General features: G+C 45.6%; 2 protein-coding genes across 4 annotated transcripts; both read left to right on the forward strand.

Moving 5' to 3' along the window:
* The first annotated feature begins 2,062 nt into the window (after nt 1-2,062).
* Nucleotides 2,063-29,177, forward strand: FATE1 (fetal and adult testis expressed 1). Of its 3 annotated transcripts, none has more exons than XM_037059764.1 (9): nt 2,063-2,345; nt 5,506-5,543; nt 6,642-6,802; nt 7,165-7,235; nt 22,844-22,965; nt 23,988-24,112; nt 27,343-27,449; nt 27,834-27,912; nt 28,644-29,177. In XM_037059764.1, the coding sequence occupies exons 2-9, from the start codon at nt 5,537-5,539 to the stop codon at nt 28,773-28,775; spliced, it is 804 nt and encodes a 267-aa protein (XP_036915659.1). In that variant the 5' UTR covers nt 2,063-2,345; nt 5,506-5,536; the 3' UTR covers nt 28,776-29,177. The 3 variants fall into 3 exon arrangements, with proteins under 3 accessions (XP_036915659.1, XP_036915658.1, XP_036915660.1); XM_037059763.1 differs by lacking the exon at nt 2,063-2,345 and adding an exon at nt 2,527-2,615; XM_037059765.1 differs by lacking the exons at nt 2,063-2,345; nt 6,642-6,802 and adding an exon at nt 2,527-2,615.
* Nucleotides 29,178-32,348: 3,171 nt separating this feature from the next.
* Nucleotides 32,349-50,643, forward strand: CNGA2 (cyclic nucleotide gated channel subunit alpha 2). Its single transcript, XM_037059762.1, has 7 exons — nt 32,349-32,708; nt 43,579-43,714; nt 43,926-44,018; nt 44,653-44,820; nt 45,963-46,070; nt 46,922-47,028; nt 47,385-50,643. The coding sequence occupies exons 2-7, from the start codon at nt 43,605-43,607 to the stop codon at nt 48,788-48,790; spliced, it is 1,992 nt and encodes a 663-aa protein (XP_036915657.1). The 5' UTR covers nt 32,349-32,708; nt 43,579-43,604; the 3' UTR covers nt 48,791-50,643.
* The last annotated feature ends 20,025 nt before the right edge of the window (nt 50,644-70,668 follow it).

Here is a 70,668-nt window from a genome sequence, read left to right on the forward strand (position 1 = left end):
AAGACATATAAAGACACAAGGTCTCTGACTCCAAGGTAGAGGAGGAATGTGTGCACCCTGTGAGCAACCAAATGAACACAATACATCTGAATATGGCCAAAGCTGACTTGTATTTGGCTCATACTAAGCACCAGGCACACTTAATGTGATTATCCCTCTTGCTCTCCTCACTACCTTTTGAGGCAGGTACTATTATTATCATTCTTACTTAACACATGAAGAAACTGAGATGCAGTCAAGTTAAATCACTTGCTAAGGGTCATAGAGTTGATTAGTGGTACCACCAAATGTTGAAGCAGGCAGCATGTTGCACAGGTGTTAATATCCTTCCCACTCTTGGCATTTACAGACTCCCCCCGCCCCGCATTATAGTTTCTGCAAACTGAGTACTGAGAATGTAACAGTCAACTCAGGTTGGGGTGGAGAATTCCATAAGACCTCAGAGTAGAGATGTCATCTGAACTACGTGGGAAGAATGAATACAGCACAAAGAGGCTGATAGTGGAAGGAAAGGCATTCTGGGCTGAGAGGAAACTATTAGACTAGTAGTACTGAAGCCAGAAGCTTTTAGGTAGGGGGCTGGGAGGAGGGCAGAAACCATAGACCCTTGCTTCATACACTGAAAGCTAGGTGAAGTCTCCTGTAAATATAGTGGTTGTTAACTTCAGGATGGGGACATGGTGGTGGACTAGGAGGCTTCAGGAAGTAAATTCCTGAAGGTTCCCAGTTTCCCCTATGGGCCATGACCCAGTCTCCCTCCCCCTGACCTGAGAGTGCCAAAGACATATACAGTGTTTGGGCCCCAAAGGAGTCCCATTCTCGTTCTCAGGTGATCCTGTTTTTTTTTGGGGGGGGGAGCCCACATCACAGGCTAGGGGCTTGTAGTCCTGCTGCCTTCAATGAGGAGAGGGTGCTGAGAGTCTTTCCTGGGCAGGGAGGGAGCTCCTGAGGCCATAACAGAGTAAGCAACCCAGGAGCAGACTCTGAGACCGGGAAGCAGAGGTGGAGGGGAAGGTGCCATTGAAAAATGGGGGGAGAGGAAGGCGTGGAGGAGCTCACCCAGCCAAGACTGTTTTCTGCTAATCCTGAGAGCTGGGTGGGAACAGGCCTTGAGGCAATGGAAATCTTCCCCTATCCCTATTTTCCCTGTCACCCTGCTACAGGACAGGTTGGAGTTTCTGTTCCTGAAATCTGTCCCAAAGCACCAAATTGGGAGGGAGGGTGCGCCAACTCCAGTGCTTGGCTGGGCTCCAGAGGTGCAGAGAACAAAAAGAGCCCTGAAAACTCAGCAGGACACACCTGGTCCCTCCAAGGAGGCTTTGGCAGAGGAGATCCTGAGCCCTCTTAGAAAAGTTCACCTCATTGCCTGGTTCTTTCTAGACTTGTGTCATCACTCTGCTACTAGTGTCTTGTCCTGTCATGCTGAACTTCCCACAGTGCTGTCTCCTGAGTGCCCCCACTCCCCCACCCACCCAGCACTCCCCTTGCAGGCCCAGGAGATTCCTTCTTCTCCCCTTTCTGCACCTGGCGAGTTTTCCAAACCAGTTTCCGCTGCAGTCCCATTGCAGTATCCCTCCCATTTCCCGGATTTGACAGAGAGAAGCTGGCCATCACCGGGCAGGGTGGGGAGAGTATAAGAGAAGAAGCCAAGGTCATCCAGTCATTGGTGGAAGGCGGCCTCGACCTGGCCTTTTTTCTGAGGGGCCCGTTGGAGCCCTGGCAAGGCGGACCCAGGCTGTTGTCCCATGCCCCTCTTTTTTTCGCTGGCAATGGGAGGCAGGCTGGCCGAAATGACAGGTGAGCCACAATGGGGGACAGTTGTGGGGTGGGGCTGGGCTGTGCAGGGATACCTGATGTGTGGGCCTTGGACTCAGCCGCTGGAGCCTGCAGTGTCGCCTGGGTTTCCTAGTACCTGCACCTGGGAGCAGGACTGGAACCCGCGCCTTTGGCTAAGGGTCCCTGGCGCTCCCCCGGCCAGCGGGCCAGGCCCCGCCCCCACCACCCCGGGCTGCACGGGCGGGGGCAGGGGCGGCGCTGGTGGAGTGGGGCGCGGGCGCGCTGTGCTTGGTGCGCGCCGCCGCCCCTCTGGCCCAGCTCACCCACCAGCCCTCCCTACCCTGCTTGGAGCGTTCTCATCGCCCCCACTCCTTCTCCTATCCTCTGCCTGTCTGCCCGGTGCGCGGTGCGGCGCGACGATCGCGGCCTGGCAATCAGGTCACGGTGGTCGTGGCGCTCGAAGGTGGCGCGCCAGGCGCGGGGCGTGAGGCCAGACTTGGTGCGGCGGGGTGTTGGGGGGCGGGCAACGGCGGAGCCCCTAAAGGAGAGCAGGGCAGGGGGGTACCGAGGTAATTACGGTAACAGGCCTGGGCTCCCGGCTGCGAAGGGCGGGAGCTCCAGGCGCACTTCGACCTCCAGCCTGGGAGGCACCGGGGCACCCGGGGCGGCGGGAGGGCAGCGGGGCGGTGAGGAAGAGAGGAGGAGGCTGGGCCGGGCCGGGGGGCTTAGCCGACGGGGAGCAGGTGGGCGGGGACAGGGGCCCTGCTGGAAAAGGCGCAGCAGCGAGGTGGCGGGCTACGTGCGCGAACAGGGTGGCCGCCTCCTGGGCCCGGAAAACGGTGAGGCTGTTTGGGTTGGGCGCCTCAGCCCAGAAGGCACAGTTCGGTGTCCAGGACCACTGAACTGGGCGCAGGGCGCTACTGGGGGAGGATCTGGAGGCCTGGCCGGGACAAGGCGTTGGGGATCTGGAACATACCCATGAGAAGAGTGTTGCTGGGCCAGAAGAAGGAGTTCGTGGGCAGGACGCTGGTGGCTTGCTATGGAGGGCGAAGACAGGCACTTTGAGGACTGGCATAAGTGGAAGGGAACAAGAAGGGTCCAGAGTTTCCGTTGGGAGGGTCCAGAGGTTCAGTTGGAGCATAATTTGAGAGTTCTGAGTCACTGGGTGGGTTGATGAGTCATAAGATTTGGAGACCATAGGAGCTTTCCTACTAATCAGTTCTAAGTGAGGGAAATTAAAAGGGCTTGGATTGGGAGAAGTGATTTGGAGGCCATATCTTGGGACTTGAGGTCTGATGGTCACCAGTCTCCATGCGAGGGTCTTTGGGAGCCATGTCCCAGAGCACTATGATTCAGAAGCCTGGGGTGGGGTTAAGGAAGGTCTCTGTGATGGCCTTCCTTCCCAGGCCTTCAGGATTCAGCTGTCTTCCTGTGGAGAGTGGGTTAAAAATTTCTCTGGCCTACAATCAGCCTTACAGTATTCACCAGGGGCAGGAGGAACATATACATGCATGACTGCTGCAGCATTTTCTGTGATGGAGTCCTCACGCTTCCGCACTGTTGCCATAGTAACAGCTTATCGATGGTGTATTTATGGGGGAAAAGAAGCACTACATTTGGGAGAAGGAGGGGGAGGGGGCCTCATAGCAGCAGCAGCAGCAGCAGCAGCAGCAGCAGCAGCAGCAGCAGCAGCTGTGACAGTTCTTTGACTACAGAATTGTTAATGGAGTGGGGTTATGCCCTGTGAGCTGCTTGGGGTAGTTCCTGGCTTGTTTGAAGCTTAAAAATGACCTAATGACTTTTGCAGGTGTCAGGATAGCACATATTTTGGAATGTGAGATGTGTGGGTGTGCACATACCGAAGTCAAGTGTTTGGGGGCAAAGGTGGCTATATGTAAGCAGTTATGTAATTTTTGCACATAATTTTTTTTAAAGTTGCAGCTCTCTTTGATAAGCAATGAAACATATTCTTTTGTCTTCACTTATTAGCAAAATCTCTACTCATTCTTTTCAAACCCTGGCATAAAGGCTCCATTTTTCTTCAATCAAAAATCTTGCTGTTAGGCATGCTAGACCCACACCTTGGTCACATGACCAGAGCTGGCTCTAGGGGAACTTCAGAGATCTACAATGGAAGCAGAATTTAGAGATAATAGTCCACCTTCACTCTCATAAACATTGAGGTCAACTTTTTTTTTTTTACAATAGCTGGCCTATCCATTGGCAGATTCACGTGTTGGTAGTTTTGGGTGGGATTGTTCCGGGATTTAAAAGAGAAAAGCTCTTTTGACATGGTGTTTCCATAGATGGATGTTAGATTTATTGTTTTTCCTTAGCTTTAGTTTTGCTTGTGATTTGTATCCTACCTGTTTGCCAAAAGAATTAGAAAATATATTTTAAGTATACTTAGGACTCTGAAAACAAAAATTAAAAAGTGTATATCATGCCATAGGGGAGAAACATATGTGCTTAACAGCTGGGCGTCCAAGGTGTTTGTATTTGATGGTCAGTGTTAATGCTGAACTTCCTGGCAGCCTAGGCAAAGGGTAGCACAATGGGTTGCACCATTCACATGTCCTGCATTCAGTTAATCATAAAACCAGAGCTTCTACTTGGGGAGGGGAGCAGTGAGGTGATTGCTCCCAGATGTGGACAGCTTGGCCAGTGCTCTGGAATATGTGTGTGAATGGGAGTATGTATTGCAGGGAACAGTGTGCTATGACTGGGGTTAACATACTGGCTGGATAATTTCTGCAGGAGCAAAGTTTTCAGACAATAGCTCACATCAGAGGCAACACTTGCATTGAGTTAGCATCTCAGTTTTGATCACATCAGTTGATGTCTTGGTACTCTGCTGCAGTTTTCTTTAATGCAAAAAGAGGAGAGATGACTAGTTTCAGGAGATCCTTACCACCATGTCCGGTGAAAATGAATGTAGCCGGTCGTTTTTGAGATGGTTATTGTTGCCATGGTAAGCTTTGCCAGGGACTGCTTCTTAAATATGTGCTGTCTGTCTTCAAGGAATGTGCTTGTCATTAGAGGTATCTGGGACTTGCCATTTTGAATAAAAGTAGGCCATCTGTCTATCGCTGTTGATTTGCTAGGCCTTGCCTAAGTCCCAGTATCTCCGAGGTCCTTTCCAACTAAAAAGTGCACAGATTCCTTAAAGGAAGCAAAGGAGGAACCTCAGCCTGTAGGAGGTATACTTTTTAATTTTTTAATTTTTATTTTTTAAAGATTTTATTTATTTATCTTTAGAGGGGAAGGGAAGGAGAGAAGGAGAGAAACATCAATGTATGTTGCCTCTTGTGCATTCCCTGCTGGGAACTGGCCTGCAACCCAGGCATGTACCCTGACTGGGAATCGAACCGTGGTCATTTGGTTCGCAGGCCCGCACTCAGTCCACTGAGCTACACCAGCCAGGGTTACTTTAAAAAAAAAAACCTCAAGGTCTAGGTCTTCTAGACTCTCAGAATATTCTTGGGGAAAAGAACTATAAGGTTTGCTTTGGACCCTGCAGGACCTCGGGCAGCTCTGGAGGAGAGCTCAGGGTAGAATGGGAAGCAACAGGGCTATGAGTGGCTGTATAGAGAGTGCTATGCCTCATAAGGTAGTGCTTTGACTTTTGACCAAGCCAGTGGGGATATGGTTCACATTCTAGGGCCAAGAGGGTGCCCTATAGGTTCTGGGGTGTGATTTCACTGTGCCTCTGTTTTTCTCCTTTGCCAGGCAAGTGAGAGGCTGCATCTGAGGGAGCACTATGGCAGGTGAGTTTTTCTGATCCTAGGCCAAGTTGCAAGCACCATGCCTAAGGGCTCATGGGAAAAGTGCATATCTGCCTTTCAAGTCCTTCCTAGCTTTCTTTGCCCCAGGGTGTCCCTGTGGTCCCTGTCCCATTAGCTTTTCTGGAGCATATGCTCACCTGGAGATGTGCACCTACCCAGGCCACTGTGAAAGACTAATATGGTAAGCCCTGAGTCCTGGAGAAGGGTGCCTACCTGCTGGCAAAGTCCCACCTGTCTGAGCATGAGAGGGACTAGTTGACATGAGAACTAGGAAGTCTTAATCTCTAGAGGAAAATCAGGAATAGATGTTACCTCTTATATTCTCAAAAGTCTCAGGTCAGTCTTATGGAGGTGCATTGCTCATATTACGCCAGTAAGCTCAACTGTAGCTGGGTTTCTCTCTTTGGAATAAGCAGATATGGCTACCACTGAATGACATTTTTCCAGGAGGCATCTGTGCACAGTCAATAAAGGCTTAGGTTCTCCCTATGAAGCATGTTACCTTCTTCCCAGGTTCTTGAACATTCAGTCCTCTGGTTTACCCCTGCCTGGGTTTCTGCTAGACTGTTTTAGGCAAGGCTATTAATGCCAGGTAATCTGATGGCATGGGTGGTCATTCAGGTGGAGGAAAGCCACCCTGATAGAGTCTTATGATGCTATTTTGTATTGGTCACCAGCATCAGCCTCAAAGAAGAATAAACTTTCATGATAAAGGCTTTGATTTTCTCATTTTGACATGGGGCAGGATATACTAGGTATTTTTTCACTGATGACTACAATACTGAAAATCCTTCATGTCTGTCATTTCTACAAAACATGCACTCCCCATTTTCCTCCATAGCACCAGGGACCTGAGTCTTGTTGGGTCCATGGTGTTCCAGGCAGATACATCATGGCATCACAGAAAGTCAGCCATTCCACCCCTGTTACTAAAAGCCAGCCATGTCTGGGGTGCTGGCTAGCCAGCTGGCTTTGCCTTGCTTCCCTCCATGATTGTGCTTCTGTGCCTGGGCTGAGTCTGGTTTGAAGGAGCCACTGGGCACCTCCTCATTCCAGGCCTCAGTACAACTTTCTTCTCAGTGTTTCTGGAGGCCAAGAATGCCCATTCGGTCCTGAAACGGTTCCCTCGTGCCAATGAGTTCCTGGAGGAGCTGCGCCAGGGTACCATCGAGCGGGAGTGCATGGAGGAGATCTGCAGCTACGAGGAAGTCAAGGAGGTGTTTGAGGACAAAGAGAAAACGGCATGTACTGCCCTGTGGCTGGGTTCTGGGAGCAGAAATAGCCTCAGGAATAACAAGAGCAGGCCCAGGTGCCTCAGATGAATCAGAAGCAATGAAGGAAAGCCATCCCAGTCCAAGGCAAGGCTGTCGGGACCATAGAAGAACAGACAACATGTCTTTAGAGTCCCATCTGTCTGACTCTGGGGGTCTGCTCACTTGAGCATGTTGCTCTTTGTCCTTGGTGCATTCCATAGCCTCTCTGATAGCTCTTAGAGCCAAGTCAGATGGGGTGAGATGGGAAGCAGCCTTGCAGAAGGTCTCTGAGGTCCATCTGGGGCATGAGCACTTGTGTATAAGTGTAAGTGGCCCTTTTTCTTTTGCAGATGGAGTTCTGGAAGGGGTACCCGAATGCAGTCTACTCAGTCCGAGACCCTGCACAGAGCTCAGATGCTATGTATGTGGTGGTGCCTCTTCTGGGGGTGGCGTTGCTGGTTGTTATTGCCTTGTTCATCATCTGGAGGTGCCAGCTGCAGAAAGCCACCCGTCATCACCCCTCATATGCTCAGAACCGGTACCTAGCCAGTCGCGCTGGGCACAGCCTGCCCCGGGTCATGGTGTACAGGGGCACTGCACATAACCAAGGGGAGTCCTCTGGGCACCGAGAGGCAGGGAGCAACCCGCAGATGGTGCTGGGGCATGGTCGAGGGGGCAGAACTACAGTCCGCCTTGAGAGCACCCTCTACCTTCCTGAGCTCTCTCTCTCCAGACTATCCAGTGCCACTCCCCCCCCATCCTATGAGGAGGTGACTGCACCCCAGGAGAGCAGCAGTGAGGAGGCAAGTGTCTCTTACAGCGACCCACCCCCAAAGTATGAAGAGATAGTGGCTGCCAACCCTGACTCAGACAAGTAGTGGGACTTGTGTCCTATCTGGTATGAAAGCTTCTTTCAGGGTTCTCCTATTTTCTTTTTAACTTTTTAAAAACTGTGCCACCACAAAACAGCCTTAGCCTCCTTGTTGCCAAATAATTTCCTAACTGTGGATTTGTAGGAAGTCAGTTGTCAGAGACAGGTGTAGGGGGGTAGGGAACATGCATACCCCTGGAAGGAGCCACAGGCTAGAGAGCCCAGCTCTTCCAGAAGCCACCATGCCCCACCATTCTGTCCTCCTGTCAGTGACTGGTTTCTCTTATGCCAAAGGAATCACCCCATGGAGTTAACTATGGCCAGAATGTGCATAGCTTTGGACCCCAGGGCCAAGCAGCTGACTGGAGACCTGTCTGTGTCTGGAAGCCTAGGCCACAGAGATGAGGAAGAGAGGACAGCATTTTAGCACCCTTTCCCCTCAACAGTCCTGTGCTTACTGTCCTGGCTTCAGTTTGAGGACAGAAATAGTACTGAACAAAAACCAAAAAGAATTGTAACAAACAAATAAATAATGAACATAATAAAATATGACACTATAACCTAGGCTATCTATAGGGGGCCAAGGGAAATCAACTTCACAGATTTGTGATACTTCTCTCCCCAATGCCCAACCCCACCCTCCTGACCAGGTTAACAGGAATATCTAGAGCAACCTGGAGGAGGACAGGGTGTATAAAGGGTGAGCAGCAGGGACATACTTAGCAGAACTGCCTCCTCCAGATTGAATTTTGCCATCCTGGAGTGGCAGCTCTGGCTCTGGTGTGTTTAGCCTCTCCCAGGCCTTGACTCTCCAGACATGTGTACTGGTTGTGCTAAAACTGCTGCCCACTGGCATGAGCCCAATCATAACCATGGGAAAACCTATATGGCTAACTGTGCCTACAGAGTCCATGGCCTCTGAATGGTTGGTGTACAGGTTGGGGCAGAGAGTTGAAGTTTTCTCCTCATGAGATTGATTGGCCCATAGCACGATTAAACTTGTGAACTTGGCCTCCTCAGCACTGTGCTCTCTGGTTTTAAACTTTTGGGATACTTCCCTTTTCATGAGTACATGTGTTGAGTTGAACTTGAGTTTTAGATGGCTCATTTCTCCTTAACAATGGTGTCCTTCTGGGGAGAAGATCCTAAAGTGTTCCTTTTCAGAAATTTCTTTGCAAGGGAGATAGGGAAGCCCATAATCTGGGGTAGAAGGCCCATCCAGGATTAGCCCTGTCATTGCAAGGTGCTGGTCCATTTTTAGTAACCCCTTCCTGTGTCCCAGGAGCTGTTTCTTTCCATTTCAGTGAGTTTTTGGACAGCATTGGGGCACAGGTGACCTGTCTTTAACTGTTAGTTACCAAACAAAAGACTGTTGACGCCATGTCCCCCACCTTTCCATCTCTATCCTCCTGGCCTCGGTGCCAAACCATTTTTCCTCTGCGGTGCTTTTAAATATGTAGCAAATTTTTGTGGAGCCCAAAAGAGTGCACAGCCAGGGTCTCTTGGCAATGACAGCAGTTTAAAACCTACTGAGAAGACAAGCTTCCCTCCAAGGCAATCATCAGGACTTCTTGTTTGAATGCAGCCCTTCCTTGTAGCTACAGATGACATCTGGAGGTCCCTTTAGTCCTGGACCCTTGCCCTGAGACGTGCTTCAAATCAGGAGGCTTGTGTTCTTATCCCAGTGAGGCCACCAGCTTGGACAACTTGAACCTATGGCTGGGGTTTTCCACCCTTCCCCCTACCTCACAGGCCTATTTGTAGGCTGATTAAGCTAATGTCTGTGCAGAAGGTTTGCCCTTAGGAAGATTCTTCTAGAAATGTGTAGGTTATAGGGGACCAGTGTTAGTGGAGGCTTTCATATATGTTTAGTATCAGTCTGGGGAGTCAGTCTCCTGCCAGTTGACACTTCCTGTCCCCTTCCCCCTTCCTTGAGAGCTTCCCTGATGCCAGAGGTGCTGACTGGGTGGCATTCCAACTTTCCTTCCTTCCTCTTTTCCTCCCTCTTGGTCTCTAGCTCTATACTCTTACCCTTCCTCATGAAGGCATTTTTTTGGGGGGGCCTAGAAAGCCCCTGCTTTTTCCATAATGGAGGCTGAAGTCAATCTTATTTGGCCATGTTGGAGGATATGGGGCAGCCTGAAACTTCTGAACTAGCCCCTGCTCTTCCAGCGTTTCCTCAGGCAAGTGCCTGTGTGTGATCTGGGAAAAGACACTTCCCCCTAGGTGTCTCCTCTCCACTGAGCAGGAAGCCGGGCATGGGCCCCATTGACCAGAGCCGAGGAGTACCTGCTGCCTCTGACAACTGTTGAGCCCTTCCTTGAAGAGCTGCCAGGTAGTTTGCAGCTGGGTGGAGACAGAATAGATCTGGAGGCAGGAACCTGGCCCAATGGAGGGTGGCACATGTCCTTCAGGCACTGAGCACAAGCCTGTAGGGAGAGCCCACTGAGAGGCAGCTCCATAAGACCCTGTGCTCTCTGGTTCAGGTGCTTTGCAGCACTCTTTTGGGTGGGGTTGCCACCGTGGTCTCTGGGATCTTCCCCCCCCCACCCAGTATATTGTAGAAAAAGATTGCATAGTTCACAATGGTCATTATTTTTTGTGGTGCACATTTGGCTTATGTGAATGCTCTGTACATATCTTTCAAACTCTGTCTTTGTATGAATGTTGACTTGATACAATGCTAATGCTACAGTAGCCACATTTTTGTTGTTTTTGGACTTGGGTGTGTAGGTATGTATACACTTGTGCACATTGCCTTTTCTCACATGCTTATCTGAAACAATAGCTGGTGTGTGGCTGTACTTGTACCAGGAAGGAGGATTCCCATCTGAAGGGAAGATTGTTCCCTCCTGGGGCTGGGCAGCCTGATGACAGATCCCTGAGTGAGGAAAGGTGAGATTTGCTGTCAGAGCCCCCTAATGTTGCTATCTTTCACCACTCTCCAACAAAAGGCTTTGAAAAAGACAAAGCAGCTCCATCCTGGGGGCCTCTGCCTGCTGGGACCCTAACTCACACACCCTTTATATTCAGTGCCCTTGTCCTTGATTCTGTTCTGTAGGTATCAGCAGCTGAAGGAATTCTGAGTGCTCCTGAGACTTTTTTGTTGTTGTTCTTGGTTGGAAGATATGTGACTATTGACTTTGGTAATGGTGGGGCTAGTGATGTAGATATTTTTTATTAAAATAGAAAAGGCTTAAAAATCCTTGAAATATGACTATCATTCATTCTCAACCAAAAACTTTCTAAGAGGTTTTAAAAAAAGAATCCCAATATTACCCCTCCCCTGCTGCTCCCTATCATCCAGGGTTTTCAAAATGAAAGCACAAGAGAAAGAGTGGAGTGCACAGGTGTCCAGTGTGGGTACATAGCATCAGTATTATGCCCTAGTCGATGGAAATGCAACATAGAGCAAATGGAGGCCAGGGGCCTCTACTTCTACTTGCCAATCCCACTGCCATTAGTGTGAATTCCTTAGGGTGCTTTGAAAAACAGGAATTTGCCTGAATTGTTTGACATTGTCTTTTTGGTAGCCTGACTATGAGGAATTCAGGACAAGAAAGTGTCTGTTAAGGATTTGGAGCCAGATGGTTTCTCTCTGGCTGGCTGCAGTTTGATCTTTTGACAACCAAATAGCATCCCACGAGAAGAAGAAATAAACAACACTGCCTCTAGATTGTTCTTTTATCCCAGAGAGATAATTGAGAGAGACTCTTACTCACCTGTGCTTTGTTTTTTTTTAAGGAATATATACTTGCGCTATGTGTCATGTGTGTGCCCTCACATTCAAGGACAAGATGTAAAGCTGGGCAGCAGAGCTTCTAGTGTAGGGTGATTTTCAGCTAGATTAGTAATGAAGCTCCATTTCAGGATCGTGCTGATTCAGAAACAAGCACATCCTCCCCACTGCACTCCCCTTGTACTAATTAGTATAATTAGCTAATTTAAAAGTACTGTAATCAGACTGCCTGCAACTATGGTGAAAGCCCATTAACTTGAGGCCCACTAATTCAGAACTTAAAGAAAATCACAACTTAATGTAATTCACAGTGTCTGTGATTCTTCCTCTGTAGAAGTATTTGAAATACCCTTTCCTTTACTCAATTTTCAGGGTCATATGTGTAAAAGGGATCTAGTATAAAATGAACACCTTTTTCATGTAAAAGGCTCAAGATATTAAGGATCCCTGCACCGTGCCTTCAGCTTTGGTGTTCAGCAATTCTTACATGTAAGGCTTTTTCTGTACTGGACGATCTCTCCTCTCTCCATTGTGGGGTGTTGGGTATTACAGGTTTTCATTCTATTCCTTTATATACCCTAGGAATAATATAGTTTGTGAACTGGACTGCAATTTAAAATCATAAACTGTGTATCTTGCTAAATATTCTGTAAAGCACATGTTTTGCTATTAGACTGGACACTCCTATTATTTGCCCCCAAATATTCAAATGTAGGAAGCTTTTACTTTTACAGGCTGTGAGGTGATGAGACTCTCTTTTCTAAGAATTTCTCTGACAAAGATATCCAAACAGCATACCCCCTTGGGCTCAATGCGTCAACAGTTGTTCCACTGTACTTAAATATCTGCCCATTGAACAGTGCCTGCCCTTCTCCTGACCCCGGCCCCAGCATTAACAAGATATTCAAGATTGAGACAAATCCCACAGCTGCTTTTGCCTTCAAATCCTTCTCCCCTTATGGGTGCCACTTTCCCAGGCCCAAACACACCTGCTATTTCACTCTGTGATTGTGAATTTGTGATAGTGGACAACTGAGCTTATTAGACATGATTACTGTGGAATTGATTGATTTTGTTATCACTTTAAACTGTTCATATTCATGTGTTGACCCATGTCAGCTGGGGAATCTGTACATTCAGTAATAGGTCAGGATTTCACTGGAGCCTGGGGGCAACAAATGAGTCTGATCTCCCACACATTGTAATTATTGAGTTTAGCTGTTAAATTTTGTCTCTTCCTGAACAGTAGGATAATGAATAACAATAAAGAACAAATGCTATTCACTTGTGTCCTGTCCTTATCTATTTTGGATTCCCAGACTTCCATGGGGCATGGATGATTGTGGGCTCAACTGTTTTTTCCAGAAGTCAGACTATAGATAAGGAAACATCCCAAACCAGTTTGGGAGCAGAAAGCAGAGATGCCCTGGATCCTAATATTTGTCCCCATGTGTGTAAGATGACCTCCTGACCCACACCCTGGGATGAATTTAGTAAGATCTGGCACAAATTACATCAGCAACTTCCCTGTCACCTGATCCCTGGTTACTAACAGAGGTGTCCCTTGCTAGAAGGATGCCTACTTCATTTCAGAGCTGGGGGAGAAACTGGAGGGAAGATTTTTTCTTGTGTCCTTTGTAGATGGTGCATGATACTCAGACTTTACCCTGGATCAGCTTTCTGAATTTTGAGGATGGGGAGAGTCAGAGACTATTCAGAAGGCAATGACGTCCTAACCTCTTCTTTGGCAGAAGTGTAGTGTTAGCTCCGAACACTCTTAGCTGCTGTGTGGAATGAGATATGGCTATGAAACATCTCTGGCACAAGTTGTGCCAATTCCCAGTGATGAAAGTAATCTATTCTTTAATAGGAAAAGCCATGGCAGTGATGAAACGATAGCAATAAAGTTCAGGGCCTCCTTTAAGGGTTTAATGTAGAGGCTAAATGCCAGGAGTGACAGCCAGAGGCATTTAGTTCCATTCTTATGACAGTCTGGCTTGTTGAGTGATGTCAATATTCTGGAGATGCTGGGAAGTGAAGTGAAGACTCTATAAGTAGACTCCAGCACACACATGGGCTTGGAACTTCAGGCTATTTGCAGAAACAAGCATTCTAGGCAGCGACTTAGGGTCCCAGCCTAGTCTACACAAGGAAGGTAACTCATGAGGGAGGTCTCAGGCTTCAAGTTCCCCTTGGGGTACTATCCAAGGAACTCAGCCTCCATTTCTTATCCGCTGGCTATATAATAAGACCATAGATTCTAGGGCAAAGGTAGTTAGATTGCTTGTAAACAGTGAGGGAAAGTTAGGAACAGAAAAGTACTTAAAGAAGTGATGGTGAAGAGATAGTCTTTCTTCATCATTTCTCTCAGTCCCTGCTGGAGAAGACAAGGGGAATTGGATGAGGTCCAGAGACTGTGATTCAGGGCTGTGGCTTGGAAAGTTGGGATCTCTGTTCTCATCCTTTCCCCACTGCTACATTCTTATAGCAGTTGTCCAGAGACTTCATGGAGTGAAGGGACAGAAGGACATTGGGGAGAATCCATGAGCTATGCTTGGAATGGAGACTGCCAAAGAAAGCCACCCTGAGGAAGCTATGCTCAATTTAAAGGCTCAAGGATGAATAGAAATAAGTTAGGCAAAGAGCATAGAAGACAAACCAGGAAAAGGAGAAGCTCATGAAGAGGCCTGGAGTCCAGTAAGGCCATCATGTTTTTAAGAAAACAGAAGAAGCCTTTACCCTTCTACTTATGCTACTTAAGGGTAGCATAAGTAGAAAGACTTGTGCAAGATGAAATCAGAAATGTAGAGGGAAGCTCATGCAGAGCTCCCTAGGCCACACTCACAGCTGTAGTCTCTATTTTAGTGATAATGGAAGCCACTGAAGAGTGCTTTAAAGAGTATGATGGCATGGCCAGGCCCGTTATGTTTAAAACAGTCTCTCTATAACCACTATGTGAAGAATGGACTACAGGGGATCATGATGGGATCAGAGAGATAAGGTAGAAGGCTGTTGTAGTCATTCAAGCAAGAGATAGTGATAGGATTGGCTATGTTGGTAACAGAATACACAGAGTGAAGTAGACTCTTAAGAAGATTTTTGCTCACATACTCAATTATCTATTTAGGAGGTTGTATTGGGGTTATTCAGAGATGCAGAATCAATATAGAAGTAAATAAATAAATAAGGATATATATATATATATATATATATATATATATATATATATATGATAGAGTTATATGGATATATCTATTTGAAGTTGACCCTTGAACAACACAGGTTTGAACTGTGCGGGCCCACATATACACAGTATGTTTTCAACAAATATGCAGTCAGCCCTCCACATCCCCAGGTTTTGTATCCACAGATTCAACCAACCTCAGATCAAAAACAGTATTTTTTATTTGTTTCTGGATATCCGAGGATATGTAGGGCTGACTGTATGCATTGTTCTATGCCATTTTATATAAGGGACTTGAGCATTCAAGGATTTTGATATTTGCACATTGCAGGGGGCAGTCCTGAAACCAATCCCCAGCGGGTACCAAGGAACTGTAGTTAAATATTTTGTGAGTCAAATGTCATATGTGCATTTTCAACTATGCAGAGTTGAGCACTACAAATCCTGTGTTGTTCATGATTCAACTGTGTATCTGTTCATCTACCTATCCTATCTATAAAGATATTAATTTATTTTAAGGAACTGGTTAGTGCGATTGCAATTATAGAGGCTGAAAAGTCCCACAATCTGCCCTCTGCAAGCTGGAGACTCACAAAACCAGCGGTGGAGTTTCAGTCAGAGTCCAAAGACCTGAGAATTACAGAACCAATGGTGTAAGTTCAACTTCAGAGAGGGAAGACTAATGTTCCAGTTTAAGTAGTCAGGAAGATATATATGAAGAGGGACCCCCCCAAAACTCGGAATTATCTTCTGCAGAGCAGGCCCTTGGTAGTAGAGGCTTCCCCTGCTAGGTGAATTTTCTAGGAACTTATCAGTATCAGTGTAGCAGCTGGTGTCGTTGTGAGAGGCTGCACTGGGCTTCAGTGAATTTTTTTGAAGACTCTTTCAATGTGATTGTCCATTTCATGATGAGTGATTTACAAGCACACTTCCACGTAGTGCACTGAGTGTTCAGCAGTTTGTGACCAAAAAAGGATGAGCCCCGTGCCCCCTCCTTCCCTATTCATGCAATCTCACCCCAAGCAACTTGTTTTTTGTTTACCTGGATGAAAAATTTCCTCAAGAGGGAAACGTTTTGTCGATATGGAAGTGGTTAAACAAAAAACCAGCAGAAACACTAAAAGGCATCAAAATAAGTAAGTTCAAAAACTGTTTTGGGCAGTGGAAAAAACATCTTGATAGGTGTATTGCATCAAATGGAGAGTACTCTGAAGGTGACTGAAGTTTAAACACGCAGGAATAAATACACGATGTTTTATAAATAAAGTCTGTGTTTGGGGTAGAGGGAGGGAGGGAGGGAGAGAGAGAGAGAGAGAGAGAGAGAGAGAGAGAGAGAGAGAGAGAGAGAGAAGGGAACACAAACTTCTTCTTTAGCTGCCTTTTTATTCTATTCATGACCTTAATGGAGGGTATAATGTCTACTCACATTAAGGAAGGCCATCTGTTTTACTCAGTCCACTTATTTAAATGTTGATCTTATCTAGAGGTAACCTCACAGACACATCCAGAAATGATGTTTTAGTAAATATTTAGGCACCTCTTGGCCCAGTCAAGTTGACACATAAAATTAATTATTACAGATGGGACACAATCATCCATAGTGACTAATCACATTCCAAGGGAGTGTGGAGGAGTCCTAGATGACTCTCAGATTTGGGGGATCATACAGTCAGTTAGAAGGTGGGACAATTCACCAGGAAGGATCTAAATGGAGGAGGAACAGTTTGGGGAGGACATGCTGAGTGTGTGGTGTGGAGTGTGTCATAGGGGAACCAAGTGGGGAGGACTAGGCTGAAGCAGTAGATACCAGAGTCTCTTAAGTTACCATAAAGATAATAACTGAAGTCTTGGGTGTAGACCCAACAGGCCAGGGGGGAGACCAGATAGGCAGGGGGAAAACTGTAGGAGTGGGGAGTTCTGGAAACCAAGGGTGGAAAGTGTTTCTAGAAGGAGAGAGAGGATAATGATGTGAAATGCTTCCAAGAAGTCAACTAAGATGAAGAGTACAATCAATTCATTGGATTGAGGTGCCAGGAGGTCTTTGGTGACCTTGGCCTGGGGGTTTCAGCTGAGTGGTAGATTCCTTGTACATGAAGCAAAGTTGATCAAATAGACAAGTGATTAACCCCTCTGGGTTTCCAAAATTTCTTCCAGTCTTTTGGGGGATTCTTGGACTAGCAGAGAAGAAGGAGCAGTAGGGACATCAGCTGGCTATACCATGAGGCAGGAGACAAGCTACCCCCTTTATGGTATTTGTTGCTGCTCTTAGCTCCATGTGCAGGGTCATTCTGAATTATCCATTGGATTATAAGCCAGGAACAATGATCCTAAACTCACTGCAGCTCCACCTGATTTATTCAGACAGCCCATCCAAGCAGTGGGAAAATTTAGGGGCTGATCTGAAGGAATCCAGAGGAATACAGCATCTCAGCAGCCCTGCAGGTTTGTCAGCCAAGGCTGTGGCTCTGTATCAATGTCTTTAACCCATCTATGCTGGAGCTGCTACTACAGACTGGACTAGAGTTCAGGGGGCATGACCAATATTTCCACCCAACTTGGAGAAGGCCTTCTACCAATCTGAGCCCACTTGAGAAGAAGTGAGTTATTTTGGAGGCGAATAGTCAAAGGTTGAAAGCACTAAGGAAAATGGTCAGGCCCTCCCTCTTAGGTTGACAGTGCTCTAGGGAACCATCGAACTCCCTAGGAGGCACAGTGTGGCAGGATAAAGGGCAAGACTACCACAAAAACAACCCATGCTACTGTCACCATAGACTCATGGACTTTCTGACTGTCCATATGTTTCTATATGCCCTCTACAACATGAGCTCCAGGAGGACTGGGACCTCAGCCTTACCTCTAGTGTCTGGCACTCAGTCATTCTTGATTAAAGACAGCCATAATGTATGAGAGGAGTAGATGCATGGAAATCAAAGTGCTTCCTATAATCTCCTGATAGTTGCCTTATTCCCATGGGGACTGGGTTCCAAGGGATACCCCAAGTGATTCTGCCACTTATTTTCTTCTTTCAACTCACAAAGTGATCCTCCTTTCCTAGGCTAGCTATAGTCCCTGAAGTTTGATCTGTCCTTCCTGTATCTTCAAGGAAAGGGATGACAGATGCAAGGCTATGATAGTCCCCCTTTCCCTTTCCCTCTGGCTGGGGAGAGGTGGGGGTGGGGCTGGGGCTGGGGCTCCAAAGATGACCTCAGTACCAGCTGCTTCCAGGTGCAGGAAGGAAAGTTGTTTACAGGTTCATTTTATTATTAAGTGGAGAGGAAGTTCCCAGAAGATCTGGGTTTGCAGCCAAAATCGGGCTTGCTTGGGCTTGGGATTGTAGCTGCCTGAGATAGGGCTCTGAGCAGAGAAGGCAGCAGACAATCATACCCATTGACTTTAATTTTTCTTTCTTTTCTTTCTTTCCTTCTTTCTTTCTTTCTTTCTTTCTTTCTTTCTTTCTTTCTTTCTTTCTTTCTTTCTTTCTTTCTTTCTTTCTTTCTCTCTCTCTCTCTCTCTCTCTTTCTTTCTTTCTTTCTTTCTTCCTTCCTTCCTTCCTTCCTTGCTTCCTTTCTTTTTTTCTCTCTTTCTCCCTTACCCCCTCCCTCTCTCCCTTCCTTCCTCCCTCCCTCCCTCCCTCCCTCCCTTCCGTCCTTCCTTTCCTGAAAATCAGTTTATTGATGACCTGCAGTTCAAGTGTGATAAAATGAAATTAAAGGGTTTTGTAGAGCTATAGTCCAATAGTATTGCATGTGATAATGGTTTCCTGTTTCTTTTTAAATTTATTTATTTACATTTAATATTATTTTGTATTCATTTCAGGAGTACAGCATAGTAGTTAGACAATCATATACTTTACAAAGTATTTCCCCCATATTTCCAGCACCCACCTGGCATCATACAATATTATTATATTACTGACTATATTCCCTATGCTGTACTTCACATCCCTATGACTATTCTGCAACTGCCAATCTGTACTTAATCTCTTCAACTTCTTCTCCCAGTCCCCCAACCCCCCTCCCCTCTGGCAACCATTAGTCTGTTCTCTGTTGCTATGAGTCTATTTCTGTTTTGTTTGTTCATTTATTTTGTTCTTTGATTTGCACATATAAGTGAAGTCATATGGCATTTGTCTTTCTCTAAGTGACTTATTTCACTTAGCATAATACCTTCTAGGTCCATCCATGCTATCACAAATGGGAAGGTTTTATTCTTTTTTATGGCCAAGTATTATTTCATTGCATATATGTATCCCACTTTTTATCTACTTATTTCCATACCCATTGGCTTTGAATGCCCTCTTCCAAGGAATGCCAATATAAGAAAGTGAGGAAGGCAGGACGGATCTGGGAGAAAAGAGGCTAGAGTCTTCCCTGAAGTTCAGGTAGCTTCAACATATCTTCCTGAAACCAAGAAACAGAATTTGAAACAGTATTTTAGCTCAATCTCCCATGTGAAGATGGGGATCTGAGGTTCAGAGCAGGAGAAGCAAGTTGCCTAAGATGACATGGTGTAAGAGCTAGAACCCACTCCCACATGTACTAACCCTGGGCCTGGCTCCCTGCCACCTCCCACTGCTGCTTGTAAGGGAGGTGGGACTAGGTATCACACAGGTCACCAGACTTCAAGCTAGTCAAGAATCTGAGTAGAGTGCACGGCTGATTAAGTAGCTGGAAGAGGCCAGTGGTGGGAAGGCATTGGTGGAGGCACATTGTGTGGCAGACAGAGAGACAGACTAAAGACAAGGGCAGACAGGCAGATAGGAAAGTAACATCTGCCTCTGCTTCACAACTGCTCTGTGGGGGGCTGGATCCTTTTTAGATTTCAACACAAAATTGGAGGCAATTAACTGTGTTTGTCTGGTCCCCAGTGGAGGCTCTGTGTTCACTATCACCTCCAGGGAAAATGATGACATATTTTCTTTAGAGATGCTTAACTTGAGGAGGGGGAGAACCTTTGCCCACCATCTTTTCCTGTTAATAAAACAGCTCTTATTTTAAGAAAGATCCAAGCTCTTTAGTACAAAAGTCACAGAAAAGGAACAAAGAAGTTAGATAAACATATAAAAATTGTTCAGGTTTATTCATAATTAAAGCAATATAAATTAAGGCAACAATGCAATAGATATCATTTTTAACCCATTATAATGATTCCTTTTAGAAAGTTTCATAATACAGTATCTTGATAAGGCTGTGAAGAAACTAGTACTTTCTTCCCCTTGGTGAGGTCCCACTTGGTAAAGCCTCTTCAGAAGAGACATTGGTAATATCAGTCAAAATTGTCAAAAACATGTATCCTAGGACCCCACAATACCTCTTCTAGGAACCTGCTCTGCAAAAACATTTACCCATGTGTGCTGAAGCATGGCCAAGTAATGCTTACTGCAACATTATTCAAAAGAAAAGTTAGAAGCCCTAGACACCCCAAATGGGTGCAGGTCAGTAAACATGGAAAAATACTGTGCTATGTTTAAAAGACTGAGCTACATTTGTTCTGACATGGGAGATCCCCCAGGGCACACAGTTCACTTTAAAAAGTAAGTTGTAGAACAGAACGTATCTCAAATGTGTGATCTCATTTGTGTAAAATACTGCAAACATATATACATATATCTAAGCCAGATGTTATCTGGGCTCCTACCTCCCTAGAAATATCTATGTAATCTTCTGAGGGAAGAGTTTTGGGTCTCATGGCCTTCTCCTCTGGGAGTCTTCCACTGGGGTCTAGGATCAGCAGCCCATCACTTATATTTGGCCATGGGGCCATCTTCTTGGCCCTCATAAAGCTTGGCAAATCTCTCTGTACCCAGGGATGCTTTAGTCCTTCAAGTCCCTGAGGCCAACATATCAAGCAGTGGGAGATTTTCAGAGTGTTTGGAATGAGAGTTTGGGGGTAATTTCAAGAGAATTTATGATGGAGGGAAAAGTTTAGCATGCTAGAGAGACATATTAAGGACAAGTCCAACCCCCTTCCTCTGCCTACCCTTAAAGAAGCCACATATCCTCTGCACTGTCTGGGTGCTAATCTGTGGCAGTTCACCTCTTATGTCCGTAATCTTCTCCAACCCAAATCTTCCCCATAAAGAAGGACCGAGAAAAAAACAGCATGCAAATTTTGTTGTCTATCGCACAACCATCTTTGGTTCCCAAGGTGAAATGCCAGGATTTCTACATGGAATTGAGAGATTGGTGGGGAAGTCTCTCCATTCATTTTGCTTGGCTTTAGGTAGTGAGTTCCTTTGCCACCAGGGGATAGTGCCTCTGCATGTACCTGGCCTAGTGCACCAGTGATCAGGAATCCCCAAATGGTCAAGGCCAGTTGGCAGTCAGAGGATAATCTGATCTGAGGTTACTAATGCAAAGCCCTGCCTACACCTGTCCACACTATTTTGACTCTGTTGATTGAGTGCTCTTCCAATCCAGCTACCTTATAGGGAAAGTATTGTTAGCTCTACCGTCCAATGGGGAGACTGAGGCCCCAAGAAAGGAAAGGTTAAATTGAGGGCATAGGGTTGCTAGGTAAAATATAAAAGATATCCAGTTTAATATGAATGCCAGGTAAACCATGAATAATTTTTAGTGCAAGTATGTCCCAAATGTTGCCTGGAGCATACTTACACTAAACAATTATTTGAAATTATTTTTTGTTTATTTGAAAAATTCGATTGGTATCCTGTATTTTTATTTCACCAGTGTGGTAACCCTGGTCTGGCAGAAACCACTGGCTCCTGCTTCTCAAGCTCCTGAGTCCCACAGAGCACATTTCTTTGCTCCTAAAGTGTCTGCCCTCCAGAAAGCTCAGATTTCATGGCAGCTGCTCTGCTGCAGCTGGGAAGGGCTTCTTCAGGGGCCCTCAGCAATGCTGTCAGGGCCTGTGTCAGCTCTGCTCCAGAGAGCTTGGTCCCAGAGCTGGACAAGTGGGTCCAGGGAGGGGGGCAGGCAACCAGAATTACACTACCCTCCCTAAAGAAGTCCTGGCCCCTCCCTTTATTTTCTTTTGCCTTTTCCTTCCTCCTTTCATTCTTCTCTGCCCTCTATTTCTTTTCCTCCCACCTGCCCCCAGCTGTCCTTCTTTCCTATTACAAAAAGCCTCCTCTTCCCCTAGGGGCACTGGAGCTGTTACTAAGAGCTGAGGGTTCCCAAGGGTTGGTCCATACAACCTTTGGTGGTCATATCAGCCAGGATTCTTCAGAGAAAAGGAACCAATAAGATGGATGGATAAACATGCATATGTGTATGTATATAGATTTATTTTAATGAATTGGCTCATGCCATTGTGCAGCTAGGCAAAGCCAAAGTTTGTGGGGCAGACCAGCAGTCTGGAATCTTAAGCAGGGGTTGATGCTGCAGTCTTGAGACAGAATTTCTTCTCTGGGTAATTTCTTAGGGTCTGCCAACTGATTGATTGAGGCCCACCCACATTATTGAGGGTTAGTAGTCTTTACTTAAAGTTCACTGATTGCAAATATTGACCACAGCCACAAGATACCTTCACAACAACACCCAGACTTGTGTCTGATGGAATGACTGGGAACTGTAGGCTTGTCAAGTGGCCACATAAACCTCAGAATGGTCTAATCAGTAGGCAAGTTCAGGAATAACTTAGACTTAGATCAGAGGGTGCAGGGCCTGGGGACCCTAGAGGTTCTAGTGTTGATAGGCAGATCCCTCCTTTCCTGCTCTTCCTTCCTTTGGTTCACATTGTTCCTTCACAGGCTCACTCAGGGCTTCTAAAGGCCACCTCTTCTGCCCGGGATCTCTGGAATGGAGGAGGCAAGATATACTTTGCAAAGGATGCATTTGGAGGATGCTTCTATTCAGAGCTGGGCTTGCAGTGGCCACAGCAGGCCTGGGATCACTGCTTTGGTCACTGACTGACCCTGGGGTCCTGTGTTAGTCCCTGTCTCTCTCTAGAAATGATGGAGGGTGGGCCCACATGCACCCCAATGGGGCCAAATCAGATGATCTGGTAGCCAGAGTTCTCAAAGGCAAGGATTCTGAGCCTTATCTCCTCTCCTATGTTGCTTACAGAATAGCAGAGGAGAAGGCCAAGAACCTTGCCAACAAGATACAGCAGGAACAGAAGGTGCTGGTCCAAGGCATAAGTCCAAATGGGAGTCTGGCTCCACCCTCATGAGAGAGTATATTAACCTTGAGTTCTGATCCCTCAAAGAGCTAATTTTCTGAGTGCTTTCCTCTCTGCTTTGCTTCCTGTGCATCTTTGGCTACAGCTTACAAGTGAACAACTGGTTGTGATGGCAGGAGTCTTCCCTAGCACCAAGGAGGAGATAGAAATGTCCATGCCTGACGACCTGGTTCCTGGAAGCCACGGGCAAAGCCAAGAGCACCTGCTGGTAGCAGGTGAGGATCCCCTGAAACATAGTTTTCCTTGAGTGTGTGTGTCTGTGCACATGTGTTGGAGAAAGTGTGTGAGAGGGTGGACAGACACTCATATATATGTGTGTATGTATTTGAATGCAGGTATGGGTTATGTGTGATTGTTTGTGCCATTGTGTGCAAATACATGTATTTGTGGCTTGAGTGACAGGGAACTGGGGTGAAAGGGATTGATGTGAACATTTTGTAGCCCATGAGGGAGGAGGGTGAGACCAACATGTGTGGTCCCTTGGTCTCCCCTTCATCCAAGTCACCATGTGTGTATTGCAAAACATACAGAGGGCTCAATTTATAAGATCAATCAGATCAATTCTCTCTTTTAACCCTGGCCTTCTGCTGTCCTTTAGAGTGAAATCTAAACTCTTATCATGTCTACACGATCTGATCAAGGTCCCCTCCTCTATATATTTCATGTCGTGACATGTTGACCCACACTCCATGCTGACTTTATGTTTGTCCTTATAACACCCCAAGACTGGCTCTTCCTCACAGCCCTTGTGCAAGCTGTTTCCTCTGTCAGGAATGCCATTTCCCTAGATTTTTTATGGCTAGACTATTTTTCTTGTTCAGGTCTCTGCCTCAATGTTGTTTCTGACTTTTCTAAAAGTGGCCCCTTCCTTCTGTCATGTTGCTCTGTGTTTATCATTTTGGAAACATGTCTCTTGAGTTGAATTTACAGTGATGGATTGTTTTCTGTTTTTCCATTTTATACACCCTGTCAGTTTCTTGATTGCTACAATTTTATCTATTGATCATTGCTCTGTTCTCAGTAACTTAGCACAGAGCTTGGCCACTTAATACTTGCCAATCTTTTGAACATATGAACAAACTGAGGTCTGGGATTGGCAGCAGTTAACAGCAGTGAATGGGTATTGAGTTATCAATAAGAAGTCTGGGGACCCAATCTCTTTCTGGTGTGTCCTGTGCCCAGGAAGCTTTGTTAAAACCTTTATGGGTGTTCCTGGGGCCTTTGTTCTTCTCCCCAGAAATAATAGAGCATGGATCCCGGTCCCTGGATGTCTCTCCGCGGCAACAAAAGTTGGGTTCAAAAGCTGCTGGCTCTGCTGCAGGCCAACCAGTTTGGAATATGACTGCCACTCGACCCAAGAAGGTGATATTTTATGGGGCCCTTGGCAAATGGTGGGTGGGTTGGGGTTGGGAGTACTGGCTACAGGGGCTCCAGCCTTATGACAGTGAAACATTGACTTGGGGGGAGGAGGAAGCAGGCAAATGAGGCCAGAGATGTCCAGCAAGATGTCAGAATCATCTTTTGGTAGACTGGGAGTTTAACCTTGAGAGTCCAGAATGACTGGAGCACATATTCCTTGAGGGGTACATATATACTTTATTCTGCAAAACTTTAGTGTGTGTGAAATGATGCCTCCCTTTATTAAAAAATAAATAAGTATGTATTGCTCTCTATATATCTAAATATAGCTATATCTCAAAATTTATATTTTATGTTATATATAAATATATTTCTACATATAAATATACATATTTTAAAACACAAGTGTATTTAAATAAAAATATATATCAGGGCTGGAACAATGATAAGGCAAGTGTTGTTCCTATACTTCCTGGGTGTCAGGAAGTCCAGTCAATGGAATCTGACAATTGTGTAGCCAATCCTTTAAGCTACATTCACCATGGTGAAGGAGTATTCAAGAAAAAAATGGTGGCCACATTGTAGAAAAGATGCTAGGAAAAGGCTGCTTGCTGATTTGGAGTGGGTCAAGACCTGTTTGCTGTAGGAAATCACTTGAGCCCAATACTTCTGTAGCCAATTTTGTTAGCTGCATTTGTGGGTGAGAGCAAGTTAGAAAAATGGTTGTTATATTGTTGCAAAGGTTACTGTGGAGAGGCAACAAGGTTGGAGAGCAAAAAGACCTGACTGTTCTAGGGAATGGATTAAGATAAATGCTGAAATAATTCCAGGGTTCCCAGGTCAGGGACTTCCGGAGAATGAGAATAAGCCAGAAATATTGAGTGGGCATCCTGTGTCTGTCCAAATGCTGAAGCCCAAATTAAGCTGCTCCAACAAACAGGTCAGGGTCCATCTAGGAGGCCATTGAGGCCCCTAAAACTGAGCAAGTGGTGGGAGTGGTTCAACCCCTGGATTAATTAAGGTTACCTGCTAGGAACAGAGAATTACACTTAAAAATAGAGTTATTATATGAACCTTAGAAATAAATATAGACATTTAGAATTAAGAAATTTATCAATTCTATTTATTTATTCATTATTTTGGAGTGAAAAATTGAACTGTTACTGCCTCTGGAGAACCACAACATGAAAAGACAGACATATAGTGATACTATTCTGCTGATTTGGGAGAAATATGTGATATGCCTTAAACAGTACATGAAGATAAAAATAACACTTTTAAAATTACTTAACAGCAGGGCCCTGGCTGGTGTGTCTCAGTGGATTGTGCACCGGCCTGCGAACCAAAGGGTCGCTGGTTCAATTCCCAATCAGGTCACATGCCTGGGTTGCTGGCTAGGTCCTCAGTGGGGGATGTGTGAGAGGCAACCACACATTGATGTTTCTCTCCCTCTCTTTCTCCTTCCCTTCCTGCTGGGACTACCTGCAATTAATCAATTTTCCTAATATAAAGTTCTTGTGCTTTATAATGTATATAATTCTAAATAGAGGGTTTCTAAAATTAAAAACCAAAAAAAGACAATTGTTTTTGAAATTAGACCTATATTATGATAGGTGACGACAATAAGTTATTGAATTATAGATGTTGTTAAATTAATTCTTATTACATTGATGTTAAAACAAACTATATGATCACAACAAAACAAACTCCAATTACCAGTCACTCACCCTTATTTGCCTTCAAATTTCTCACAAAACTTTGTTCTTCTAATGCCAATCTTTTAAAAAAAATCAAGGGGATGGTGTGGAAATTGTTCTAGGAGATATTTTCCATCAATTTTCCCCTTTGTAGTCCTGGAGTCTTCTTGACATCCACTGTCCTTTTAATGCTATTTTTGAGGATTTTTTAAAAAGTGAAAGAAGAAAATAAAATAGTGTGACTATGTGATACTGTTCCCCAAAAAAGAAAAAAAGGAAAGAAAATAAAATTCACACCAGTATCTGTGTGCACTTTTGAGAAAGGTAAATTTTGCATTATTATAGCAAATAATGCAAAATTACAACCAGGGCACTGCCAGGTGGGGCCCTCCTCAGCTGCTCTCCATCTACTTCTGAGCCACAATGAGGCTTACTTCATTCACTTTTGCCTTCCTTATTGGCACTTTCTGAACTCTACAATCTTGCTGAGCTCTTTCATTCTCTGTTGCCTCTACCATTATCTTCCTTCTTATGGGCTTATATCATTTTACTGTCTTCACTCTTTTCTTAATGGAATCTTAAGGGGAAGCAGTGTCAAGTATGAAGGTTATCACAGTGTAATAGTTAAGAGCACAACCTCTGAAACAAAATGTCCTGGATTCAAAATACTGCTTTGCTTCTTACTAGTTACATGATATAGACAAGTTATTTGGTCTCTCTGTGTCTTAGTTTTCCAATCTTTCAGAATGAGGTGATAATAATGCCTGTGTCAAAGGGCCATAATGAGGATTTAATGACTTGATATTGGTAAGAATTCAGAGGATGACATAGTCCCTGGCATGTTGTAAGTGTGTGTTAAGCATCTTATGAGATATTTCATCTTGCACTGGAAACCCAGAGCTGAAATTCGAACCCAGGTGGGTCAGTCATGTTCTGCTCCTCTAGCTCACACTGACTCTTTAATTCATGAAATACTTCTGGTCCCAAAGCTCTAGGCCAGAGACATCCACTGCAGAGAGTCATTAGCACACAGACAGAAATGAAAGACATGGGGATGGCTGGGCCCACCCAGAGAAGGACAAGGAGACTGTGGTGTCCTAGTAGTTAGGCTTCTATCCCAGGTTCTGACACTTACCATGTACCCTCAGGAAGTATAATAAGCTCTCCAGCAGTCAATTTCTTTGGCTCTAAAACTGAGATTTTTTCATTCTTCATCAGTGGTTGCAGAGAGTCAGCTGATGTCTGTATGTGACAGTGCCGGCACAGGATAGGGATCCCTATCACTGCTTTTCCATTGCTGCAGCCTAGATGACCAGGAGCTACTGAGGATCATGGTGTGGGTGGGGTGGTGGCAGGCAGCCAACTTGTGAGGTTCCCAGGCTCCCCTAATGGTCTGAAGCTTCCAGCCTGATTCTGGAGGATCAGACACCACGTGACTATTGGGGAGAGGTGTACCACTAGTCCTGGGCAAAGTGTGGGGTAGCCAAATTTCTCAGCTAGAAATGAGAAAGTTACTTTGACCATTCCTTTACGTAGGGTACTCAGCTGCCAATACCCAGAATGTCGAGAGAACCAGTCCATGGGGATGTTCATCCCCAGGAATATCCTGGTGGCTTCCAAGGCATGAGATCCCATTATGAGTGGTAAGATGGGTCCTAGAAACTCTGCAAGAGGAAAGGAGCTTTATGGGAGGGATCAGGGTGGGCCAAAGGGTCTGGGAAGCAGATTGGGCAGGAAGGGCTTGTGAGCAGCTGGCCATGATTATTGGGGTCCTGTTGCCTCCTCTCTGCAGCCCCTGCCCCTCCTGGCCCCTTGCCCATTTTAGTTCTCTCAGTTTTCTGCAGCTGGGCTGGGCTGGCTCTCAGGACCCACTTAACAAGATAGGGAAGGGCTGGAGGCTGACAGAATCACTGTCCACAGAGGCCCCTGACCTTACACATTTGCTCTTATGGCCTTCCTGTGCTTCCTGTCAGGTCTGGCCTGGGACAACCAGCAACTGTGACTCACTGTGTTTTCTGATTTCCCAGCAACTCAGAAGCAGATATAATTGCAAAGATTGGCCCAGAAGAACCAAATGGACTGGAGATGAAAGTCATGAGAAGACAGGTGAATGTCTGCTCTGCTGAGGACTCACTTGGAGGGTAGAGGCAGAATCATGGTGTTTTGGGAGCAGATGGGCTACAACAGTGCTAGATCTATCCTCCTTAAAGTTTCACAATCAGTCCACTCATCTTATCCTTAAGTATCTATAGTGAGGTCAGTCTCCCTACCCCTACCTCTTAATCCCCATGTCTGTGGAGTCCCATCTTGCTGTCCAGCCTTAAGGCTGCCTCCCTCCTGAAATATGGGAAGGAAATAGGGGAAGAGAAAAGGATGACTAAGAGGAAATATAAGAGGATGGAAGCATCTATGCAGAGAGAGTGGCTCTGAGGTCTGATAGAGGGGTCCTCTTGGGTGGGCAGATTTGTAGCAACCATGAGCATGGATGTGGGTCTGGAGAGCTATTGGCCTGGTGGCCCCCTCTGCAGCAGGTTCCCCTATGCCAGCCTTCCCCAGGATTAAAATGTCCTTCCTCACTTCACAACTGGGAAAGGCTGGCTTCATTCAGACAATCCGATGCACTTAGAGGAGGGTACAAGGCAGCTGGGCCTGTCCACACAGGCAGTCCAGCACACTCCAAGCCTCTAGTCTCAGCTGCTTCTTACCTAGAGGTGCTTTGGCCTCCCAAAAGGCACCAAAGCCCCTTCCTGTTCTAACTTCATACTTTTTCTCACTGGTGGACTGTGGGCTTCCACAGAACAGCCTTGCTCACCAGCCTGCTCTTGGTCTCTCTGCAGCTGCGTGAGATCAATGGGCGTCTGTGTGCCCTGGAGGACCAGGCAGCCATCAGTCGCCAGAGGGAAGCTGTGTTCCTCACCATGGTTTTGTCGGCCTGTATTGCCAACCTGTGGCTGTGGGTGCGCCAGTGATGCTTCACCTGCCATCCTGCCGAAAGAGCTCTCTCTTCCTCTTCTTTTCTTTTCTTCCCTTGGACCACCCTTTCTCTTCCTCATTCTGTCTCCCAGCAGCAACCAGCAGCTGTAGGGCCATTTTCCAACTCTGGCCGGATCCCCTGCTGTGGAAGGCCTTAGGTGCTGGAGAGGTGCAGGAAGATCCGAATGGGCTGAGATGCAGCCCTTTGGAGGTTGAGGAGTGGGGCATATGGGCCTCACAGTAACATCAGTGTCAAGTACTTCCTGCCCATCCATCAGGACTCCGTGGTGACCATCTCATCTCTTCTGTTCCATCCTATATGGCAAGGTCTTGGCTGTGTCTTCCTGTTTTCTTCCATGTTGTGCACAGGGCTCTGCACAGAGAAAATGCTCAATAAAAGTTCCATGATAGCAGCAAACCCTGGCAGCTGAGCTTCTTGAATCCATGACTCATGTGGGGCTCTGATTTCCTCTCCCTTCTCTGTGCCACTGTCCACCCCCCACTCCTTAAAGGCAAAGCTTGCAGGCTCTTCCTGTTGGGCTCAGGCCAACAAGTGCCTGTGGGTAAGTGTTTCTGCAGTAGCTTTTCCAGGCCAGGTATTGCAGAGACTCAATCAGTGGAAATCTCCTTGAAGGGACCAGAAAACTTCATTTGCCCAAAATTGAGTTCCAGAGAGGGGTAACATGGCCCCGGGACTGTCCAGCAAGATTAGGACAAGGCTCGGTGTAGAATATGTTCTCCTGAGTACCTACTACAGACTTACTGAGGATGAGGCCCCTACTCATCTCTGGAGGATGGATGGGAGGCCACATGGAGGGGCTTTGAACTTCATTCACTCATGTCCAAAGCTCTGTGAAGCTTACCTCAGACAGGGTGGATTGCTGTATAGGGCACTGGGACTCAGGCGAAGAGTGTCACTGCTTGGGGCCCAACCACAGGGCAGAAGTGCCAGGTTGCAGAACTCCTTCAGAAGAGTGGTTGTCCCTTGCCCTGGGACAAAGAGATAAATAGATGTTTCTTGGGAGCAGAGACTCCGAAAATTCTCATTGGCTTTAGTGGCTAACCAGACCATCCCTAACTTCCCAAATTTGTTATGAGTTCTCCATAATAAAGAAGAGAGAATGTGTTAGTCAGGAGAAATAAAATAAGCATGATTGCATGTGTGTGATTTTGACAGAGAGAAACAGGGGAGGGAGAAAGAGTGAGGGCAGGAGGGTGAAGGGAGGCAGAGGAGAGAGACTTGAGTCTTTGAGCCTGCTCTACTCCTTCCCCACCTCTCTCTGGTCCTCCATAGCCCCATGCTATAAGGGGATTCCTCCACTCTTTATTCTCTGTGGCTTGCAATACTTCCAAGAACCAAGAGGACTGACATGAACCTGCAGCCTCCTTGCCTCTTCTAAATGGGCCCTGGAGCCCCTGGAATCACCAGAGAGCTAGGGGCAAAACTGGGGTTCTTCCTTGCCAACCACACCTCTGCTCCTCACAGCCTCAGGACAGATCCAAGGTGTGGGAACTAATTAAGGGGAGCAGCCCATTGTTCAGGTTTAGTGAAAGGCAGCATGCATAGCTTCCTGCCACCAGCCTCAAATCCCAACTGCCCTTGATGACATGGAAAGTAAGCCAAGCAGAGTGGAGTTGGTTAAAGCTAAAGATGCCAGAAGGCCTGCCCTTGAGTGGTTCTCCTCAAGCTCCCCCTTTCTTCTGCTCCAGCTGGAATACACAGGAAAGCTAAGGGGAAGAGATGGCTATTGTGGGGTGAGGCAAGGCCTGCCTTTAGGATGTGGGTGTGCATTTGTGTGACCAGACACGAACATGTTTGCAGGAAAAGTCTGGTTGGAAATAAGTTGTGAAACAAAGATTTACCCTTGGGAGCAATTTACCTGAGATGCAAACAGTGTGGCAGCCCCTTGGAGAAATGCCTCGTGGGCTGGGGGAGCTATCCTTCCATCCACCTTGAGGTGTAACTGGCTGTTCCTAGCGCTGACTGTCTACTCCATCTCCAGGGTCCTCTAGAGGAAAATCAGAGCCAGAGCTGCCTCATGCTGGCCTCCATCGCTGCCTGGGAGATAGGCAGTAGATCCCTCTGCAGGGTTCTGTGAGGGGCTATATTGTGGAGGCTGGCACCTCCTGCCTGACTCTTTGAGTATTATCTGTCTGGAATGTCTGCATCATTAATGTTATTTCCCTGTCAAGCTGCCTTGGCCTTGCCCAAGCTCTCCAGCATGAAGCTAGCCCTTTCCCAATAAACCTGGAGCTTCCCCATCAACAAGTAGAAAGAAGGGCAGTACTCCTTTACAGTTGAGGATATGGAGAGGGTTCTGCGTCATGTTGTTTATTGATCTTCTGTGAAATTTCCCATAGGTTGCCCAGGCTTGGTATAAAAGGGGTATACTTTCAGTCCCCCTCCGCACTGGGTCAGGAGCTGCTTGAAGGCAGGGGCTAGCTTTCCTTGCTTTCCACATCCATGGCACCCAACAGAAGTAAATTGCTGGCCAGAAGGCCTCTGACCAGGGCCTCCAGAGAGCCATTCTTACCTGATTGCCTCCTGAAGGAAGGGCTGGTTTTGCCTTGGTCATAGAAGTCTGGCATTTAGGGCATGACCTCTGTGGAAAAGCCTCCTGCAGAAATGTCAGTCAATTCTGACCACTACTTTCTCTGTTGCATGTACTATGTGCCAGCACATTTCAATTAAAAAATATTGGATCATACAAAATTCTACTTCATGATATCCTCCTGAAAAAAAATGCAAACATTACAGGTGTAGCTAACAAAGCCCCTTGCCTCCAATGTCAAGCCACCACAGACCTAACTCCCATGGTTGGCTGGGTGTGCATCCTTGTAAATTCTTACTCTCACATGCAGATATGTGAACCTGTATGTGCCCTGGAATTTGTGCACAAGGCCTCAGAAAAGCTGCCTCACACAGTGTTCTGAGAGAGGGGACAGTCCCCTAAGTTGTGTGTGCAGGTGGGAAAGGCTGTAAGCCTCTGGTCATGCTACTCTGCTGGTAAGACCACAGACCCCTGTTAGCCCCAGCAGATGCTGAAACTCAATATTCCAGGTGTTCTGTCTCCAGTTGGCTTCTTGAAGCTGGAGAGAGGTAGGCAGAAGAAGGTGGCCATGTAGGTACGGAAGATGAGGGTATATGAAGGAGGGCTGTGTTGTACCTGGGAGCAGCCTAACATCCGAGCTCCTTCAAAAGGAGCCAATGACTAGCCATCTAAGGGTGCTTGCCTACTTTCCTTTCCTGAACCCCACCTTTCTTGGAGGCCAAGTCCAGGGAGCCCTGGAAGAGAAGAAATGGACCCCCCAGCCCTCCAGGTACCTCTTCTCCCTCCCAGGTTTCTCACTGGCTTGCCCTTGGCCAGGTAGGCTGGCCAGGATGTGACCAGGGCTGGAAGGCAGGGACATGAGGGCAGTGAGCTGGTGGCTTTGAGTCCCCAGATACAAAGCCCTGAGTGATACATGTTCCATATAAGGGAGGGCTCCTTGGGGAGCTTGGGAGGGGCTGCCTTCTGGATCTGGGCAAACAAGCAGCTTCCACAGCTGGGCAGCTCAGCATCCAGTCCTCATATGCTGGCAGCCTAGGGTGTGCAAGACCCACAGTGAGAGGGTCAGCCATCCAGATAGCAGGCAGGACAGCTTCTCCAGTGGACAGGTCCCATCCTCGACCAAGGTCTTTGGCTTGCTTCAGCAGTTCTGGATCACCACCAGCCTCCTCTGCTGGCATTGGGAAAGATGGGGAAGCTTTCTAACTGGGAGGCTGCCAGCTGCATTGGGGTTCAAAGAACCTACTAACCCAGAGACAGGAGTGCCAGGTGGTCTCTGCTGGCTTCAGATGCTAATGAGTCCCCAGGGGTTCATCTCTGGTTGGAGGCTTCACAGACAGAACAACGGGTGCTGATCCTGCCTCTGAAGTCATCTGACTGGTGAGGAAAGGGGCTGACATTGGGCTGAGACAACCATTGATCAAGGGCTGACATCTTCCTGTGGCCACAGACCAATGGCTTCTACAGGGTTGGGGCTGGAGCTCATAAAAAAATGTGCAGGTCCTAGAGCCAGGTTTAACATGAGCCTTCGTGTGTCTGGTCTGAGGGAAAAGTAACATGTGGAGAACATTTGTTTTTTGTCAAAATAGCCAAATGAAATCCTGGGGCTCTAGGAGTATGAAGGCACTGAGCATTATGCTAGGCGTGTCCCAAAGCAGCTGAGGCTTTGTTTTTTCATAGGAGGGCATTGGGGAAGGTGTCTGGTGAACACTTGGAACAGAGGGACCAAGGGGTTACCGGGCCAGGCAGGATTTGGTGGGAGAGAGGAAAGAGCCTGTGGGCTTCACCACGTGTACCCACCTCCATTGTCTGCCTACCCAAGGCATATCAGGGCATCCCAGCCTCAGAGCATGTAAGTGTGCTACTTGGAGTTCCGTGGCTCTCTGTGTACGAAGAGTAATAGAGATAGGGGTGTCGAGTTATATGTACTTCTAGAAAGCCTGCTGGGATTGTGGCCTTCCTTTTCACCCCTTTGAGCTGCATCCTGGCCTCCTCAGGAGAACCTTGAGAGCCTAGGCTTTGGGACCTGCTCCTCTACTATTTGGGCCAAGCATCTACAGGGAAGCCTTTGCAGCTACTGGTTGAGGGACGATTCTAGAACCAGGAAGAAAGACTGAAGCAGAAACCAGCTCCCCGTCTTGGCTCTGCAGCTGAGTTTGCCCTTCATCTCCACTTGAGCCGAGACCAGCAATTGTCAACTTCATCCATGTCACACTGCAGCCATAGGAGGCAGTTATTTCTGGGGTAGCCTGTTTTCTAGATCTTCTGCCAGTGTCTAGGCCCTGCTGTTGGAAGAGTATGGGCAAAGTCTTCAACACCATTTGTCAAATGGAGGCTCCAGGGTGGTAGCTGCTTTCTCCAGAGGAGGAGACACTTAGTGTTTGGACTGAGAGCATGTACCTCAAGTTGAACCACAACTGTGCTGAGACAATATGTACCTGATATGCCCTCAGGTTCATGGTAGCCTCAAAACCTCTAGGAGAAGTTCTGGCCATACTTCACCAGGCTCCAACATGAGATGGCTGCATGAAAGATGAGATTGCAAATATGACTCTAATGAGATCTAGAAGTGATTTGAATGCCCAAGAGCAGAGCCTAGAATGTATTATATAAATGACACCTCTATCTATTCAACAGGTATCTGACACTATCCTTAGTCTTGGGATGTAGCAGGGAATAGGTCCCACCTGGTCCCTGCTCACATGGACATGACCATCTTGTAGGGACAGACAATTAGAAAGTAAATAATTGTCAGAGCATGATAAGTCTATGACACAATAAAGTGGGGGGAAGTGGACTACAAACAAGGTGTGGATTTGGGAAAATACAGAGCAAGTTTAGGGAATGCATTCATTCATTCACCTCTAAATATGCACTGCTTGTCACTGGCCTAGGCTCTAGGAATTATTCACTAAAGAAAATAAACAAGTCCCTGCCTTGAGAAAGTTTATTTCTAGGGTGAGGGCATCTGTCCACTGGTATTAGAAGTAGGAGTGACAGACAGATCCAGGTGTGGACTTACTGAACTCACCCTGGTGATATGAAAGGTAGAGAAGAGGAAGGGCTGGGAATCTGAAAGTTAACAGACAATGAGGCAGAAGACTATGACAAGGGTTGAGGCCAGGCCTAGAGCAGCAGCAGTCAGGTTGAACAGAGATGAGGGTACTGGAGAGGAGTTTCAACAGAAGAGCCAACAGGATTTGGGGCTTGGGTAGGGGTATTAAAGATGACTCCTAGATTTCTTGATTGAGTACTTGTGGGGAGAGGTGTTTTTCTCAAGATAAAGCATTGGGAAGATAAAAGCTGGGGCTTGTGTGAAAAAAGTCATGTCAGTTTGTGACATGGTGAGTCTAGGGGCACAATGACTGCTCCCAGGAGATAGAGATGGCCTCCGGGCACCTGGAGATGTGGAGCACAGGAGGAGTTTCTCAGTGAGGACAGCAGAGGCTTGGATCCAGCCCATTCCCCTGGGAGGAGACTCCCCTGTAGTATCAGCTGAACATGGCTGATGTCAGATGCTCCAGCCTTATCTTTGTAAAAAAATGAAGACTTTATTGGAATAAGTAGCCCAGCAATGGCAAATTTCTGATGTAATGGTGTCCTCATTAGAAGCTCTAGCCCTTTGTCAAAGTAGTGACCAACCATGCTGGCCTGCCAGGCCTCTTGGGCAAAACTCTTCATTCTGTGTGTCCTACTGTTGATTTCATTTACTCAGCAAATAGTTCCCAAGCATCTGTTTTATGAAGGTGCTAGGTTGGAGCCTGAGCTCAGGGTAACTGACTATAGCCAAAGGTGAATCAGCATCAAGGACAAACTGTCTGCCTAGTGAGTGCCAAACACTCTCTTCATCTCCAGCTTGGGGCTGCACACCCCCAGCTCCTGCAACTCTCTTTTGTATGGCTGGGCTCCCTGCAACTGTCTCCCTAGGCCTGGAGCACAAGGGGGTAATTGCAGCTTCAGCTCCATACTGAAAAGTCAGCCCCAAGAGCCTGCTGAGCCTGGTGCAGTTCTGACCTAACTCTTTTTGCTAGTGTCCAGGTCCCTGGCTCTGCTCACCTTCCAGACATTTCCTGTGGCCCAGTGTGCTTTTGAAGCCAGATTGCTTGCATGTGAATCTCCAAAATGAGGATAACAATAGCATTCGCCTTGTCAGTTTTTTTGTGAGGATTAAATGAGTTAATTTGAGTAAAGAGCTTAGCTTTTAGTAGCTACTCAGTAAATAGAAACTTACCTCTCTCTTCTTGGCTCTCCTTGCTGCTTGCTGTCTGTCTGCCCGCCCACCTCCCTGATTTCCTTCCAGCCTACCCTATGCCCTCCCAGCCATGATGTGCATGACCCTATGCTTGGCACCACATTCTCTACCTGCTGCCCAGGACTTTTCCCACTACAATGGCCAGAATTGAAAATCTGGGGAACTACTTTCTGGATGAGACTTGGAGCCTGGCTCTTTAAGCTGTTAGTTATGGAAGAATTCCCTTCCCAATCACAGTGGGAAAACTTTGGCTGATAGGAGCATGAATCTGAGGACAGGATGGCCTGGGGTATAAAAGAAGCTGGGCCACCTGGCCACCTGGAGGGGTTTATATTCCTTCTGGGGAGACCCACTGGAGCTAGTCTCTCCTACTATCAGCTGCACCTGATTCCTCAGAACTGCACCAAAGTCTAACCTTCATGTGTTCTTTTCTTTCCCCTTTTTTTCCCTTCTCTCCCTCCTTCCCTCCTTTTCTTCTTTCTTCTCTCTGTCAATGTGTATGGAGTGCTTTCAGGAGCCAGTCCTAGTGATATGTGGGGATGCAGTACATAATGCAGACACTGAGACTTGCCCTCAGGCAGTGCACACTCTAGTGAAAGAGGGTGCTGGCAAGAAAGGTGGAATTGTATGGGCTGAGAACTTGCCCCAGGACCTTGGAAAGGTGGCAGGAAACTGCACAGGCAGAATGAACACGGAAATAATCTTCAGGAAGAACTCTGAGTGCCAGGTCATCCTGAAGGCCAGAAGCTAAAGGCTTGAAGCCTCAGTCTGCCACACATGTCTGTCTAAGGGCCAATGGTGGTGATAAATTCAGTGTGATTGGGGACAGGGTGAGTCGTACCTGTCCAAGGGAAGCCAGAGTGTAATGCCCAGCTGGAATATGTAAGAAAAGCCCGAAGCTCAGCAGAAAGGTGCTGCTGTCATCCTCACCTTTATTACTGGACATTGATGCCATCCTTACTTTTATGACTGTACATAATATATTTTATTTCTCTGACTGCTTTTAAGATTTTCCTGTTATCAATGAATTGTGCAGTTTGATTATAATGTACCTTGGTGTAGTTTTCTTCATGTTTCTTGTGTTTGGGTGTCATTAAGCTTCTCATATCTGTGGATTTATAGTTTTATGAAACTGAAAAAAAATTGGCCATTATTTCTTCAAGTATCTTTTCCCCCCTCCTTTGAGAACTTCAACTACACCTATATTAAGCCACTTCAAGTTGTGTCACAATTTGCTAATATTTTCCCTTCTTATGCTGATTTGCATTTCTCTCTGTGCTTTATTTTGGGTTGTTTTATTATGTTGTGTTAAAGTTTACTAATCTTGTCTTCTGCAATATCTAATCTGAAATTAATCCCATCTAATGTATTTATTCATCTCAAAATATGTAGCTTTCATCTTTAGAAGACTGATTTGGATCTTTTCATATATTTCATAACCATACTTAACTTTTGAATATACAGAATGCAGTTACATTAAGTTTTTAAATATTTCTGCCTGGTAATTTTTATAAAGATTTTATTTATTTATTTTTAGAGAGAAGGTAAGGGAGGGAGAAAGAGAGGGAGAGAAATGTCGATGTGTGGTTTCCCCTTGAGGGCTCCCTACTGGGGGCTTGGCCTGCATCCCAGGTACGTGCCTTGACTGGGAATCAAACTGGCAACCCTTTGCTTTTCGGTCAGGTGCTCAGTCCACTGAGCTACACCAGTCAGGGCTCTGCCTTGTAATTTTATATTTGTGTCAGTTCTGGGTTTGTTTTGATTGATGGATTGTTTCCTCTTCATTATGGAGAAACTGTGTGTATGCCTGGTAGTTTTTGAGTGAATGCCACACACTGAATTTTCCCTTGATGTATGCTGGATGCTTTTTTATTTCTAAAAACATGTTTGAAAATAAAATAAAATAAAATTTGAGATTCGTCCCTATTATAGAAGCAAGACATTTCTGGGTACACTACCCAATACCCTGTGAATCATTAGATTTTCCAGTCTAGTTATCAGCATCAGACACTATTTCAAGCCTTGTGTTAGGGAAGAGGATTATAAGGTCTAATTTGGGGAAATGGTTCTTTCCCCAGCCATGGACAGCTTCCTCATAGTGTGCACCGACAAACACTTGACTAAATACTTTGGAGGGACTATCTGCAGCTCTCCAGAGTTCTCTTTCTCTGCAGCTCCCTCTTATCCAGTATAGTTTTGCAAACTCTAGCTGCCTTGGTCTCCTTGGATTCTCTTCTCTGTCTTCTCAACCTAGGGAATCTGTCACATTCCACCTGAGTTTCCCCTCTCTGTGCCATGGTTTAAAAAGTCTCATGAGACTATAATCTGGAACAATTGTAGGAATCACTTCATTTGTTTCCTGCCTCTTGGGGATCACTGATCATTGTTGTCTAAGGTCTAGTGTCTTGAAAATTGCTGTTTCATATATTTGCCTAAGTTTGGCTATTTCATTCTGGAGGGAATAACTGGTTCCTGTTATTCTATCTTGCCCAGATGCAGAAATGTTGTATATTCCTTTAAAATAAACTAATTCATGTAGTGGAGGCCTAAGGTGACTAATGGAAGTAGAAACAGGAAGTAATGGACTGAGAAAAGTGCAGATATTATTCACTGACTATTCACACAAAACTTACTTATTGAGTATCCACCATGTACCAGGCAATGAGAAAAGGTGATATTTTGGACTAAGGTGTTAATAGTGGAGATAGTGAAAAGTGATTGGAAGCAGGGTATGTTTTGAGGGTGGATTTCACATAATTTTCATATGTAGAGTGTGGGGATATAAAAGAAAGGGAGAAGTCAGGGATGAATTTGAGGTTTTTGACAATATTTGGGAGAAAGACAATGCCTTGTTAAGACGCAGGTGAGTATGAGAGATGGGGTTTAGAGGAGAAGATCAAGAGCTCAATTTTGGGCATATTCACCCTGAGATGCTGCCTATTCAACATCTTAGTGGTAATGTCAGGGAAACAAACTGGAGTTCAAGGGAGGGACTGGGCTGGTGTTACAAATATCCAAGTCATCAGCATATAGATGTGTTTGAAGCCACAAGACTGAATGAGGAAATGATGAAGACATAAAAAATGAGGATTCCATCCAAAGACTCAGTTCAGGACACTCCGAATTTTAGAGTTATGAAAGAGGAGCGAGTTTCCTCAGAGTTCACTATGAAGAAGTGACTGGTGAGACAAGAGGAAAACCAGGAGAGGGAACCTATTGTTTCAAGAAAAAGAGTGTGTGGGTAGCTGTGTCAAATGCTACTGAGAAACAGAATAGAGGTGGACAAACAAGTCACCCTGAGACTGAATTGTGTTCCTGGCTGATTTTTATACTATTCTGATTTCTCAGTAGCTGTGTCAAATGCTACTGAGAAACAGAATAGAGGTGGACAAACAAGTGACCCTAAGACTGAATTGTATTCCTGGCTGTTTTCTTTTATACTGGGAGCAGCACTGAGGTCAGAGACTGCCAGATGAATCTGTTTAACTTAAGTATGTAGCACTGATCTGGTGCACAACAGGTGCCTTTGGAAAAAAATACGGACTATATTACTGGGGAAAAAAAAAGAAAGAAAGCCAGGCAGCAGCAAACATTTGAAAGAGCCACAAACTGGGAGTGAGTAGCTCTTTCTTCTACTAACTTCTTGTCCCTTTTGTCCTGGCCTTAACGTTTGTAAAGGAATTGTCCTCAAAATACTTTCAACCAGGATCCAAGACAATTCTCAGGCCAGGCTAGATTTTCTATAAAAGTCTTTGGCTGGTTGTTTAATTTGTGGATGAGGAGAAAAGAGACCCAGAAGTATACCATGATTGATGTTGGGCTTTTTATAGAATCATTGTGCCTGACGCTTGGTTTAAAAATCTCCCTTCTTGAGGATCTCACTTTCCATTTAGGACCTCTACTTATCTGTTTTCTTATTTTTATTTTTATTTTGTTCTTTCTTTCTTTTTTAATTTTTATTTTTATTTAATTCTTGTTCAGGTACAGTTTTCTGTCTTATATTTCCAGCCCTGCCCCCCCCCAGTGCTCCCCACCTCCCTCCCATTTCCGCCCCCCACCTTAGTTATTGTCCATGTGTCCCTTATACTTGTTCATGTGAGTCCATCCCCTTTTCCCCTATGATTCTCTCCCCTCTCCCCTCTGGACCCTGTCAGCCTGTTCCGTATTTGAGTGTCATTGGTCATATTTTGCTTGCTTGTTTGTTTTGTTGTTTAGATTCCTGTTGAAGGTGAGATCATATGGTATTTGTCTTTCACTGCCTGGCTTATTTCTTTTTGTCAGATACATGGTCTGATGTCTTCCTCACCCATCCCAGTACTGCCCTCACAATTGTTTGGTTTCCCCTGTTGATCCCCACAGCAGCTATTGCAAACCTTCTGGCCTCCTCTAAAGTCTGCATCTATTTCTGCCTGATGCCTCACTCATCTCACTGAGAATGCTGAGGTTTTGTATGAGTGAACCTCTTCAACTGTCTCTCACTGTAGCCCACCCCCTTCTAGACTGTTTGTCTATCACCTTTTTTCCTCACAGTCTGTTCATCAGTGGACCCTCCTGCTGTGTGGTTGACAAGTATCTTCTCACCAACTCGTGTATCTGGACCCACCCATTGCATCTATCTTTTGTGAACTCCAGCTTTAACTGGAGTTGGTCACAAGCACAGATATTTTCAGTATCTATTGAGTCCCTCCTTAAAACCTTTGCACTCACTTTATTATTCTATTTCTGCAAAAGGATAAAAATGATAGCAATACAGAGAAACTGTTGCAATCCCATACACTTCAGTTCCTACCTTATCTCTCTCTCTCAGTTAATATTGTAGGAAGAGTTAGATACATTCTCTATCTCTTGTTCCTCACCTCCTACTACTTATTCTGAAATCCTAAAAATTATGCCTTCTTTTCCCACCACTTCTGAGGCTGCTCTGGATAAGGTAACAAGTGAGGGACCTGTTGATGGAGGAAGAACCCCTCCAGCTTTCATCTCAGGGAAAAGAAGATGCAGGCTGTATAGGTAGCCCTGCTTTTCCTGACATGGGGGCAAGGTATTGGCCGTGTGGATTCCTCCCTTCCTTAGACTCTCCCATGAGTCCTGTTCTCCTCAGGCTTCTCCATTTGATCAGTTCTTCAAGCCATGTGTCACCTTTGTAGCTCCTCAGAACTCTTCCTCACCTTCCATTCTGCTCTTATGCTATGGGAGGATAGCTCATCCCTCTGTGAGAGCTTTAACTTCTAGCAAACCCCGATGGTACCTGTCTCCCCTGTGGTCCAGACTCCAGTGAGTGCAGGGCCAGTCAGAGTCTACTGTAGCAGGCCTGGAAAAATAGTGAATGCTTGAGACCAGAACAAGGCCTTGGGTACAGATGGCAGTACTTGGACAGATCTTTGACACTTTGGGGAGGCAATTGACTAAGTTCAGAGACTGCTTGGATGTTATAATTGAAGAAAACAAGAAGTATGGTTGACATAGAGGTTTTGGTTTAGGTGACTGGGTAGAGGGCAGGCCCTTCTATGACGTGGGTAAATTAGAGGAAAAGCCAATTTGTATTTGATGGTGTCAAGTTCGGTTTTTAATCTATGATGCATTTGAGCTGCCTCAAAAGAGAAGCAGCTGGAGATATGGGTGGGCAAATAAGGAGAAATGCCTTGTCTGCAACATGATGGCAACTGAAGCCTTAAGACTAGATGAGGCTTCTTTTTTTTTTAAAAGATTTTATTTATTTATTTATTTTTAGAGAGAGGGGAAGGGATGGAGAAAGAGATGGAGAGAAACATCAATGTGTGGCTGCCCCTTGCACACCTCACACTGGGGACCTGGCTTACAACCCAGGCATATGCCCTGATCAGGAATCGGACCAACAACCCTTTGCTTTGAAGTTCGGTGCTCAAGCCACTGAGCCACACTAGCCAGTGCTAGGTGAGGTTTCTTGAAGAGAGTATGAGAACCACTGGCCTGTTCCCTGGCAAGTGATCTAAAGGAGCAGTTCTGATATAGGGGTATGTGTATGGCAAATCAGCCACCTCTGGGCAGCCAGACTCAGGGAAGGGCTTGTTCCTTGCAAGGAAGGATCAGGAATCATGAGAGAAGAATCTCTCTTGGTGTCAGAACCTTAGAGAAGGCATAACTTGTGTTATAGTGCCTAAGCTACCCTCTTGTGGGTTCAGGGTCACTGCTATTGGGGATAGTCTGTACGGAGGGAAAGCATCCAAGTGCTGGCAGGCAAGGCCTGCACAGTCTCTCTATCAGAGAAAGATGTACTCCCAAGTCCTCTGCCTGGTGTTCTCAGCCTCCCCAGGCTGTCCTTGGCCTCCTTTGTCTTTTCCTTGTAATCACAGTTCACTCTCTAGCCCAGACTCAGCCTCCACATACCAGCATACCCTCCATCCCTGCAACGGACTTGTATTTCACTGTCTTTTTTCTAACTTTACCCTTCATTCAATGTGGTATAGCCCCTCTTAATCTTTAGGCTTCCAGAAGGCTAGCCCTGAAACCCTGATCAGTATGAGTGGTTTCAGCTTTGTTTGTGTTGCTTAGAAATTTCTGTCTCCATGGTTGGCTGCCTCTAAGGCCCAAGCATGTTCCTCTCCCTCAGGTGCCCTTATTAGCATCCCAGTTCTGTAGTCCCACAGAGAGCACCAGGTGAGCATCTCTGAGGCTGTTTGTTATTACCACTCACCACAGAGGTCAACATGCCTACTATTGTCATGGTGACAGCTCCAAAAGCTGGAACAAGCTGGGGGGAAGTGTGCCAGCAGCAGGGGCCACAGGAAATCTAGTGGGTGTGCTGACCACTTCTGACCAAATCTGGTGGGGCATACTAACAAGGCTCAGCAGGGAAGAGCTCTTTTGCTCCAGTGTACCTGACCCCTTGGCAGACACTATGGAACACAATCTTCTGTCTCTCTTCTGGCTTTTTCCCTCTCAAGCTGCTTCTTCTCAGCCTATTTTGTGGGTACTGCCTGCTCTACTCTGCCCTGGATCCTCACTCTGTATTATTTTCCTGCATGATCCCACTCAGTTGCTCTCCCTCGATCTCCACACTCAATCCTTCTCTGAGTGCTGTTCATTCTCCTTCCTAAATATTTTTCCACTCTGCCCTGTGTCAGGCTTCAGTGGCACCATCTTTCCAGCCTTCTCTCTGCTCTTCATTTCCACTCTTACTTCCCCTATAATCTAGTCTCCATGTAGGAGCCACATGGATCTTTCTAGAATATAATGCTGTCCTTGTCATGTTCCTGATCAGCCCTTCCAGGACTCTCATATCCCAAAGGAGAGAGTTCTGACATGGACCCCTGCCCAAGAAGCCTATTGGAGTTCTTCCAATAGACTATAGCTACTTCTCACTTCCTTCCCCACCCATGGGGCTCCTCTTTGTCCCTCAGCCTGAATGGTATTATTTCAGGGTGCTAGAGTGAATGAGATTTGAGCTGAGAGGAAGGAACCCCAGAGACAATGCCCCTGGTTGAAAAAGTCAGTGAGAGATGGGACTCCTACCTGAAGAGCATGATCTCTGGGAAGGTCTTTAGTTAGGAAAACCAGAGAGCACTTGAGTCAAAGAGATACGTCTCCTCCTGTGGAGCAGGAGTTTGGGGATAGTCACTGCTCTGGAGGTGCTCAGCAGTCTAAGCATATGCCAAACATCTGCGAAGGCAGAGCACCATAGATAGCTTAAATAGTTTTCTTCTTTGTTTTATATTAGCTCTGATAGTTCATATGCCAAAAATTTCAATGGAGTAAAAGAAGAATACATTTTTCAGCTTAGCACCATTTTCCTTTTATATTATCTATCAGAGTGGGAATAGCACTATCATCTTCTTGATGCTTGGACCTTGACATTTAGACAATGTTGGGTCCCCTTGCCCTGAACTTCCATAGTAGTACCCAGAGATGCTGGTGTTTACCAGATGGGCCCTGGTTCTCTTTTCACTGCTCTCTTGCAACTATGACTTATATGGGTGCCAGAGTCCTTTGTGACCTTCCTGTTTGCCCTCCCCCTGGCAGGTGAAGGTCCCAGTTGTACATAGAAGATGACAGAAAAATCTAATGGTGTGAAGAACTCTGTAGCCAATAACCACAACCATCATGCACCTACTGCTATCAAGGCCAACGGCAACGATGACCACGGGACCAGTAGTCGGTGAGTGTCCTAAAGCTGAGTCATATCAGAGATGGTCTTTAGACTGCTACTTCCTCCAAGCTCTGCCTCATTGTCACAGAGTAAACAATCTTTGACTCAAGAACATCCTCTAAAAGAACCATGAGGTGTCTAGGCGCCTCACAGGAGGAGACAATGCCGATAGGAAACAAGGTATGCTCAGGGAACCTTTGAACAACTCCTTTCTCTGTAGGCCACAGTCTGCGGCTGAAGATGACACATCCTCAGAACTGCAGAGGCTGGCAGAGATGGATACCCCCCAGCGAGAGAGAAGTGGTTTCCACAGGTGGGTTCCACCACGGTCCTGCTGCTACACCCTCCCACCTTTGGGGGCTGTCAAAGTGGACACCGTGGCTCTTCTTCTGTCAGTCCCACTGGGATTTTCCATGAAGACATCTGGGAAACACTGTCAGCGCTGTCCTTGCTCAACTGTTTTCTCCTGAGGAAGCTTATCTGAATAAGCTTGGAGTGGCCAAAGGAGGCTTCCCTTTAGATTTGCTTGTCTCAGTATCACAGGGGAGGGATACTTCCTAGCAGAAGGGCCTATGTACCGGGCCCTGAGTCCTGAAGCGCAGAGCTGTACATTTTAAAGGGAAATCAGGAAGCTTGGAACAACCTTCCTCCTGGCCTGTCCTCTCTTAGGACAACCCCCATCTTGCCTAGGAGACCTCCTATTTGTTTTTCACAATCAACTGAGATGGCACCTCTTACAGGAAGTCTTTCCTTTCACCTCAGGCTGAATTCTGAGTCATGACTAAGCCCCATCTACCTGCTCTCAGCCCTGGCCTTGATCCCAGTTCTTAGCACTGGGAAATAATGGCCTGACCCATTTCCCATCTCACTCTTCAGACACCAAGCTCCTGGGCATAGGTTCTGAACACACAATTCTCTCTGGCTCATAATCCCTCTCTTACCTCTAGGATCGTCCGCCTGGTGAGGGTCATTAGAGATTGGGCCATTAAGAATTTCCATGAGGAGGAACCAAGACCTGATTCATTCCTTGAGCGTTTTCGTGGTCCTGAACTCCAGACGGTGACAACACAAGGGGATGGCAAAGGCAACAAGGACGACGAGGGCAAGGGCACTAAGTATACCTGTCCATCCTGTGGAACTACAAGGGCTCCCAAGCATGCAATTTGAGGGCTCAGTGGTGTTTCTTATGTCATCACCATGGGCAGGCTGGGGTCTACACCAAACCCTGCTGCCATGGCAGGGAAAGGGGTGGGCAGAGAAGACCTGCAATGGTTTTAATTCTAGAATGTTTCCATTGTCCCACCCAACAGTTTTTACAACAGTCAGTGGCCCACTTGCCACAAGAGCCCCCAGTGGCTTTTCTCACCTAAGCTGCCCCTTGCCAAGTATCCTCTCACTGCCCACAAAGCAAATAGCAAGGGCACCTGCATGTAGGAAGGGGGAGGGCTCAATTGAAGCCTCTGTTCCAGCAGTCAGTACAAACATAGAGAAGAGCACTATTACGGACTGCTGTTGAGAGTGTGCCCATACCAGTGCCAGTATGGGTGCAGAGGTGGGCCTTTAAAGAGATCATGCTGGAGACCCACTGGCAGGGAAGGCCTAGGAACAATTCAGCAGGACAGGGTGAAGAGAAGGTAGAGCTAGAAGGTCTGTTCTCAGAAGAATGAGAAGGCAACTGCAGATGTCTGGCCAAGCCAACATTCCTCACCTCTGACTAGTGCATTATAAGAATTCATGCCAAGGCAGGATACACCATCTGGGAAAGTGATTTGGGGGCTGGAGACAAGGCAGTAAACCGGGATTGAGGGTGGAGCAGGTGGTGTGGGAAGGAAGCACGTGGCACTCATTTGCTTAAAGTTCCTCTCTCTAACTCCAGCCACCAGGAGGATTATAGGAACAGGTCCTGAGACCTTATTACCATTCTTTGAAAGTCCCTCTTTAGGCTCTGAAGCCCAACCCAATAATAACACTGTCCCTTCTCATTCACTCTGGACAAGGTGGCCTCCAGAAGGTATGGAAGCCAATGGGCCTATGGGAGGTTAAATAGGAGAAGGGGTGTCCTTTGCCCATCTGAGCTCTGCTCAGATTCCTAGCACCAGATTTTGACTCTCTGAGAAACAGGGCCCTAAGCCAACCTACCCCTCATTCTGCATAGCTCCTTAAGAATTGCTTTTTAGGAACTCTTGAACTCTGGGAGTGAGGGTATTACCACATGGGGGGCCTGGTCCCCAAGCCTGGCCTTTGTCTGTCTCCTCAGGAAGAAATTTGAACTATTTGTCTTAGACCCAGCTGGGGACTGGTACTACCGCTGGCTGTTTGTGATTGCCATGCCTGTCCTCTACAACTGGTGCCTGCTGGTGGCCAGGTGAGTAGAGAGAGTCTGGGAAGGGGTAGTCAAAGTAGCCCAGAGTCTACAGGCCCTGAGGTTGAGAGCATATTAGTTCTAATTGTGGACACAGAACTTACCCCAAGCCAGTCCTCTTTCTGGATTCCCTGCTTGCCAATGGTACCTCCTTCTGCCCTGTTAAAGATCCCCTTGATTTAATATGCTACCAAAGCCTCATATCTATCTTTTTGTCCTTTTCCATGGCGTCTGTAATATGTTCCTACTTTTCCATTGCCACCAATACTGTCCTAGCTGAGGCTGCCTTCCTCTCTCCTTAGCACAACTATAACAGCTTCATACTTCTCTGCAGGAACTCTTGCCCCCTCCAGCTTATCCTCCACACTTGCAACTAGTGTGGTTGGTAGAAACTGGAATTTGATTATGTCACTCCCTCCACATAAAGTCGTCAATGGCTCCCTATTACCCGCAGGATGAATTTCAAGCCCTCAGCATGGCCTTCAGGGCCCACTGGACCTGGCCTTCTCTCTAATTCCACCTTCTGGACACACCCATCCCCAGCATTCACTATTTCTGGATCGCAACATGGTGTTTCCTCAAAAGGAAATTTCCTCTCCCAATTTTTAGCCTTTGAAGATTCTTCTCACAGTCTCAATTCCAAAGCCAATCTCCAGATTAGCTTTCCCTGACAGTATTTCCCACCCCACATATCCCCACCCCACTCACTCATTAAGCAGGGATTTGACTGAGCACTAGGCTGACTGTAACTCATCACTTCCCCTGGTACCCATCCCATGTTCTGCACTCAGTTTGAGTCCTCTAGGGGACCTTGGATGGCTTTGAGGTTAGAGCCTAGTCCTGTTTTTCTATAGAGCCTGCTTCAGTGACTTACAGAAAAGCTACTACCTAGTGTGGCTGGTGCTGGACTACTTCTCAGATGTGGTCTATATTGCAGACCTCTTCATTCGATTGCGCACAGGTAAGTAAGCAACTGAGATGAATAGGCAGGACCATGACCTATATGTCCAAAAGCCTGAGTCCAAAATTTCCAGAAGCCATCTCAACACAGCGATAGACTCAAGTGCCTGGCTGGGACTGAGGTTAGTGTGTGCTCCTTTTTGAACCTCTTGGTGCTCCCATGCTTAGTGAGGTACAGACCAGGGGGTGTTCTGTTAAGGTCCTTCTGGTCAGCCTTGCTGCATGAGTTTCCTATGGGAACTGAACCCTTGGGAAGGAGGATTGGATGAGCAGTTGTCCCTTGATGAGTGTTAGCCTATCAGGAGGGAGAGGCCTTAAGGCAGAGGTCATATGTTTCTTGGCTTACTTCTCTACTAGGTTTCCTAGAACAGGGGCTACTGGTCAAAGATCCCAAGAAGTTGCGGGACAACTACATCCATACTTTGCAGTTCAAGCTAGATATAGCTTCTATCATCCCCACGGACCTGGTCTATTTTGCCGTGGGCATACACAGCCCTGAGCTGCGTTTCAACCGCCTTCTACACTTTGCCCGCATGTTTGAATTCTTTGACCGAACTGAGACACGCACTAGTTACCCCAACATCTTCCGCATCAGCAACCTGGTTCTCTACATCTTGATCATCATCCACTGGAATGCTTGCATCTATTATGCCATTTCCAAGTCCATTGGCTTTGGGGTTGACACCTGGGTTTATCCCAACATCACTGATCCTCAGTATGGCTACTTGGCTAGGGAGTACACCTATTGCCTTTACTGGTCTACACTGACCCTCACTACCATTGGGGAGACACCACCTCCTGTGAAGGATGAGGAGTATCTATTTGTTATCTTTGACTTCCTGATTGGTGTCCTTATCTTTGCCACCATTGTGGGAAATGTGGGTTCTATGATCTCCAACATGAATGCCACCCGAGCTGAGTTCCAGGCCAAGATTGATGCAGTCAAACATTACATGCAGTTCCGCAAGGTCAGCAAGGAGATGGAAGCTAAGGTTATTAAGTGGTTTGACTACCTTTGGACCAATAAGAAGACTGTGGATGAGCGGGAAGTTCTCAAAAATCTGCCAGCCAAGCTGAGGGCTGAGATAGCTATCAATGTACACCTGTCCACACTCAAGAAAGTGCGCATCTTCCAGGATTGTGAGGCTGGCCTGCTGGTGGAGTTGGTATTGAAGCTTCGTCCTCAGGTCTTCAGCCCTGGGGATTACATTTGCCGCAAGGGGGATATTGGCAAGGAGATGTACATAATCAAGGAGGGCAAGTTGGCAGTAGTGGCTGATGATGGTGTCACTCAGTATGCACTGCTCTCAGCTGGGAGTTGCTTTGGAGAGATCAGTATCCTTAATATTAAGGGTAGCAAAATGGGCAATCGACGCACAGCCAATATCCGCAGCCTGGGCTACTCAGATCTCTTCTGCTTGTCCAAGGATGATCTTATGGAAGCCGTGACTGAGTACCCTGATGCAAAGAAGGTCTTGGAGGAGAGAGGTCGAGAAATCCTTATGAAAGAGGGGTTACTGGATGAGAATGAGGTGGCAGCCAGCATGGAGATGAATGTGCAGGAGAAGCTAGAACAGCTGGAGACCAACATGGAGACCTTGTACACTCGCTTTGGCCGCCTGCTGGCTGAGTACACAGGGGCCCAGCAGAAGCTCAAGCAGCGCATCACAGTTCTAGAAACCAAGATGAAGCAGAACAATGAGGACGATTACTTTTCTGATGGGATGAACAGCCCTGAGCCAGCTGATGCTGAAAAGACATAAGGGCTTAGGCCTAACTGCCTCTCCAACCTTGGCCTTGACCCTAGGAGCTAGAAGAGCTGTGTAGGTCTTCACATTTGAATACATTATCCCCATATCTCCTTGAATTCTCTCTAAAGCCTCTCTGTCGCCAGGTTTTTGGCTCAATCACTCAAGAGTCCTCCTCTAAGTCCAGCTAACAGCTAAACTTTTGCACAGTCAAGACTGTGTTGGTTTGCTTTCCAGGAGCCTTAGCCTGTTCCAATCTGAGGAAGGAAGAGAGAAGCGGCTGAACTGTCTTCAAGGGGTCTCTCCTGGTATTGGGAACCTAGGCAATAATCTTCTCTGAAGAAGCCCACTTGCAGATGAAATGGTGTGCACTCTGCTGCATCACTCTCTTATCTCTGGGCACCTTTGCACCTAGCCACTTCCTGCTTTGTTCTGACCCTTGCTTTTTCTAATATATGTTCTGAATATCCCCATTTCCATGCACATGTATGTAATTTAAACATTGGTTGCAGACATTTAACACACGTACCAAGTGTCTGTCTCCTAAAGCAGGAAAAGGATGTGGAGGGTTTAGGAGGGAGGGTGCTCACTTAGGGGTGCCTCTTGCTGCCAGGCACTCCAACTCCTGTTCTGTTGATTTGTCTATTTGCCAGTCAGGAGTGGAATTTTTACAGTCTTCTCTGGACCAGAGAGATGGTGATGCTTCGAACTTCTGGTCTACTCCAGGGCAGAGAATGAGGAGAAAGGTAACTGGCAGGCAATGCCACCAGGAGGAGGCATCCTGGAGCTCTGGCCATCATCTCTCTGTACAAAATATTCCAAAGAGGCCCTGAAGGCTGGTGGGAGACTCTTCAAGGCAATATCTGCAGTAGAGGCACATACAAATTAATAAATTCCTTTGAACCATTTGTGCTTATTGCTCAGCTTTGCTATTCACATTCTTTCCCTTCCTCTCTTAACTCCCCTCCCCTCCCCCATACTACTTCTCTCTCCCCCTTATTCTGGACTCACTCATCTAGAATACACTCTGCAGTCTTTTTCCACCTGCCTAAACCCTACTGGTCCCTTAGGGCTCAACTCAGGTACCACACCTTCTTGGAGAAGGGCCCCTGACTGTACTTGCTCCCATGTTATGCAGTCAATAGCACTCTAAACATTCACAGTGCTTGTTGGCTCATAGCACACTGTGGTTGGTTTTGAGGGATCTGTTTTCCCCCCAAGACTGTGGGCCCTGAGAGCGGGGCCAATACAGTATCCCTCACAGTTCTGTCTGCAGCCTTAGGACGGAGGAGAATGTTTACTCACCACGGCAGTAATCAAACACACCAAAGCTCTTATGTTTTCATTTGCCAGCAGCAATATCTTAACAGAAATACTGACAATGTTTGGGAAGTTGGGGAGGATCCCCTAGAGGAGCAAATATTTTAGTGGGTACCACTGAATGATTAGGAACCTAAAGTGCAAGTGCTAATTAGTGGGCAAGAAGACCTAGATACAGACTTAGATGCCTTTATGCAGTTTCCCCACCCCTTAATTGTGGTACAATACACACAAAATTTGCCACTTTGAATATTTTTAAGTGCACAGTTTGGTAGTGTAAAGGAAATTCACATTGTTGTAAAACATATTTTCAGAACTTTTTTAATCTTCCCAAACTAAAACTCTGTCCCCATTAAATAACTTTCCTTCCCCCTGCCACCTAGTCCCTGGCACACAGTGTTGTACTTTCCATCTCTATGGGTTTGACTACTTTAGATGCTTCATAAAAAATGATATCATACACTATTTATCTTTTTGTGGCTGGATTATTTTACTTAGTATAATGTCCTTAAAGTTCATTCATGTTGTGGCACATGTCAGAATTTCTTTCCTTTTTAAAGCTGAATAAATATTCCATTGTATTAAAACCACATTTTGTTTAGCCATTCATCCATCAATGGACATTTATGTTGTTCCCATCTTTTGGCTACTATGAATAATGCTGCTATGCACACACGTGTACAAATATATGTTTAGGTTTATGCTTTCATTTCTTTTAAGTAGATGGAATTGCTCCATCATATATAGTAATTCTATTGGGTTGGCCAAAAAGTTTGTTTCTTTTTTTCTGTAAGATGGCTCTAGTAGTGCTTAGTTGTCTTTAACTTCATTCAAAACAATTTTAGATTGTATTGTGATAGCTGTAATATCAGCATGCCTTTAGAAAACTTACCAAAATTGGTGAATTTTTGTGTAGCCATTTTAATATTGAAGATGGAAGAAAATACACATTTTTGGCATCTTGTGCTTTTTTTATTTCAAGAAAGGTAAAAACAACCAAAGTACAGAAAAATATTTGTACAGTGTATGGAGAAGGTGTTGTGACTGAGAAAATGTGTCAAAAGTAGTTTGTGAAGTTTCACGCTGGAGATTTCTTGCTGAATGATGCTCCACAGTCAGGTAGACCAGTTGAAGTTGACAGTGATCAAATTAGGACATTAATTGAGAACAATCAATGTTATACTCTGCAGGAGATAGCTGATGTCAGCTATCCAAATATCCAAATCAACAAAATTATTGGTGAAAACAAAAAATGTGTCTTTTATTTTAAAGAAAAAAATATAGATTTTTTTGGCCAACCCAATATTTTAAATTTTGGAGGAACCACCATACTGCTTTCTATAACAACTGCTCCATTTTACATTCACATCAACAAGTGCACAGGCTACTAGTTTCATCACATCCTCACTGACACTTGTTTACTGTTTTTAACAATAGCCTTTTTGTGGGTATGAGGTGGTATTTCATTGTAGTTTCAATATTCATTTCCCTGATGATTACTGGTGTTACGCATCTCTTCATATGCTTGTTCAGGCCATTTGTCTTCTTTAGAAACTTTCTATTTAGTGTTTAAAATTTTTTATTTATGTATTTTTAGAGAGAAGAGAAAGGAGGGAGAAAGAGAGAGGGAGAAATATCTATGTGTGATTGCCTCTTGTGCACCCCCTAATTGGGACCTGGCCTGCAACCCCGGCATGTGCCCTGACTGGGAGTTGAACCAGCAATCCATTTGTTCACAGGCTAGGCACTCAATCAACTGAGCCACATCAGCCAGGGCTCTATTTAGTTTTCTGCTCATTTTTTAATTGTGATGTTTGTTTTTTCTTTGTGATGTTGTGGTTTTTAAGTTGTAAGAGTTCTTTATATATTTTGGATATTAACCCATGTCAGCTATATGATTTGCAAATTTTCCCTATTCTATGTTGCCTTTTCACTCTGATGCTTGTGTCCTTTGATGCAAAGTTTTGAATTTTGATGTAGCCTGTTTATCTTTTTTATTTTTGTTGGATGGTTTTTGGTGTCACCATTCACTTTTATTAGAATTCATTTTTCTTGCCTTTTATAAAAATCTTCTTTATTTATTTTTAGAAAGAGAGGAAGGGAAAGAGAAAGAGAGGGAGAGTAACATTAGTGTGTGGTTGCCTCCCACATGCTCCCTACTGGGGACCTGGCCCACAACCCAGGCCTGTGCCCTGACCAGGAATTGAACCTGCAACCTTTTAGTTTGCAGGCAAGCACTCAATCCACTGAGCCACACCAGCCAGAGATGTAGTCTTTCTTTAAGTCTATTGTAATTTCTTGTCAGCTTCCCTAGTTTACAGTAATAAATCTTAACCAAGCAAAGACTCACTTGAAGGGATCTGTAACATTATTCATGCCTAGGCTTTGATTCCTGAGAATGATAGCAAATAGGAATGCAACACTCATGATGTAACAGTGTTCTGTATATAGTCTCCCTTTGAGTGCTGGGTTGGAAGAAAAGGCTCTAAACCTCTTTACTACAACAGAGGCTGAACCAAAAGGAGGTGTAGTCCTTGGAGACCCAGCCAACTGCTTGCCCAGATGCTTATCTCTAAAGGTACACTAAATAGCTCAGTTTTCACCATATGCTGGAACTTGGAGTAGATGTTAGTTTTGCAGCCCTAGGATGGCACTGCACAAAGAAGCGGAGGGATAACTGTATTGACAAATGTTTCACTTATTTCTGCAAGAAATCTGCAGCATTTCTCCCTGGAGCCTGGATCACCCTCAGTGCAGCCCCAAAGGGTGCCCAATTTCCAGCCTGCTTGAATTGGGAAGACATTGCACTTTGAATCTGTTTTTTTTTTTCCCCAGGGCAAAGCAGGTGGTCATCTGGGTCACATGGGGAACGGCTTGGTATTCACACTTCAGTCTCAGCTCTCACCATGTCCCAGCTTCCTTTTCCTCAGACATCCTTGGTTCCAATCACTTGTGACTTTTTGCCTATGTTCTCTTAAGCTTCCAAGAGCTTCTCATGATGATTATGCTGCCTGGGTCCCCCTTTTCTGTCTTTTCTTCCTCTGACACTCAGTTCACAGACCCCTCCTTTGAGCCCCAACATAGCCTTCTATGCAAGACCTCCTGTTACACTGGACTGCAAGTATCTATTTAGCAATTGCTCTCTTTTAATCTAAACACAGTTTGTTCACTGAGAAAAGGATGAAGTAAGAAAGACTACCTGTGTGTGTGTGTGTGTGTGTGTGTGTGTGTGTGTGTGTGTGTATGAGAGAGAGAGAGGGGATTTTTGTGTATACACCTGCATGGACACCTGTGGATGTGGTGTGGATGGTGTGGGTGCTTGTCTGAGCACCTGGTCATCAGCCTAGTCAGACAGTGTCTATCTTTGCTGCTGTTCTCCCAGTTCCCTTCCTGGTTGCTCTCTCTGCAAGTGTGACTCTCTCCTGCCTTTTGCTAGCTGCTCCCCCTGCCACTTCTCTTCCATAACTGGCTGTAAAACAAGAACCGAAGTACACTTTCCACAATGTCTTGTATTTATTCAGCAGTCTGATGCTGATGTTCCCTACTCTTAATTTAAAAATATTTAAAGTGTTTAAATTTTTTTTTCCTTTGAAGAGACCCAGCTAAGGTAAATTGCCGTATTTGTATATGGCCATCAATTTCCTTTTCTCTGCACTGATAAGCTTCTATGGAAAACAAAAGCCCCTGCTCTCATCCACCACTTTCCCTCTCTTTTGTGCCTGAGCCTTGGTAGCCCCTGACTGTCTTGCAGACTGCCACCTATACCTCAGCCCAGCCTGAGTCCCAGCTTCAGCAGCATCAATCTGTCTCTCAGTATCTATCTAAAAGCTAGCCTGACCTTTCCCTTTCCTTTCCAGGAGAGGCCAAGGCAGAGGGCCCTTCTCTTCTTTGTAGCCTGAAAACTAACTCAGAAGCCCCCAGTCCATGAAGACAGAAAATTCAGCCACCAGAGGGCACATGAACCTAAGGAAAGGGTGCTGGTCTCTGCTCTGTGAATACCCCTCTCCCCTGACCATTGAAGGGAGGGCTGAGCAGGGCCCACTGAGGAAGTTAAATGGCTGCCCCAGGGCCTCACTGAGCTGTAGGACCAAACATCTCTCCCTGAATACCTCCCTGTTATTCCTTAAATGCCTGGGGAGATTCTTGGGTGTCAAAACCAATGGCCCAGTTCCAATTTGTGTATGCCAGGTCCCCAGACTCTGCTGGAGACAGGTGATGGGAAAAAAAATCAGGCTTGAACCACAACAGGGTGTAGAAACTACGGTTGTCATAATTTTTTAAAATATATTTTGTTGATTATACCATTACAGTTGTTCTATTCCCCCCTTCATTCCCCTCCACCCTGCACACCCCCCCACCATTCTCCCCTTTAGTTTATGATCACGTGTCTCAAGTACTTTACATTCTATATTTCCCCTACTATTCTTGCCCCCCCCATCTATTTTTTACCTACCATCTATAATACTTATTTTCTGTACCTTCTCCCCCCTTCTCCTCCTCCCACTCCCCTGTTGCTAACCCTCCATATGATCTTCATTTCTATGGTTCCGCTCCTGATCTAGCTGTCCTCTTAGTTTGCTTTTGTTTTAGGCGTGGTTGCTAATCACTGCGAGTTTGCTGTCCTTTCACTGTTCATATTTTTTACCTTCTTTTTCTTAGATAAGTTCCTTTAACATTTCATAGAATAAGGGTTTGGTGATGATGAACTCCTTGAATTTGATCTTATCTGAGAAGCACTTTATCTGTCCTTCCATTCTAAATGAAAGCTTTGCTGGATAAAGCAATCTTGGATGTAGGTCTTTGGATTTCATGACTTGGAATACACCTTTCCAGCCCCTTCTTGCCTGTAAGGTCTCTTTTGAGAAATCCGCAGACAGTCTGATGGGCACTCCTTTGTAGGTAACTGTCCCCTTATCTCTTGCTGCTTCTAGGATTCTCTCCTTCATTTTAATCTTGGCTAGTGTAATTACGATGTGCCTTGCTGTGTTCCTTCTTGGGTCCAACTTCTTTGGGACTCTCTGAGCTTCCTGGATTTCCTGGAAGTCTATTTCCTTTGCCAGACTGGGGAAGTTCTCCTTTATTATTTGTTCAAATAAGTTTTCCACTCGTGGCAGTTTCTTTTCTCCTTCTGGTACCCCTATAATTTGAATGTTGGAACGTTTAAAGATGTCCTGGAGGTTCCTAAGCCTCTCCTCATTTTTTTGGAATTCTTGTTACTTCACATTTTTCTGTTTAGTCATTTCTTCCTTCCTTCTGGTCCACTCCATTGATTTGAGTCCCAGTTTCCTTTCCATCACTATTGGTTTCATGTGCATTTCCCTTCATTTCAATTAATTTAGCCTTCATATGTTCCTCTAATTTGTGACTAAAATCAACCAGTTCTGTGAGCATCCTGATCACCAGTGTTTTGAACTGTGCATCTGAGAGGTTCGCTATTTCTTTGTTGCTTAGAGTTATTGGCTCTGGGGCTTTGAGTTCTTCTTGAGCCATATTTTGGACTGTTCATACCTGTTATGTGTGAGGAGCAGAGCCCTAGTTGTTCACCAGGGCGAGCAACTCAGTTGCTGGGTTGTGACGCTATGTGGGGGGCGGGGTCCAAGAGGGGCAATGGCGGTTCACTCTGCTGCTTCCCTCTGCTGCTTCCTGCCCCTGGGGCCTTCGCAGTCTGTCTCACTGCACGTGAATGTGTGAGCACGGTCAGCCTGCTGTCTTACACCCCCGCTGGTTCCTCTGTTGGGGCCTGCGAGGTCTGTCTCACTGGTCACTGCTCACTCCTTTGCTGGTTTATCTGCACGCGAATGTGTGACCACGGTCAACCTGCGGCCCTGCGCCCTCACTGGGTCCTCCTGATGCTACCCCCGCTGCCTGGGTACCTGGGGTTGGGGGATCCTTCCTGCCTGACCCTGCTCCGCTGCTGGCTCCACCCCTCTTACCAGTCTGGTTGAACGGTTCGTTGTTGCTGGACTTCCGTATAGTTCAATTTTCTGGTCTTTGGCTGTGTCTTTGTTTACTAAACTTTTGCTGTATTTAAACTTGGTTGTGGGAGAAGGCACAGTGTTTCCACCTATACCTCCATCTTAGCAGAAGTCTTGGTTGTCATTATTTTCATGTGCATGCAGAAAAGATACTAGTAGTCCACAAAAACCTTGATGTTTGGAATATTATTGTTTAGCATGGAGCTAAAAAAAGTGATATGATTTAACTTGGATGTTAAAGAAAATAATTTTTCCAATGGCACAGGTAATGGTAAATATTCAAATGCCTATCTGACACCACCCTGGTATTTCAAAATTAACACTGTCACAACTTACCGCTTGATTGTTTTCTCCCTAACCAGCTCCCTCCCATCTTCCTCAGTAAGGGCATGTCCACCTTTCCAGTTGTTCAGGCCCAAACCTGTGAAGTCATCCTAGACTTCTCTCTTTCCTTCAACTATCATATCCAACCAGCCTGGAAGAACTCTCTGCTTAATTTTCAAAGGACAATGAGAATTTGTTTACATCTCCTACATCCATTGATCCCATACTGGTCCACACCATGATCATCTCTCTTTTTGATATCTGCAATCACCTCCAGACTCGTGTCCTTGCTTTCACATTTGCCTTTATGTAATCCTCTCCACCCAGCCACCAGGGTGTTAAAAAATGAGAATCTTGTCACATCACTCCCCTGCTTAAAACCTCCCAGTGGTTTGTTTCTTATTATTCTTATTATTAAGTCCAAACTCATGACTGTGCTCTCCAGGTTCTCTCTGTTATGGCCCTTGCCTGCATCTCTGACCCCACTCTCAGTCTGTCTATGCTCCTGCTTCTCTCCGCTCCAGGCCCTTCAGTCTCTGTTTAATCCCTTGTACATGCCCACTAAGCTTCTTCCTGTCCTGGTGGCTGGACAGGACAGGAAGGGCTGGCCCTTCAGTCTCTGTTTAATCCCTTGTACATGCCCACTAAGCTTCTTCCTGTCCTGTCCTGGAACTTGCTGTCCCTCTGCCTTGATCTCTCTTCCTCTGGACCTTGCCATGGCTGGATCCTTGTCTTCAGGGCTCTCAAGGGCCCTTTCAGAGGTTCCCTTCCAAAATAACCCCCTTTTCCTCTATCACTCTTGTCTCATTACCCTGTTTGGCTTTATAGTTTTATTACTTTCTGCCATCATATTGTTTTCATGTTTATTGTTTGTTTCCCCATTTAAATCAACCTCTTGAGGCACACATTATTGCTGGTTCCCCATTGCACTGTCAGTACCTAGAGCAGCCATTAGCATTTTATAGTGCCCTTTATTTTTTAAAAAGTTTAAATGGTAAATGTCAGGAACTACTTGAGCGCCCGGCTTCCTCTCCTCTCTCTAATGGATTAAATCACAAGTTCTCAGTCTTATCTGTCCCTGCCCAACTTCATATGCCCCTGGAGTGCTGTGGCCTCACAAGACTCTTTGGCATTCCATAACCCATCTGGAAATGTCTCACAGGAAACTCAACTTATACCTACCTCTGCCTTCAAATTTCTACCTATAGCATCCTTCTCCTCCTTCAAAGTAAGTCTTTTGACATCTCCTCCCTCAAGCTTGTTTTGATTCCTTACAAGCAGATGTATTGTGTTTGTTCTCACTGTTCATTTGTATTTGTGCCTTTCTTCTCCTTGCTCCTTGGGGAGAGGTCTGTGTGGGAGTCAAACTGCCTTTTTCATATCCAAGGCTACTTGAGTTTGGGCCTGTGGGTGGAGACTTGGCCCCTAAAGGGCCCTGATGACGGCAGACCTCCATGAGCTTAGCAGCAGAGAGCTGGGACAGGCAGGCATGGAGTGTCATTTTGTCCTAGTGGCAGGAATGGCTTGACATACTGGCTGTGGATTCAATTGTAGGTCACCTTGCCCTAGCCATGGCAAAGTCCAGAGGAAGAGAGATCAAGGCAGGGGGACAGCAAGTCCCAGGCCACCAGAGATGCCACATACTAAGTGATTTTCCTTCTCTCCAAGGCATACATTACCCTGAAAGAATAATTCAGTCCTGATTTAGGGCCCAACAGCAAGCCAGCTATATCTAGCCCCAGTTGGGAGGGTTATGAACATGCATTTCTCTAAAAGTTTCTCTAAACACAGGTCCAAAGGGGTTCAGTGCTGTGCCTGGGACCAGAGCCATGCTAGTGGAGGTCCTGATAGGGACACTGGCCTGGGAAATTGGGAACTTAAGGTGGGTTTTGTTCCACCCTATTTGCTGGGGACTTGGAAATTTATGCCCTTGGAAACCCGAGGCATAGCACAGTGGAGGAGTTGGGAAAGAAAACATTTGATTTATTTCTAATCAAACCATTCTGTCTTGGCTTTCCCAGGCCTAGTGAGGCCCTGCTCTTTTTCAATACTTTCCACCTAGTTATACTCACATGGCTGAAAATGGGAAAAGTTCTAAGGGGACTGGAGCAAGTTACTACTTTGCTCTTTATAGACAGATTTGTCCCTGAGAACTTGATATTTGCCCAGGGTCTTGAAGGATTCACAAGAGCTGTCTGGGTAAATAGGATAGGGTGCCAGGTCTGAAGAGCCCATTAAGCAAGGACGTTGGAGAAGGCCAAGGGCCCCAGTCTATGGCTGGAGTGGAGCATGAACCAAATGCACTCTTGGGCTCCACAGACCCTGGAATTAGCTTGGCTTTACTGGCTAAACTTAGACAAGTTTCTTTCCCTTTTAGGCTTAGCTTCCCACTTATTTGAAAGAAAAAGTTTTCCAGGGCTCTTTGCTGCCCTCCTGAGGGTAGTAAGAGAATGGGTTTATATTTTTTCAACTCATAACTTTGTGTCATTTAAGTTTGTCGACCCTCTAATTTCCAGGCAGATTTTCCAGTTTCTATGGATCAATGTATTTAAATTAGGTGGGTTTTCTTGTTTCTCTGATTGAGTAAGCAAATAATTGGGCAATTTGTTGTTAGGTCATTTAAGTGCCAACTTGGTATCATAACCTTGGCTTGTGCCACATGCAGGTCCTTTCAATTTATTCCCAGAGTGGTAGAATCAGAGGCTAGTTATAGGAGTGGTTATTTCTGGGACATGTAGGTTGATTCTTTGACTTTTGAGGGCAAGGTGGGTGGGTGGTTAGAGGGACTTCAGGACTAGTGTTAGATAAGAGAAGTGGTGGGTTGATAATAACCAGAAGTTCCCAGAGTTACTCATGAACAAGGGTCTACCTTGAATTTTCAGCCTCTGTTTTCATATCTGTATGGTAGATAAGGTCTATGGAGACTCTTGTTCTGGCTTTGGGGGGCACTCAGGTTCTGGGAAAGCAAGAACTGACACAGGTTGGAGGGCTGTGCAGCCTTTGGGACCAAAGTCTTGGAGGCCAGGAGAGGTGGGGTGAGCAGGTGGTTTGGATCAGGGTGAGCAACTGCCTGAGAAGGGGTCTGGAAGGCACCAGCTAGCCAGACTGTCATATCTTTGGCTCAAGACCTCTCTTCCAGTTGTTGTTCCATTCCTGGCCACATGAAAGAGTGGGGGTGCTCTCATGAAGTAAGTAGAGTGTGGCTCCAGATTTCCAAGCCCTTGCATATCCTCCACTTAGTGAAAGACCTTTCCCAGAACCTGTACTCAAGGGATCAGGGCCATATCAAGGCCCTCAGAAAAGGAGTTTGAGCAAGGTTAGAAGTGGGGCCTCAGTCACAGGGCATGGCAGGGAAAAGCTATCCAGGCGACTACCCCTGATCTCTCCATCCCTTCTACAGACCCAGGAACCTTTGTTTCCTTCTCCTTTCACTGCCGGGGACCTGACCACATCTGCCAGCAGAACAGTGTCATGCTACAGAACCTTTGTTCCCTTTCCTTTCTTGCCCTAGGAAAGGCAAGAGGGGCATATCTGTGGACCTCTCTGGAATTTGCTCTGAGGGAAGGTTGGGCTGGGGTCACTAGGCCACCTTCTTGGTTCTTAGAGCCACAAGAATGAGAAGGCAGGTCTGTAATCAGTCTGCCCAGACCTGTTGAATTAAGGAAGATAGTGACAGGATGTGAAAGACATACAGGAACAATGTCTGGAGAGCTCTATTAGGGGTGAAGGACAGGCATTCCAGGCATGGGGTTTGGTAAATAACATGAACAAGGCAACAAACTGAGTAGGCAAATTAGAAATGCAGACAGAGTGCCATGACTGAGCTGGCTGTTTGCCTATGAGTCACCTCTGCAGATTGATTTCATCACTGAGCACTCGAATTTGCAATGTGTTTTCAAAGAGAGGCTGTGTCAAAGCCCTCCCTCAAAACAGTGGAACAATTTTGGGTTCCGGATAGTGGCCCAGGAGCAATGCCCTTTCATGCCAGGGCCAGAAGCCATGGCTTTTGTGTTCTCTCCTTGGCCATTTGTAAGGCCTGGGATAAGTTCCCCAGGTTTCAAGTTGAAATTTACCTTCTCCAAAGCCACCTTGATTTGAGGATCTCCAAACATCCCCTTAGCCCTATATGATCAAGTCTCCTCTTATGGATCAATCTCCTTGTCCCTATTCACCTTCTGGTCCAGAGAAGATGCCAATAAATATTTGTGGAAAGAATGAGCAAACCAGTGTATGTATCTAAATTTTTAACGTGCTTGGATTTCTCTGTGTACTCTACCTATGAAATAAAAGTACAGTTCTTTAAGAAACAACCCTGTGTCCAGTGTGTCCATAGAAAAGCAGAGGTTTAAGGAAATAAACCAGTTCTCTCCAGATACAAGCTAGGGATTAAGTGGTGAAATAGTCTCAGAAAGAGGGTATCTGTCTGGAAAGAGTCCCAGGAATTCAATTCATTTTGCAGGCATGGGCTTGCTCTTCCTTTTATGTTGTAATCATCTGGAACAGAAAGCAGTTTTCCTTGGCCCAAAGACAAGGTAGGAAAGGCAGTAACTGTGCGAATATGCTGAGACCTAATTGTGCATGCTGTGGGACAGCTTTAGATACTCTCTTCAGAAAGATACATTGAGTGGGTGGTTCAAGGCACTGGCTACTATGGGGATTGCAACCGAGAAGCTGCTTCTGAGCCCCAAGGTGACAGCAGTCCTCGACTGAGCTACCATGGCTCCAAATCCCAGATCTGTGGTGGGTTGTTTACCCAAATGCAGAATTTACATTACAGCCAGATGAAATAAGCACTGATTGGTGGTGACATTTGAGATGGAGCAAGCTGGAACTTAATTTTGTCTATTTTCAAATCTCACCATATATTGAATCTTTTTCTGCATTTTAAATTATTCTTTGTTATTATTGTTTTCTGTTATTTTATTTTATCTAATTTATTTATTTATTTATTTTTAGAGAGGGGAAAAGAAGGACAAAGCGAGGGAGAGAAGCATCAATGTATGGTTGCCTCTTGTACGCCCCCCACTGGAAACCCAGCCTATAAGCAAGGGCATGTGCCCTAGACCAGGAATCAAACCAGATACCCTTTGATTTGCAGGTTGGCACTGAACCACTGATCTGTCCTAGCCAGGCCTATTTTATTTAATTTTTTTGAGGGAACCAATAAGTTTTTATTTTACTCAGAACTTAAAAAACATGGCATTTACAAAAACACTCTTTACAAAATGAGGATGTAAGGCAAGACAAGTGTTAAATAAGATAATGCCTAGGCTTGCCAAGGTGTTCTGTGAGAAACCTACAAATACAGGATTACAGTTAACATCATAGGTTTTTAAAAATTTTTATTTTATTGTTTTTCAGTTACAGTTGTCTGCATTTCCCCACCACCACTCCTCCTCCCCCTAGCCAAGCCTCCCTCCCTCCCTTACTTCTACCTCCCCCTTGGTTTTGTGCATGTGTCCTTTATAGTAGTTCCTGAAAACCATTCCCCCCATTGCCATCCCTTCCCCTCTGGTTACTGTCAGAGTGTTCTTAATTTCAATGTCTCTGGTTATATTTTGTTTGCTTTTTTGTTTTGTTGATTATGTTCCAGCTAAAGATGAGATCATATGGTATTTGTCCCTCACCACCTGGCTTATTTCACTTAGCATAATTCTCTCCAGTTCCATCCATGCTGTTGCAAAGGGTGGAAGCTCCTTCTTTTTCTCTGCTGTGCAGTATTCCATTGTGTAAATGTACTATTTTATTTTATTTTTATTGAATTTATTGCGATAAAATTGGTTGATAAAGTTATTGAATAATTTTTTTGATTCAGGCCCAAAAATCCTATCCAGGATCTGATTCACATTTGCCCATTATTTTAAGAGTATCTTTTTCATAGCCAGTGACCTCAATTAAACCTGTCATGTCCCCCTTACTTTTGGGGAGATCTAGTACTTTGGCCTTGCTAAACCAGGAACTTTGAACTGGAGGCGGCTTGCCCCTTGCCACACAAAGTAGAGAGTTTGCAGCAAGTGGCCACCTGTGAGGTACTACTGCACACACAATTGGTTTCTGCCTGGCTTCCCCTTTGGGGCTTCAACCTGGACCTGGGACTGGGTCCAGACCTTCACCTACTTCATTGGGGAATCAAGGGCCTTGGAGGACAGGTGAGGCTGTTGTCAGCTCTGAGTGGAGAAATAAAGAAGGAAGGAGGGAAGAGAGAGTGGAGGAATAAAGGGAAGAAATAAGAAAGGGAGGGAGGGAAGAAAGAGAGGGAAGGAAGCAAGAGGGGAGGAAGAAAGGTAAGGAAGAAGAAGAGAGGGAGGGAAGTAGGTAGGGAGATTTTTGAGCCCCTCTCCTGGTGACTCACAGCCATAGAGTATGAAAGCTGGAAAAGTTTAGTTGCCTCTCAAGACAGGCCAGGATCCAACACCCAATACTTAGCACTTAGTGCACAGCTTTGTGGGCTGACAGGCCTCAACAAGAGAAGGCTGGTACAAGTGTCACTCATGGAGTGGAAACAATCTCAGCAGGTGTGCTGGCTTTACTCTGTCAGGAAAATGTGGCAGTGTCTCCTGAGAACTTGATCAGCAGGCCATTGTCATGTCTCCTCTGAAATGGATTCCCACAGGCTTGGTTGTTCATCATCACTCAAACCCAGGTCATAGGTGACATGTGAAGTTGTCCTCCCCACGTTGAACCCTTTTTGTTTTTCTTTATACAGACCTTTCTTTCTTTGCTGTTCTTTCTCTTTCCCTTGTCTTTCCTTTCATGGTTTCTCCTTTCTTTCCTCTCAGCCCCCTCTCTCACTCCCTCTTGCTCTCTTCCTCCTGTTTCTCCTGCCCTCTCCTATTTCCTTTCCTCACTCCCTCAGTAGCTTTCTCACATGTCTTCATGCCTCTGGCCATTTCATTGCCTTTCTTCTGTTCCTTTCCTTTTCCTTCCTTTCCATCTTTCCCCTTTTGCCTTCCCTTCCTTGTCTCCCCATCCCCAGGCTCCCTCACCCTGTTACTTCTTTTTTCCTTGCCTATATTCCTCCCCTCATCCTTTTCTCTTTCCTTCCCCTTCCCCCTCCATCTCCTCGGAATAAATTTCTCATTTTTTTTTGTCCTTTAGTCACTCCTTCAACATGTCTCAGCCCTCCCTTTCCATTCTCTTCCCTATGCTCTTCTCTCTCTTTTCTCCATAGCTCTGCCTTCTCTAGCTGGTCGCTATCCTTGCTTCTGAACCTTTCTCTCTCTGTATCTCCCTCTTCCTCCCCATCTCCCTCTCCCTCTCAGGGACTTTCCTCCACTATCAAGCTCTCTTCATCTTCCTTTTCTGCCTCAAGCTGTACCTACAGCCCCCTTTCCTCTCCCTTTGTTCTCAGTCTCTCATCTTCCCATTTCTTGGGCCCCTAGCCTGCCCTTTTCTCTCCACCCTTCTTAGCATCCCAGGCAGCAGAATCCTGGCAGCAGCCTCTGGAGCTGGTGAGGATTTTGCTTTGATGGAATTTTCACTGAACCCAAGGGCCTGGACCCTATCCCCCAACCCTAGCCTTACTCCCACAACTGTCCTAAGCCCCACTTCAGGAAGGAAAGATTCAGGAGAGTCAGTGAAAGGCAGGGAGAAAAGCAAGCCCTTAGAGTTAGGTATTCGGGGGTAGTCCTAGCTCTAAGTTAACATGCCCACTGGGGCTCCTGATGTCCACCTGGAAAATGATGAAAGGGATCTGTGGAGGCTTCTAGGCATAAGTGTGCTCCTAGTAAGTGATCCATCAATGGCAGTTACTTTGGATGGGCACCCCTAGTGATGAGCCATCTGTGATGGAGCAAGGTCATGAGCAGATCTAATAATGTAGGATCACCCCTTTGTCTTCCTCTTAGAACCTACCTTGGCTGGATATGCCTCCATCTAGCCTCTTCTTATAGGATCTGGCCAACTTTGCCCATCATTTTCATCCTTACCTGCTCATTACCCTGACCTGTGTCTCTCAGCTCCAAGGCTCATGTCCTAGCCCTTCATTTCCAGGTTACCCTGTTCTATGCCTCTGCCCAATTTGCACCCTGTCCCTCTGCTTTAAGCTGGCTGTGGGGAAGAATGGAAATCCTTGGAAAGCCATGGGGGGTTTCATCATATAAAAGGCAGTGGGGTTGGGGGAGCAATTTCTGAAGGTGGAGGGGACACCAGCATAACCTAATCATGAGCTCTGCATCAGAGCAAGGAAAGCCATCAATCTCCCTAGTTACATTCCAAATAAGGACCTAACCCTTTACAAAAACAGCCTGTCAGTCCTGGGGTAGCCCCTGGAGATGCAGCATGGACATCACCTACTAGGTACATTTCTGTCATTGCACCAAGCCCCACCAGGGGATAGTGGCAAAAGCATACTTGGGAGTTGCAGAGTACCCAAGGGAGCCAGGAATGGGGATGGATACACAGACATGGACTCAAGTATCTTGTGTAGGGGACACTGAGGACCAGTTAGGGCCCTACATTCAGGCAGCTCAAGAATGGGGGCCAGAGCAAATCTCGGGTGACACTGAGCAAGCCTGGCTCTCAGTATCCTCATAATTAACAGAAAAATTGACTAATTAGCCTTTAAGCTGTGGTGATATTGGCTTATTAAGACCCATTTTGCTCCAGGCACTGTTCATATGTGGTCTTATTTAATACTTTCATTAACTTGACAACCTCAGGCTCCCCATTTTTCACATGTAATAACCAGGGCATAGTAAGTTTAAGAGGTTTGCCACAGGTGCACAGTAAGAAAGGGGAAGAGCTGGAGCTGGAATACAGGTCAATTAGCTCTATACCTTCCTGGCCTGCTGTACCCATGTACAGCCTGATAGAGTTGGTCCAAGGACCTGGCACTCTGAGCTCTTAGTAGCAGCAAACTGACAGGTGGAAAGGCCAATCTCATGGAGACAAACTTCAGAACTTCTGAAGAGAAGTGATTGTCTTCAGCCACCTGTCTTCCTTCTATCCTTGTTACAATTTGAGAAGTAGGGCACCTCACACAATGATTATTTGTTTATTCATTGTTTCAATGGCAGAGACTCTTAATATTTGCTTAATTACTTGCTGTTTCCACTGCCTGCATCCTCTGTCCCCATTCCCTACATTACTGGGTTCTTCTTGACATTCAATCCTCAGCTTAAATGTCACCACACTTGGACACTCATTCTAGAGTTTCAGTTCAGTCACTATCTGTCATATCACCCCATCTTAATTTTCTGGCCAGTTCTGCTCACTCATATTGCTCTCCTTTATTGCTTTCTTTGTTCAGTTTCTCTCTTCTCTCACTAGACTGCAAACCCTGTGAATATAGGACCACTTCTGTCTTGATTCCTTTTGTACTACCAAGGCCTGGCAGGAAAAGCAGTGACCCACCATGTCTGGGAGCATTTAAGGAAGCTATTAGCCCTGGCTGGTGTGGCTCAGTGAATTGAGTGCTGGCCTGTGAACCAAAGGGTCCCTGGGTCAATTCCCAGTCAGGGTACATGCCTGGGTTGTAGGCCAGGTCCCCAGTGGGGGACACACAAGAGGCAATCACACATTGATGTTTCTATCCCTTTCTTTACCCCTCCCTTCCCCTTTCTAAAAGTAAACAAATAAAATCTTTAAACAAAAAAGGAAGCTATTGAATGGTGAGGAGTTTTCCAGGCAGAGAAACAAGATAAGACCTTTCTAGTAAGGGAAATATATTAACAAAATCTAAGGTAGAAAAAGGCCTGGTGTATTTGGAAGAATGGGGAAATGCTTTAGCTGAAGAGCTGGGCATGGAAGAAAACAACAGATAAAACAGGAAAGGCAGATGGGGGCCCAATCATAGAGACTTCTGAAAACCATGAAGAAGCATTTTCAGTTTGTTAGGTTGTCTATTTACAACATTTGAAAGTATGGGATATGTACATACAGATCCTTGTTTTAACACTGTATCTCTGTTGCCCAGCAACATGGATGGTGTAGAAGGGAGGTGGTGAGCAGTGTCACTGCTGAAAGTGAAGTTTGTGCCAAAGGCTCCATCAGGCAGGAAGGTACAGGTGGGCGGTGTGCAGTGACCCAGCTTGTAAAGGAACAAAAGGCCCTCGTGTTGGAATGTTAGCATTACCATCTCAGTCTTGAATTTCCCTGACCACAGGTGCTGGACTTCAGCACTAAAACCTCGAGGAGGGCTGCCTTCTTAAGCATCCTGAGACCTTGTGGCACCAACAAGGTAACTACAAGGGGCCTTCAAACAAAGAAAGAGCTGTCAGGAGCCCTTATAAAGAAAGAAAATGTCCTGATGTGTCCTACCAGCTTGTCCTGGAGCCTGGAAGTGTCTCACCTCTTCTACAGCTGGGTCCTCTGAAGACATTTCCACGCAGGGTGAGAATTATGGCCCCTGGGCACACAGCATAGTGCATGGACCCAAACTTATGCCCACTCGTGTGCACACACACACACACACATGCACTGTAGGCCTGGGACTATAGGACAAAGCAAACTCTGAGGAGCCATCCTGTGTCTGAGTGATGAGCTCTGAACTCTGCCAACCCCTATGACCCCATACTGAACATATCTCTGTTTTTTTTAAAGATTTTATTTATTTATTTATCTTTAGAGGGGAAGGAGAGAGGGAGAGAAACATCAATGTATGGTTGCCTTTTGTGTGTCCCCTGCTGGGAGTTGGCCTGCAGGGAACTGGCCTGCAACCCAGGCATGTGCCCTGACTGGGAATCAAACCGCGATCCTCTGGTTCGCAGGCCCGCGCTCAATCCACTGAGCTACACCAGCCAGGGCCCATATCTCTGTTGTTTTAATTTGACATTATGAGGGATGGCAAAATTTTGGAAAGTCTTAGGAAAGAGGGGAAGGATTGCAATCTTGCCTCCTCAAAGTCCCAAATTACTGACATGGAAATGGGCTGGCATGTCAGGAAGGAAAACAAGAGGGAAATTTGCCTTATGAGGAATTCAGCTTGGCCGTAAATATCCCCAATAATCCTTCACACTGGGAAGGTACTTTTTTGGATGCTGAGCTTGTTCCCATACATCAACCCACTGGCTCTTCTTAACGGGCCTGTGAAGTAAGCAGGTTAAAGATGAGCTACCCTGGGAGCTGTGTACAGAGCCTCTGGCCCAGGGCACTACTGTCTATGACATTTTTGCCCCAGGTCAGGCCCAGACCCAGGCCCAGGCTAGGACCAGGCCCAAGAGATCCTTGTGCTGAAGTGGGGAATCCAGCCCCAAGAGACAGCAGGCAAGAGACAAGGCTGTGATGAGGAGAGGTGAGGGTAGCAGGCTACATCCTGATGAGCCCTGAGTGGTTAGCCCCCGCTTTCTTCTTCTTTTCCTTTCCTTTTTTATGGTTTTTATTGAGGTAAAATTTACATGACATAAATAAATCATTTGATTACTTTAAATTGTAAAATTCAATAGCACTTAGTATATGCACAACATTGTACATCCATCACCTCTATCTAGTTCCAGAACATTTTTATCACGCCAAAAGGAGACCACATACCCATTAAGCAGTCAATCCCTTTTGCCCTCTCCCTTCTTTTACCTTTAAAAAACTTATTAGAACTTATTTGTGAACTTCTGGTGCACAGAAGTTTAAATACACCACTCAGTGGATTAAACTTAAAATTAAAAATTAAATCCACCACTCAGTTCAGAGCTGGCTATAGAATCACCCATGGGTTGTGCAAGGACCCTTTCTCGTTTTATTTTTTTCCCTTAATTCCAGATTCTCACATCCTTTCTTCCCTTTCATGGGCACCTATTCTAAAGTATTTGATATGAGTCTCTGAATATGTATGTGTTCTTGTAAAATATAGTGTATTTTTGCATATGTGTTTTTAAATTGCATAAGTGTCACTGTGCTATAAATCTTCTTCTCTTTCTTACTTTTAAAAAATCAGCATTGTGCCCTGGCTGGTGTAGCTCAGTGGATTGAGTGCAGGCCTGTGAACCACACAATCGTGGTTTGATTCCCAGTTAGGGCACATGCCTGGGTTGTAGGCCAGTTCCCAGCAGGGGACTCACGAGAGGCAATCATACATTGATATTTCTCTCCTTCTCTCCTTCCCTTCCCCTCTAAAGATAAATAAATAAAATCTTTTTAAAAATCAGCATTGTAATTGTGATATCAATTCGTGCTGTGCATACATCAAGTTACTTCAAACTGCTGCTTAGTTTTTTTTTTTATTTTAAAATATTTATTTATTTATTTATTTTTAGAGTGAAGGGAAGGGAGGGAAAAAAAGCAGGGAGAGACATCGATGTGAGAAACATTGATTGGTTGCCTCTCGTAGGCACCCTGACTAGGGACCAAACTTGCAACTCAGGCACATGTCTTGTCTGGGAATTGAACTGGCAACTACTTGCTTTGAAGAACAATGTCCAACCAACTGAGCCACACCATTCAGGGGTAGTTTTTTACTTTGACTATCCATTCTCTTGGGAATTGAAAAATGGCATGTTCCATTCCACGCAGTACCACAGTGGCCCTCCTTGGACATGTCCTGATGGGAACTGCATTGAGATAGGCCCCAAATGTGGCCTCAGTGGATCTGAGAGTAAACTTGCACTTTGTTTTACTAAGCCTGACTTGTTTACTCTCTACACAGTAGTGTACTTGGCACTCCAATCAGGAGGGCATGGGGGGCTCCAGTATCACCTTATCCTTGCTGACACTTGGTATTTTCCAACTTTGTAATACTTACCAAACTGAGAGGGGCCAAATAAATTTTATTGTTGTTTTAATGTGTGTATTCCTAGTTACTAGTGAGCTTGGGCATCTTTTCACATGTAAAAGATGTAAATTGCCTATTCAAATAAATTTTTAAATTTGAATTCCTGTCTTTTTGTTGAATGATTCTGTCTTGTTGGTTTAATTTTAGATATCACAAATGTATTCACCTCTCAGTCATTTATTTTTTCTAATATTATGATCTTTAACAGAAATTATTCATTTTGTTTAATCGAATCTATCAATACGTATTGATAGTTTTTATTTTAGGTCTGAGCTCTACCCTCTCCAAGACCAAAAGGTATTCTCCTACATTTTCTTTCAATAACTTTATTATATTCTTATCTTTTATATTTACATTTTTAATCTATCAGAAATCAATTTTTGTATGCGGTGTGAGGTGGAAATTTAACCAGTTTTCTTAGACCTATTTACTCAAAAATTCTTCTTTTGTTTATTGATTTTTGGTTCCAACTTTAATACATATTTATTATTTTTTATCATTTTCATTGGGGTCTCTTTCCTCCTGCACCACTAGCTATTGCCATTTTTTAAGTAACTGTACCTTTGTATTATATCCTTTTACAAAATTAAAAAAAAGATTTTAGTTATTTATTTTTAGAGGGGAAAGGAGGGAGAAAGAGAGGAAGAGAAGCATTAATGTGTGTTTGCCTCTCTTGTGCTCCTTACGGGGACTTGGCCTGCAACCCAGGCATGTGCCCTTACTGGGAATCGAGCCGGTGACCCTTTGGTTCACAGCCCATGCTCAATACACTGAGCTACACCAGCCAGGGCCCTTTGCATTATATCTTAATATCTGGTACAAACTCTTCTTCTTTGCTCTTCTTCTATACAAATTGATTTACTTATTTCAAGGCCTTTTTTCTTTCAATGCCTTCTTTTCTTAAATCCCATATAAGCAAGCTGATGGCATTGACAGGTTTGGTGGCAGGATGACAAGCCTTCCTTTCTGTCAGATTATGAGTAGAGTTTCTTCTTCATAAGAGCTAGTGCTTCAGCCATCACGAATTTCTTTAGGGTCCCTTGTTTTATTTCAGGACCCACAAGAAACCTCTGAGGATGACAACCTCATTTTATAGATAAGGACACTGAAGCTCAGAGAGAGGTAGGGATTCCCAAAGATGTACAATGTTTGTCAGATGGGTGGGACTTGAATCCATGCTTCCTGAGTCCCTGTCTTTATACCTTGCCACCACACTAGGCTAACACACTGCTTGAAGAAAATACACAACTCATGTCCCAAGCAGGAACACTTGCCACTCCCACTCTACCCAGATAATCAAGTCAAAGGGAAAGCATGGCAAAAACTTCTTTGAAGAGACAAAAGCTAAAGATGAGTAGACATTTCAAGGGAGGTCATCAAGCATAGTTGGAATGGTATGGTCAAAGCAGAGGAGTATTTTGGGACACAGTGGAAGTAGTTCTGAAGCTAGATAGGGTGCAAGCATTGCAAGATGGATGTGTAAAAAGTTAAATGAGTCTTAGCAGATATAGTTCTCCTACACTCCAGCAGGCAAGCAGGTAACATGGGTCAGGAAGAGGGAGAAAAGGACA

Source organism: Sturnira hondurensis, unplaced genomic scaffold, assembly GCF_014824575.4.
Source record: "Sturnira hondurensis isolate 20B ecotype Veracruz unplaced genomic scaffold, ASM1482457v3 Scaffold0011291, whole genome shotgun sequence".
Lineage (NCBI taxonomy): Eukaryota > Metazoa > Chordata > Mammalia > Chiroptera > Phyllostomidae > Sturnira > Sturnira hondurensis.

Excerpts from the sequence above, each read along its gene's own strand:
- FATE1 (XM_037059764.1), top strand. Across the intron at positions 24,113-27,342 it reads CTGCCACTCGACCCAAGAAG|GGTACTCAGCTGCCAATACC; the intron begins GTGATATTTTAT and ends TCCTTTACGTAG. Across the intron at positions 27,450-27,833 it reads ATGAGATCCCATTATGAGTG|CAACTCAGAAGCAGATATAA; the intron begins GTAAGATGGGTC and ends CTGATTTCCCAG.
- CNGA2 (XM_037059762.1), top strand. The coding sequence starts at position 43,605 with ATGACAGAAAAATCTAATGGTGTGAAGAACTCTGTAGCCAATAACCAC. Across the intron at positions 44,019-44,652 it reads GAGAGAAGTGGTTTCCACAG|GATCGTCCGCCTGGTGAGGG; the intron begins GTGGGTTCCACC and ends TCTTACCTCTAG. Across the intron at positions 47,029-47,384 it reads CTTCATTCGATTGCGCACAG|GTTTCCTAGAACAGGGGCTA; the intron begins GTAAGTAAGCAA and ends CTTCTCTACTAG.